We start from the raw sequence: 60,948 nt of genomic DNA, 5'->3' as shown, positions 1-60,948 counted from the left end.
TCAGGACAAATAATTTTCTGTCTCATTTTTTAAAACCCAGCAAATATTTCCTATGTCTTATAAGCTTCTGAAAAGAAGTGTTGTATCTTTTGCTGTTAGGTTCCTAATTAAATTCATGATAGCTCTGTCTGGAGTTTCAAGCCATTAGTAGAAATTGATAGCATAATCATCAGCTACATAACATAAATTTGTAGGATCAACATGTTCAGTAGCTTATCTCAAAGATAAACTGGAGTGATCCTGTCACTAATTTGACTATACCCAAGCATGCACTTTGATATGGAAAGTATGACCCAGTTTTCTTTAATAATGAATAATGTATTGCATTAATCATGTATGCTATTCCCTTTTTCCAGGCTCTGAAATCTTGCAAAGAGTGAATTGCACCATCCAGCTGTATTGACAATGGCAAGCTCCTCATACTGTTGTAGTGTAAGCATGGCTGCAGGCTGTATCGGCTGGACCAAAGGTCTCCCTAGCCTTGCATCTCCCCTCTCATGATGGCCACTGTAAGCTTCATTATGCTTTAGGAAATTATTTAACCTAAGTGTATACAGTACATATTTAAATACTTTACATTAGTTAACTCATGCTCTCTACAATGAAAGAAGTATCACTGAATAAGTGCCCTGTCCAGGAAGTTGTTCTATTACTTCCGTAATGATAAAAATGCAATTTTTTTCTTTACTATGACTTGTACTTTCTAAAAGGAAAAGCATCCATAAGAGCAGCCAAGACTCTTTTTTGCTGTAGACTTTCTCCAAGTGGAACTTGTTTGGCCCTTTGCCATGATGGTCTGGCAATCTGGATACACAAGTTTATTAGAGCCAAAAAGCTGTATACTTGGAAGATAAGGATGCCACTGACTAAAAACAGAGGATTGCTTCATTTTAGCAGCATTCGGTGGTTTTACTGTACTCCTTAGAAGTTTTCCTAGTCTTCTCATCTGCAAACCCTCCACCCTGATACAAGTGCCCTGTCCTGCTTGAAGTCACTGATTTTCATACAAAATTACTGCCTGAACTCACAGGAATACAACATGATATTCTTAAGTGACAAAGTTCAAGAATTTTCTTCATTTTTTTACCTTGCTTTAGATGTTGTAAATCAGTGTAACCCAGAAAAGATTTCATGATTTCCTGGGGGGCTGAAACTGAAGACACACAAGAAATACACACTTTATGCGCAAAGATTTTAAACTGAAAGACTAATTAGTGCTATCTGGAAGTAAGAAACAGGTGTTTGTAGGGGAAAAGACTGAACTTTGAATCCTGCATCTCATTGGAGGTAGAGACCGGTTTGGAGCTAAAGGAAGCACAAAGTAGGATGGTGCAAGTAAAGGCTGATTATCTCGTGAGTGGAGTGGGGCTGGCAGAGAGACCACGCCAGGCTGTAGGAAGTCACGTTGTGACGCAAGAAAAAGGGATTTTTGTGTCAGGTGAGGAGTATGCCCCATAGCAAAGTCCTGTTGCCATGACCCCGGGCAGAAAGACGCGTAATGAGGAGACACTTAATTGTAAGGGAGTCAGTAAAGGCGTGGAAAACGGCTGCAGCCCCGAGGGCAGAAATGCCCAGGCGAAGGGGGCAGGAGCCCTGGGGACACGGGCGCTGGCTGGGCGTGGCGGGGTGGCACCTCCGGGGCTGCTAGCGGGGCAGGAGAGGCGGCGAGACCCCCAGGCCAGGCTGGGATAACCCTCGCCGGCTCCCCCTTCACGCCGTGCGAGAGCGGCCGGGGCGCTGCGGCCGCCCAGCGCCGGCCTCCTCCCGCCAGCCGAGTCCCCTCCTCCCCGCTGCCTTCCCGGCGGCGGCGGCGGCGGTCGCGGGCGGCCGAGCCGCTCGGGGCCCGGCGGCGCTGCCCATGGGGGAGTGCGGGGTGCCCCCCCAGGTCCAGCTCTTCCTCCGCGCCTGCGAGCAGGGCGACTGCGAGACTGCCCGACGCCTGCTGGGGCTGCCCGGCGGCGGCGGCCCTTCCGACCCGGCGGCCCCATCCTCCTCCTCTTGCGGCCCCGAGGAGGCGGCGGCGGAGCCCCGCGGCGAAGCGTCCTCCCCGCCGACCCCCGCCGTGCCCGTGGACTGCACGGACGAGGCCGGCAACACGGGGCTGCAGTTCGCCGCGGCGGGGGGCCACGAGCAGCTGGTGCGGTTCCTGCTGCGGAAGGGCGCCTCGGTGCAGAGCAGGAACCACTACGGATGGAGTCCCCTCATGCAAGCGGCCAGGTACGGCAGAGACAGGGCGAGGGAGGGATCGGGGCCGAGCTGAAGGTCTCCGGTCGCCTCGTCCCGCCTCGTCGCGGGGCACCGGCCTAGTCGGCGGCGGCCCCGGGGCGGGGAAGGGAGGGAGGGCCGCCGAAGCTCAGCCTTCCCCGCCCCTGGCCGCCGCGGGCGCTCGGCTCCGTCGCCCTCCGAGCCGCGGTCCCCGGGCCGAGCGAGGGCGCCCGGGAGCGGCGGGGAGCTGCGGGCGAGGCAGCGTGGGAGAGAGGGCGGGCGCCATGTTGCAGGCCACGCTCAGCGGCGGTGTGTCCCGCAGTGTCCCGCAGTGTCCCGGGGGATCCCAGTGTCACCTGCTCCCGTCCTGGGGTGGCTGAGCAGGGGCAGTCCAGGGTAGAACTGGCTAAGTGTTATGCTGAGGCAGTTGGAGTTATCTTTTCGTGTTAAAGAGTGTGGTGTTTGAAGCAGTGCGTGCTGTTTCTTGGTTGAGCCAGCACAGAATTGGAGATAACGTGAACACGAAAACGCTGCTCCCCTCTGTGACAATAGGGATACGCCCTTGGCATTGCTTAATTTTCTGTGGGTTTTTTGGTTTTGGTTTTTTCGTATGTGTGTGTCATGTCTACTTGTTGAAAACTCACATCTGATGTAAAACATGTTGAAGCGAACAGAAACAATTTTACTTGGCTTTCCTGTATTTTCCTATGTGGCTTGCTGGAGGTTATGGAAAATCCTTGCTGAGGGTTTTTAATAAAAAAACTGTGTTTTCTGCATCAGTGATGCTGTGCTCTGTGTAACCCACTCCTGAGCTGTGGGAGGTTCCCATATGGCTAATGCCAGTGCTGGTGCTTGTCTTTAATCCTACAAGTACAACTTGGGTTCACAGGAGTGTTTTGCAGAGTTGGAGGGCATTGCTGTCTTATAATAACTGAATGTTTAATTGAGGGGAGAAATGTTCATTTTTTTTTCCTAATTTCATAACATTAAAATACTTGGAAGAAAAGAATCTGTTTCAAAGTCAACATTTCTCTTTTCAATTAATGATTGATTTCAATCAATGGCCATAGAAAGTTCCCAAAGAATGAGTCACACAGCAGGTTTTCCCAGTAAGAGCAAAGAAGACAAGGTTCAACAATTTTGTTATTTTATAAAGGTTTGAAAAAAGTTGCAGAAACAGTCCTAGATTTTTTTTCCTCTTAATGAAAACCATACGATCATTCCCTAAAAACAATAAAGTCAGATGACTATAATCATCTCACTGATTTCAAGAAATTACTGGCTGACATTTGAAAAGCACTGTATTTATTGTTGAAATCTGTGGAGAAAGCTTAAAGTAGAAGAGCATTTTTCTCTTTTCTTTTTAATGGATAACCAGAAAGGAAACACAGTGTTTGTAGAAAGGTAGGCTTTAGACTTGTGTAGATGTTTAATTTTCTGGCTATGGTTAGCCCTATTGCAAGTGGACAGGAGGTAGCATATATGCATAAAATTAACTGTGTACAGGGATTGCAGGCTCTGTGGAGGTGATGCAGTGAAGATTACCTGGACAGACCTATGGAGCACACAGGCTCCAGAGACTTCCTCCTGCAACTGTGTACTTTCTGGAAGGAAACTAGGGACTTTGGGGCTCATGTTTCCTTTTAGTGGTTAGTAGCATCCTTGACTAACATTTTATTTACTGTAGTGTACAAAGGCTGCTTTAAGTGTCAAAGTTGGGCACGAGCATATAGTAGTTCATGATGTCTGCAACATGATAAGATGCACACATCTTGTCAAGGTATTACGTTTATTAAAATGTGGGGCTCTTCAGCCGGGGAATAGTAAAGGATTTCCATTTTTTCACTGATAACTGGCTGGTTGGGTGTATGGCTTGCATGACTGTCTTTTGCTTACTGACAAACTACTAGAGCCTCTGATAGTCAGGTGATATCAAAACTGGGTTGTGTGTAAAACTGGTATCAGAGTTCAGTATTCTGACCAAGTTCTGGTAGATGCTCCACATAGAGGGTTTAATGCCAGGTTTCCTTATTGGACAAACAGCACACCTATTACCAGTCCCTGTATGCTCATCATCATGATGCTGGATGTTGAAAGGAATGAGTTAAAAACCACAAGACTGTTGAGGAAGATTGTAAATCACTCAAGTGACCTTGCACCCAGGAATAATTCTTGATAAGCCTGTGGAATTGCTGGCCAGTGGTCCTTTAGCATGAACTGCTAATGGTGCCTTCTTCTCCACTTGTGTATCTCTGCCTGTGTATTGCTTTGGGGAGCCACAGGTTCACAAGGTAACAAATAAATTTACTCTGCATTCTAGCTGAGTGAATTTGTGGTTGTTCTGGCTGCCTGCTTGTGTCAACTTGCACACTGGGTATCCCCAGTTATCAGGAGGGAATATGTGGCTGGAAGTCAACTCAAGCCCCTTGCTTTCTTAAAATTCATTTTGCTGTTTGTTCAGTTTTGGTGCTCTGTGTTGGGCTGAACTGTGTAGACACCTCCGCCATACTGGTCTGTCTGTATGGCTGAGAAGTAGAATACTATCCATTGATTGTTTTAGGGAATGCCATTCACAAGACCAGTTGTCCCACTCTGCTAGCAGAGCCATTTCTCTTAAAGGTTGCTTCTGGTCCCCTTGGTGTCAAGGGAAGTTCATCTGACTTTACAACAGTGGTGGCCACTCACCATGTTCTTCTCTGAGCTTCATGGGCACATGTCTGTATTCCTTGAGTCTTCTTCGTTGTGGGAGTTAATTGATGGTTCACAACTGAAAAACAAGGGATAATGCAAATACAAAAAACTGACTATCCAGTTTATAAAGTGGTCTTTTTTTTCCTTAGTTAGCACTGACTCTTTGCAGTTTTTACTCTAGTTGTTCAGTAGTAATAAGGGTACTTAATTAAGATCCCTGAAAACAAACTGGCTTTGATCCTTTAATGTGATACAGCTCTGGAAATAAGAGGATGAAAGTGACTCTCTGATTCATGTAGGTTATGAGTTGGTGCCATGCAGCAGAAAACAAGACTGGCAGTTTGCTGCTTTGACCAGACCATCATCATCAATTAGGTGTCTGCTTTATGAGTATTTGTAGAATGGTTTAGTTTACAATCCTCAGCTGATGATTGCTCTCCTCCAACAAGGTGCCCATTGTTGTGTTCAGCGATGCATGTGTGATCCCTCATAGGGCATGCATTAGTCAGTAGGCCATCTTGGTAACTAAGTTTTCCGTGTTCAGAGCTTGTCGGTTTCTGCAGTCTAAGGTGTTAATTCTCCTCTGTATCTCTTTCTCCTGAGGTTTGGACATCTAAGCGTGGCCCATATCTTGCTGGAGAATGGTGCTGATCTCAATGCACAGAACAAGTTAGGAGCCAGCGTCCTCACAATGGCCTCCAGAGGTGGCCATGTCAGTATGGTGAAATTCTTGCTGGAATCCGGAGCTTTTGTGGACAATTATGATCATTTTAGCACAAATGTACTTAACAGCAGCAGAGATGACCTTCCTGATATCACTCCACTGATGGCAGCTGCTCAGCATGGACACGAGGCGGTGGTACATCTGTTGTTAGACTGGGGAGCAGATTGTAACTACACTGTAAAGACGATGGGCTGGAGTCCTTTAATGCTGGCAGCTGTTAGTGGAAAGGTGAGCTTGGCACAGCAGCTCATGGAGAAAGGTGCCAATCCTGATCACTTGAATGTACTACATAAAACACCTTTTGAAATCTCTGTTGGCTTCAAACACAAAGACATGAAGGACTATTTGGAATCTCTCACAACAATCAGACCTCAGGCAGGTATGGAATGTTATTGTTTTGTTTCACTTTCTTGGAGTTCTGATTGTGTATTTAGAAATTGAAGAGCTTATTTCATATGTGCATGATGTTCTTTGTAATTTGCAACTGGATTTTGAAAATGGAGTAAGCACACCTACTTCAGGTGAGGTACGAGTGCCCAACTTCAGCAGATTTTTTCCATGCTAGCAGGGTAAGATTCTTGTCTGTATGTGGCTGTTGTGGGGACACTTTCCCAGGTATGTTATGCAAACCAGCACTGGGAAGTGCTTAACAAGAAGGTTTGGAAGAGGTGCATTTGGATTTTCCAGCTTTGGACTGCTTGCTTTAAAAGATAAGAATGTATCTAGGTCTAGAAAGATCCTTTTCCAGGTGCTACCAGCCATCCAGCCATGGTGGCAGAAAGTCTGCAAGGTAGGATAGTTCACTTTAGGCTCTATGCTAGTTGTGATAGCCATACAGACTTTCTTAAATCTTACCTATTTATATCTGGATTGCACTGCCTGGAAGACATGTTCACAATCCCCAAAATTGTTGTCTATGTTTGGTGTAGTTCCTGCAGGTCAAGCTTCCCTTGTACGTGAAGAAGTAAGAACAAAAATCAGATATGTTTCTGCTTCAGAGAGGGTGTTAATCAGATACTGACTTAGTGGTTAAGTTGGAACTGTAGAGCTTTTATACAGCCATGCTGCCAAGCAGAACTGGTTCACTGTAGATGTTTGCTCATGACCAGTGTCTTGAGGAACAGACATCAGCTGGTTACAGTACACAGAATCAGAGATCCATTGGATTCACTAGTGCAGTTCTTTATAACTTGCCCCTGTATTTGCATGGACAAGATATATGTGCAGGCAGAGTTGGACTCATGAATCTTGAAAACCTTCTGTGGTCATATGACTAAAAGTATTGAAGGACTCTGTTTAAGTGAGGAGACTGGACTTGCTTTAAAGGAGATTAATGTTTGTGTCACCTATGCTGAGAGGGAATTTCCATCAACAGGAGGGCAAAAACTCATTTGGGCAGAGAGGGGAGTAAAAACTTTACTCTTCCACACAAATTTCTCCATTGGTTTTTGACCATATTTCAGTCTCCTTGTAGCACTGGAGTCTTGAATATCCTGTGAAGGAAAATAGATTGTTTCTGTTACATGGAAGGCAGCAAAAAAGGAACTTTTCTTCTGATCCATTGCTATAGATAGGGCAATTTGCCTTCCAGGAGAAAGCAGCTCTCTTCGCAGGGCTTTTCTCAGTAGCAAATTCAGAGCTACATGGAATGGCTTGGGTGTTGCCTGCCTTCTGTCCCTGTCCTTCCTTAGACTTACCCAGATAGCAGTCTTTGCTTCTGGTATCTTCTCATGGTCTCCTGTTCCCTGAAGCTGCCTCACTTCCAGGGTTTTCACATGGCAAGCATGGAGCCTGGTCCTTTCTTAAGCTAGTCTTTTGAAATCTGTTTTCCATTGGTGAGTTTATACACACAGTTCCCTCTATAAGAGCAGTTTGTAAATCCGGAGAAAATGTAGGACCCATCAGTCTCTTTCCTGGTCTTAAAATAAGAGTTTCTTGTAGTATTTTGGGCTTTTCAGCAATTACTTTTGTTCAGCATATTAAGATGACTATAACCTTTTCTGTATTTCATAAAAATGCCGGAATTTGGCTCATGAAATCTCTAAGTGTTTCTTTGTTTTCCATAAAATCTTGTTACCCCCTTGATTCTGTAGTGTCCACAATAATTTGGACGATAGAGGATGGTATATTTTTCTGGCCTGAGTGGAAGGTGAAAAATATGTCACCATTTTTTCCTCATCTTACATAGTGTCAGAAGTTTCAAAGCACTGTTAAGCCACATCAAAAGAATTAATTCTTCATTCAAAATATTACAATTTGTAATAATTACAGTTCTTGCTATGGAGATGGTTATCTGGGAGCTGAAGACTATTAATACAAAAAGTAGCAAGCTGTGTAGTTAAATTGACACTATTATTTTTGTGACCTTTGCAAATTAACCTGGAAATACTCAAGAGGAAATAAAACTGGAGCAGCTTGTAAAAATTCTTTTGGGTCACCTTTCAGAATAATTCCATACTATTTGAGTGTTCACTGTTGTACACAGGGTTTTACCAGACCACAGAACCATACTGTGGTTCTTTAGTAGATATTTTAGACTTCCAGGAAGGAAACAAAAGGGTTTCCAGATACATTGGATTACATCTCCAAATACATCTCCTGATGGAGAATGGCAGTTGAAGAGCCTGTGCTGGTGCTTTATTATAGTTTGTAGCTTTAGCTCTGCACAGAGAACTATACAGGTGAGTCATTCTTCCCAAACGTAATAAAGAAGTTGTCAATACTTTCTTTGTTCTTCTTAAATGTATGTCTAAACATATGTTTTATAGTACTTTAAATTTTTAACAGTTTTTCCCATAAAATTTTACCAGAAAATTTTGCTTTTTTTTTGTTTGCCAATAGAAATATTTATATTTCTTTCAGATACAGAAAAGAGGCAGCCTGATGTCTTTAATGCTTTGAAACTGGGTAAGTACTGCCACAATTCTTCCACCCTGTCTAGTTTTTCTAACTTCAGAGCATGTCTGTTTGCTAGCATGGGAAACAGGATTTTTCTGTTCCCACTCTTCTTGTGCGAGCTACCAAAACATCTTCCTTGGAAAGCCTTGGGTCTGTGAGAGCGGTCCTGTGCCCTTCTTGTACCTCTGTAATTTTTGAGACTTGCAAATGTTAATGCTGGGTCAGAGAAAGTATCATGGGAGGGGCCAAATGAATACTGGTCAGCACACTGGGTTTTGGCTTTTTTACTTGGCCATGGATGGCAGCCCTGTTAAAAAAGCCACTCATTAGGTTAAGGAGTATCCAGGCTAGGGTTCAAAGTAAATTCCGGAGTCACTGTAGGTTCCCAGGTTTCTGTTTAACAAAGTCTGTGATGTGGATCTGTGTTAAAAAAGCCACCTGCTGTCTTTTACCAAATTGGAGCATAAAAAAACTAGTTCTGGGCTTTTCTATCATTCCTGTTACAACAAATTAGCTGAGTGGTATTGGTGGGTATGAGTTTCAATGAGTGGTGGCAGTGAGTGCATTCAAGTGCCTGCAGGGCTTGTGTGGGATTCCGACTGACTTTTCCAAGGAAAATGTTCATGCTTGTAATTGAGTGGAAAGCAGTCCATGCCATGAAGCAGTTTACCATATGAAGGTTTTTTTTAAAGGTGAGAATTTTTCCATTTGCATAGCAGTTGATGATTTGCTTATTCTTGCCCCTGTTCCTGTGGTGGTACACATAGTCACAGAGATATTTTTTTGTTTATTTTCTTCCCTGCTTTTGTCTGCTATAAGATATCAAAAAACCACAGGAAGTAGGTGAGCTTAGGCTCCCTATTTAAGGTAATCCTGATTACCTCATATATTTTTAGAAGTGCTCCTATTTAAAAATTTAGAAAAAAACCACAACCATGTTCAAATATGTTCAGCAACATATTTTGTACTGTGTTTCCTAATCTAGACAAGAACTCAAGTGACCATTAACTCCTTTATGTAGAAACCTGAAAATTAGATTGACTTCTAAAGAACTGGAAAGACGACTAATGATGCTTTACTCTTCAGCAAGGAGTAGGGGAGTTTTGTATTGGAGGTGTAGTTCAAATATGGGAGGCAGAATTTAAAAAAAAATCATTCTGAATATAAGAAAGTTGAGCACTGAAGTAGACTGCCTCTGTGGGAGGTTGTGGAATTCCAACAGTAATGCTTTTTTGAATCACTGAACTATCTTTGTAAGAGGAACTTATGGGTTGGTGTGAGACAGGGCATTGTTCTACCTGCTTAAGGCAAGAGATGGCCTCCATCACCTTTTAGAGTGCCTTTGTACCCACCTACTTTGATCCTAAATCACTGATTCTGTGATTTCAGCCTGTGGAAATGGAGCAGGGTTCCTTGAAGGAGAAATCATGTTGCCATAGCATCATCAATTTTCCTTGCACGACATCTTATGGCAATTTAATAGAAACATTCCCTATTTGTGTCTTCACATGCAGGATGCACTGCCCTCCTTAGTTGTTCATTTCAGCAAATAATTCTTGTAATGGGGTTGCACCTTAAGTGTACAGGTAGAGCAAATGAGGAAACTAACCCTGACTGCAATTTTATGTAGGCTGGAAAGATGTACTACTTAACTAAAAGGCCAAATATCAGTACAGATGCTTCACTTTAGTGCTGCAGTTGCTCTAGTACTTTATTTTTTTCTGTTTCAGTTTCACTAAACGCAGACCAATGTCAGCAAATCAAAATACATAGTAATTCAGTGGTTAAGCACTTCTCTGTTGCTCATTTAGGTTATGTTTTATCACTGTTTTGCAGGAAACTTCCAACTGGTTAAAGAGATCGTTGATGAAGATCCAAGTCAGGTTAATATTACCAATGTTGATGGGGCATCTCCTTTAATGATTGCAGCTGTAACTGGACAGTTGCCCCTTGTTCAGCTCCTTGTTGAGAAAAAGGCTGATATTGATAAACAGGATAATGTTCATGGCTGGACAGCACTAATGCAGGCCACATATCATGGGTAAGATATCTATTCTCCTTGTGTCAGTAAAGAAGTTGAAATTTCTTTTCCAATAGAAAAAACCTTTTCAATACTGACTCTAGAAGCAGAAAAGTTTTACAAGAAATTTAGAGAATTGTGATCTCAGTTTTTCATGAGTTTTGCCCTGCACTCAGCTTTTTGGAGCAGCTCTGAATCATGTTCTGATCACTGCAGTATAAGAAAGATACTAAACTGTTAGAATGTCCAAAGGAGGGCAACAAAGGTGGTGGAGGGCCTTGAAGGGAAGCCTTATGAGGAGTGGCTGAGGTCACTTGGTCTGTTCAGCCTGGAGGAGACTGAGGGGTGACCTCATTGCAGTTACAACTTCCTTATGAGGGGAAGAGGAGGGGTAGACACTGATCTTTTTTCTGTGGTGACTAGTGACAGGACCTGAGGGAGTGTCTGGAAGTGTCAAGGTGAGGTTTAGGTTGGATATTAGAAAAAGGTTCTTCACTCAGAGGGTGGTTGGGCACTGGAACAGGCTCCCAGGGAAATGGTCACAGCACCAGACCTGACAGAGTTCAAGGAGTATTTGGGCAAAGCACTCAGGGACATGGTGTGACTCTTGGGCATGGTGCTGTGCCAGGCCAGGAGTTGGATTCAATGATCTTGATGGGTCCCTTCCAACTCAGCTTATTCTGTGATTCTGTGATGTTTGGACTTCAGAAGGAGTGAAACATTTGGGAACCTGAAGCAAGCTCAGTAAGTACTGGGAACATAGTGTTCCAGGCAGTCACCAGGAGCCTTAGTGTAGATTTCAGCTTCCATCCTTCAGTGTTTTTCAGTATTGTGAAAGAGAATATTACCCCTCATGCCAGGGTTGTAAGCCTGCATGAAGTTGTGAAACCTCAAGGCAATCACCCTTCCATGTGCAATATTTTCCAGTCTTAAAACCATTCTTATATTCTCCTATTCAGCCTTTAGTTTTCATGGATTTTTTGGAAATGCTACCAAAATAATGGTCATCTTCTGTAAAGCTCCTTCATAAATCTAAGTAGATGCTTAGGAATCAGACAGCAGAAATGGCCTGGCTTGTATTTCACATGTGATATCTATCATATGAATACAGGATATTCAGTTTAGGAAGGTGAACTTTTCTCCTCCTTATTGTAGATGAGGCCCTCAGCAGGGTGAAGGTTCACTTCACTGCCTGGTAATGCACTAATTCTATAAATGCAGGTATTCTGCTCCAGATTTTGTTTTTGTCAGCAGATCTCACTTGCACTATGCAAGTGCAACAAAGAGGAAAAGTAGGAAGTCAAGTAGCCATTGCCTTGTGAAACATTTCTGAAGTAGTTCTTGGGACCTTTATTGGTAGTAGTGACAGACATTCCACAGAAGGGCAAAAGCATCAGTTTTTCTGGTGCAGGTGTTTCACTTAGCAGCAGTCAGCCAGCACACAGCTGGAATAGAAGCAATCAGCACGAAGTGATGGGCAGGGCTGGTGGCACGTCCCTTTGCTGGTATTCAGGCACTTCTCTTGTCTGTGGAAGCACACACAAAGCTGAGTCCTGCATGTGTTCACATACTGACTGTTCAGCTTGCTGGAGGACTGGGTTATGAAAATTCCTTTCCCTAATATATCAGTCAGTCTTTATAGTATAAAACTTTGCTAATTAATTTTGTTAATATGCTTAATGTTCCAAGTAGTGGAATTTTAGGAGTCTTTGGTATTGTTCATGCCTAAGTAAAGCTAACTAAAGGGCACCAGCTGAGTGAAAAGGAGGACATTCCAGCCCTGGAAATAAGGGCATGACTTCTTTGAAACTTAGAGCTGTCCATGAAGGATAAACAATATCCCTATTCACCCAGGATAATCACAGAATCACACAGAATCACAGAATCACCAGGTTGGAAGAGACCTTCAAGATCATCGAGTCCAACCTCTGTCCTAAGACCTCAACTAAACTAAACCATGGCACCGAGCGCCACATCCAGTCTCTTTTTAAACACGTCCAGGGATGGTGACTCCACCACCTCCCCAGGCAGACCATTCCAATATTTTATCACTCTTTCTATAAAAAAGTTTCTCCTAATATCTAACCTATATTTTCCTTGGCGCGACTTAAGACTGTGTCCTCTTGTTCTGTCAGTTGTTGCCCGGAAAAAGAGACCAACCCCCACCTCACTACAACCACCTTTCAGGAAGTTGTAGAGAGTGATAAGGTCACCTTTGAGTCTCCTTTTCTCCAGGCTAAACAACCCCAGCTCCCTCAGCCGTTCCTCATAGGGCTTGTGTTCCAAGGCCTTCACCAGCCTTGTTGCCCTCCTCTGGACACGCTCAAGTGTCTCCACGTCCTTCCTGAACTGAGGGGCCCAGAACTGGACACAGTACTCAAGGTGCGGCCTCACCAGTGTTGAGTATAGGGGAAGGATGACTTCCCTGCTCCTGCTGGCCATAATGCCAGCATCACAGCCATCTATGAAACTGTCTCAGTGTTGTCTGATGTCATAGGTAAGTAATGACAGCTAGACTGACACAGACATCAGGATCAATTGATGAGCAGCAAGAATGCTGCAGAAATACAGTTGCTGTGCTAAGTTTTACTATGATGAGCAATCATAGTAGGAGTGTTAGTAATACTCTTGAAATGTGCGAGAGCCCTTGTGTGTAAAGCCACATTCAGAGTGGCCCAATGTGGCTGGAATACCTTATGTGCATAAATAAATACCTATGCTTGTAATTCTATATTTTTCATCCTAACTTTTTTCTTAGCATGGCGAGTTGCACATTTTCATACCATCTGGAGATTTTTGTCCTCCACAGAGCCTCAGCTAACACTTCCTCAGGAGTGCCATTAGTGTGGAGGGTCTTGGGCTTGAAGGAGTGGGCAGGCAAGGTCTCTGTGAGCCAGAGGCACAAAAAAATTATGTCTTTGTGTGCTCTCAAGGTGCAGGATTGAAAAACAGGATGGAGGGATGATAGTTTTACACAAGAAGAGAAAAGTAATATGAATATGCAGAGGAGCTGTGGTGAGGATAAGCAGAATTTTTGTTAGAAGAGTAACAATCCTCCTCAATTTCAGGTTGATTTTGTTGGAGTGAGTTCAGGAGTGGAAGTATCATTTGTGTGATAAGAAATTATGCTCTGAAGTAGAGATGTTGAGATCCATTTTTCAGCTTCATTATTAGAATTTGCAGTTACCCACTGGTGCTTGAGAATGTTTTTTCTCTGTGTTGCTGATGCATGTCAGAGTTTGTTTTTATATAAGGTCAGTTACTGCTCAAGAGTGAATTGAATATGTTTGCATATTGAATTGAATATATTTGCCTATTTTCCCTATCTTTGGTTTCTGTTCAGTTATTTCATAGGCTGAATTAAAGTATTGTTTTTAACTCACCAGGTGAGTCCTGCTTATTTATTCAGGTGTATCAGAGGGGACAGGGGCTAACTGGAATGGGATGGTGAGCGTCTTTTATGCAGTTAGCTTTGAGGAGCTTTTGTTGGAAGGTGTTTGTGTTGGCTGACGTGTAATGCTGATTGTTTTTGCATTTTAAACACCTCAAGGAAGTGATAATGTGCCTTCTCAATTATATAATTTATAGCTGTAATTAAGTGAAGTACTGTTTAAGGTTTAGAAATTATCTTCAGTCAATTTGGCTTTTTTGTATGCAATTTCTTAATGTGCAAGTTGTGAATATGAGGTTGCATTGAAGTATTAGTGATTGCATATGATGACTACTGAAATGACCTTTGTTGTGCCATCTGCTTCTCTGCCCTAGTCATTAATAGCTTTTGTTGGGAATGTGTTTAGCAACAAATTGCAGTCACTTCTGAAGGATCAGTTTAAGAAACTGACTATTCAAATGAGACTTTTAAGGCTGACTTTCTGCATGTTGATTAATGTAATTCGTAGTGAGTAAACAGTGACTGACAGAGGACTTGTGGGAGCTTTTGAAGAGCTTGTGAACAAATTTTACACTAGGTTAGCTGTAGAATGTGTAAAACTGATCTCTAATTGAGGAGCAATGTTATAAAATGTTATAAAAGGTTGAAAATGGAGTACTGTGAGCTTCTTTCTTCATTTACTTGTTCTCTAACATGATCAATACCTTTCTTCCCTTAAAGAAACAAAAATGTCGTAAAGTATTTGTTAAATCAAGGAGCTGATGTCAACCGTCGGGCAAAAAATGGATATACAGCTTTTGACCTGATAATGCTGCTGAATGATCCAGGTATGCTATTTCAAAATGCTTTGGAGAAGTGTAAAACATAAATGCACATCCCTTCCAATCTAGAAAAGACATTACAGTTGCTAGGAAGTATCCTCTGATATCCAGGCTGGACTGGATCAAGAAAGGACACTGTCTGAAAATGGTGGGGTTTGAGCTAATTGGTTAGAATGAGTGTATACATTTATGGGATAACAGATGTTGTGCATTCTCTTGCCTTTGTTTCTGAAGATGCTCGAAAACTGCTGTTTGTGTCACCAGAGCCGGTTGAGTGGCATTTGATTGTGGGGATGGCAGTATTCAGAGCTATGAACTGGAGTTAGAAATTGTCCCTTGGTAAGGAGCAGCAAAGGGACAGGACAAAGAGATCACAGAGCAAAGCTAGGGAACTCCTGTCTGAACGTCCCACTAGTTCTGTAAAGGCTGAGAATAAATCACATTTGAGGGTTCAGGTTGTTTGTATGGGAGTGCTACAGGTTGTTCTACGGGAGTAGAACAAGGCAGCATGTTTTGGGGATGCTTAAATGAAACACATTTGGTTTTTGTTGCAGTTTGTTTAGCATACATAATTTGTTACTGTTAACCTTCCTTGTACTTGGTTTGTCTGAAGCCAAAACCCATTACCGCTAATGAAATTTCTGAATTTACGCATTATGGTGATCTTGGTTACTAGCAGATTCCTTTCCTTGTCAAAAGTAGATCACTAGTAGTACAACATTTTAGACAGCAAATACAGTGAATTATTTTAGAACTAACTTCTGTGACAGAATAATTTGTCTTGTTACTTCTTTCTCTCTCGGTCAGTTCTGTCTGCCCTTCTGAAAATCCTACCTGACTGCTGTGCAAAATGCAGATTTACAATTTTTTTTTTCCTTTCCTGTCTCCATGTCATGCTTTTTTTCCTCTTATTTTTTTTATTACATCTTTTTTGTCCATCTTTTTTCTTAACATTTCTTTTCAGTCCCTTCATTGTCTAGGCTGAACATCTTCTTTCTCTTTGGGATTTAATTTTGAACTTCTTTTCTGCAACCTACGCTTGAAGAAAGAATATTCATTTTTCTCTACTGTCTTCTGTGTCAGGTGAGAAAAGGGAGCATCATGGTATTGTTCTTAACTTGTGCAAAGTGTGAGAGGAGGCAGTTCATTTGGTCACACATGACTGATTCCAACTGAATAGCATGCTTATTTATATTGATAAATACCTTTAGAGAGGTGATGATAGGACTGCAGCCCACAGTGTGGGGAGAAGGCATGGAAAAATAATTCAAGAAAGAAAGAAGGTTTGGGGGTTCCTCTGCTTTGTGTTTGAGAGGTAGATCAATTGTGCTTATATGGGATTTACAGGAAAAGTGTCAGTGTATGGATTGTAATTTGGGAAAGCAAAACAGACCAAAAATTATCTTAATTTTCTTCCTTTTAGACACAGAGCTTGTAAGGTTACTGGCATCAGCATGCATGCAAGTAGATAAAGACAAGAATAAACTGAACAACAGATCATCTCTGCCTTGTTCAAGAAGTAGGCAATCCTTAAATGTCCCAATATTGCCAGATGACAAAGGAGGACTAAAGGTAAGTATATTCATTCTTGATAAAAACTGAGTAATTCCTGTAATGTATAAGCAGAGAAAGTAATTGCTAAGAAGTATTTTGGATCTGATATGCAGCTGGGTTTGTTGGGGAGTTGTGTGTGTTTCTGAATTCCGTGTTGACGGTGTGTTGGTTTAGTGGAGTGTAGCATGTGCTCAGCTTCCTTTTTGTCAGATGGCAAGGCATTGGGAAAAGTTTGTGTTGAAGCATTTCAGTGCCTAGAAATAGATCTCATGATAAAGTGGAAGGTACCGTGTTCATAAGTTTGGAACTCAGTGTCCATTATGATCCATATTAGGCTTTTAAATCTGGATAGAGGGAGACTCCGTTATAGCCATAAATGGAAACAGGCTATTGGCATTGAAAACTAAAAAGATCATAGCAGAGATTTTTATATAAAGGGTAGTGGAGGAGTGTGCACTTCAGGCTTACATGTCCTCTGGCATGCAGTATCCTTATTTCAAAACGGGTGTTGGACCAGTAGGAAACAACATAGTTAAAACAACTGCATGCCATTTAAACAAGGATACTGCAACTTACATTGTCTGTTTGCAAAAGAGAAGGAAAAAGTATTAGTTAGTTTTGTTGTTGCTGTTGTTGTTTATTTAGGTGAATTATCTTCAATTATGGTGTACCTCAGAATTTCCTAGTCCATGATATCGCCTTTTAAGTATAAATATTATCAGGATCTTGAAAACAGACATGTTAGTTTCCAGGCTATTTTTGACATGAATTTTAAAGACCATTTAAAGTTCTTCTTCAGCTCAAATCTGTTTTGCAGTTTTAACTATGAACAAACATGTGATTATTTTCATCTGATTATGCTATTCATAATCAGATGAAAGAGGTCCATCAGATCAAAGAGGTCTATCTAAATTCATTCTCAATTTAGATGGACCTCTTTTACTTAGATGGGAAATTGTCAGATTAGCTTTTGGCTTTATGGAATACAGATCAACAATTGATTGGATTGCAACCCTTGCAGTGTTATGGCACAGAGGCTTGAAATAGGGTCATAAAAATTGTGAGGTGAAATAGAAAAGATTTGTCAGTGATAAGGATATTGTATTGGTTTGAAAACAAACCAGTGGGAGATCACAAGTCAAGATTGAAATTAAAAATAAGTGGAATAATACAAGGAAAAGCACTGACCAAGTCAGATACAACCTAATACCCTGTTAGGGTGGTAGTAGCAGTCCAACTGAAGTAGTCCAGTTGAAGCGGTGATCCTGGGAAGGTCTAGTCTCCAGCTGAAGATCCAGTAGTAGCTCTGGTCCTCTGGGAACCCAGTAGACAGGGCTAGCTCAGGCAGTTCCAAGGCCAGGTTATATCCAGGTGGGAACACCTGGCTCCTCCCTCCTGGGCAGAGCATCTCACAATGGGTTGAGATAAGTCCATGAGTCACACGGTGGGTCCCTGATGGCCCATTGCCTGTCATGCGGGGTGGGTCATTAGCAGCTGATAATAGCTAACGGATGGCCCATTGCCTGTCATCCGGAGTGGGTCATTAGCAGGTGATAGCAGCTGACGGCCCACAGCTGGTGGTAATAGTATACTTAACTACATCTATATTGCAACCTAGGACAGATATACACACAGATATTGACACAAGTTTGGTATTCTAGAATGTTTAAGTATTTGTCTCAAAACTACAAAATATTACAGTGCTTACAAGTCTTAATCAGGCATTTTTTCAGGAGAAATGGTGTTCTGTATACTTTTGTAATAAATACAACCTGGAAGCCAAAACAGTCCCTTCTTGCATCACTGCTTAATGGTTTATCAGCCTGTCTGACCATGAGTATGTTACATATCTTACTCTTCTTACAAGTATTCAAAGAGGGCAAAAATTATATTTTCAGATTTTCTGGATGGAGGGCAATGACGTTACAGTCATGTCTCTTTGGTCCGGTGTATGAGGAGAGGGCTGGAGTGAGTGGCCTCTCCTGCCTTTTGTAGCAACAGTGTTTTCATGTGGACAGCTGTTCCGTGCTAAGCTGGAACTGTAAACAAAAGATACTTACGGCAACTTGGCCAGTACAGCATTTTTCTGTCTAGATCAGTGCAAATGACTGAATGTGGGGTCTGCAGAATCATGGAAATGTAAAAGTGAGGGCATTCCTGAGGCTCACTTGCTTTTGCATGAGGAGACAGAATGAACGTGCCAAGAACGTCTTTGACAGATGTTCAGCTCTCTCTTTTTTCACTGTGGTGGAGAAGATCCCGTGATCCCATGGTCACCATCAGCACCCAGTTCCACTGCTTGCTGCTTCTTGTGGTCAGAATTTTTTTTCCAGTGATCTAACCTGTATCTCTTTTGTTGCCCATTAGGTTGACTGATTCTTGTTCAATGGCCACCTTCATTTTTATAGAAACTGTATGAATACTTTTAAAACGATCATATTCAATCTTTTTTTTTTTTTAGTCTAAACAAAATTGATTCATTCAAATGTTTGTAGGTTTTGTTTCCTAAACTTTTTACTGTTTCTAGTTTGTATGTTATCTGTCAAGATGAGGGTTCTAAAATGAATGATGAGATTCTAGTTAGGCTTTCAGTCTCATCTCTTTGATCACTTTTCTCATTAACTAGAAGACTTTTTATTTTGTGATGTATTGCTTTTTTTGCTTTTTTTTAATTTATGCATAATACGGACCCTTGTTCCTTTATCTGCTGATCATGTAGTGGATATTCATGATCTCATTCTTTACCTCAATCACACAAGAGCTGTTAACTGCTTTGTTTCTCTCCATTTCATAGCCTCTGTGTGAATCAACACACAGGCAACCAAGGCAACCACCAAGCCACAGCTAAAATACAAAGAGTAGATTTATTTTGTTACCTCAACAGCAAGGCTGGGTGCCAGAGACACACAGGGACCCAGGCTTCTCCAGCAGGCTTAGCTCATCCAGTAACAAAAAGCTTTGCACATGTCTGTGAGGGTGTTACCTCTACACAGGAATTCTACTTCTCCAACCAGGCAGAGGATGAACAACATTAGGCATAATAAATGCAGTTGTCCACACCTACATTTTTAGCATTCCCAGCTGCAAGGTCACTTGGAGCAGAAACCCTTCTCTTCTACATTTTGATTTTAACCCTTTCCTCGCAACAGCCTCAAAAACAAAGTTGTCCCTTTTCCATATGCAAAAATTCAGTTTCCTCTTTTTTCCTCCTGCCTGTTCTTCTTCAGCACTCTCAATGTCAGTATTAGAGCAGTGTGAATTATCACACTCAGTTTCTGTTTTAGATTAAAGTTGTTTGAGGCCAGAGATTTCCAGTTCTCCCACTTACTCTTTAATTCCTAGTATTGTTAAAAATGCCTCATGTATTTCTGATTTGGCAGCACCGTTTTTCTAGTTCTTTGATACTGTTGCCTTCTCCCACTGCTGCTAGATTTCAGCCTTTTGATAGACATTATTTTTAACCAGAAATGCATTTTTATTACTTGACTGGTTCAGTCCATTTAAAGCCCTTTATTACAGCTTCTGTACATGTGTGATGTGGTAGGGATGCATGGAGAGGCTGCAACCTCCTGCAGTAGCAAACTAAAAACTCCAGAGATCAGACCATCATACTGTGAATACCAGAAGACAAGATGAACCTCTCCAGTATCATTACTTTCTTGGCAGAGAACAGTGTTTTTTTGGCTGGTAACAGTGTCTGTACTTACTCCATTTCTGGTTAGTTTGTGGTGTGAGCACATATTAAGGAAGCAGAAGCACTGAGAGGAGGAGTAACAGAGATGATGGGCAGTTAGGAGTGATTTTCCTTACAGAAGCAAGCTAGCTTCAGTGAGCAAAACCAAGGACTGCAAGCACTCTCTTTTGTAAGCCCATTGTACTCTGTGTTAAAACTAGATGAACTTTCAGTTCCTTTTGGAAGGTGAATAAATGTAGAACGGTGTGTTTATTGCTTTCTCAGAGCTATTTGTCTGTCTTGCTTTTTTTCATCAGATCTTTGTTGCTGGAAGAAATGTAAGTCTTTATTAATTGTGACAGCAAAGAAATACAAAAGTCTAAGAAGTCTGTACGTTACTAATGCTCTGTGCAGATCTAAAATGTTTTTAATGGTCTTCTGCTATGAGGATTAATATGCAGAGGATAAGTTATAGTCTGTGTTACTTCTACTGTAAGATAGTTGCAAAGACATATATCAGTGAGTAGTTGAAAAACTTTAAATGCCAAGAAGAAAGTAGAATATGTATTGTGAGAAGGGGCTGGTATCTGGATTTGCCATCACCTAACGCTGCCTTGATGAAGTATTGTCACTTTTACATGACTTTTAAAAAAAAAGTTCCAGAAAGGGAAGGAGAAACTTTACTGAGAAATAATCAGAAAATACCTTTAATCTGATTTTCCTAGAAGCCATGTAATTTTTGGTAGAAATGGCATAGGTTTTGTATAGTGTAGAGAAGTGTCTTGCTAAAGACTTGAAGCAACTTGCACTGTCTGCCTGTAAAAATGTGCAAGTCTGTGAATATTTGAATAAATTTTATTCTGAGCAAAGATAGTCCTTTTGCGTAACAGTTTCCGCATATGTGAGGAGATTATAGGTACATAGTCCTAAGGTTTGTGTTGTTTTAACAGCTGCTGTTTCCTTGCCTTGCTCTTTTTCAGTTTGTAGTCTTTCCAGTATGGTTTAAATTATCTGTTTAGCAGCCCTATATGGATTGTGGATCTTTAGTTTGACAGGAATATTATCAGAACTCTTCTACTTTGCCCCTGATTTTAAAAGTCTTCAGGAGACGCTTTGATGTAGATCAGATAAGCTTATATGCACACTTCTTAAAAGCAGAAAGTAGACATGCCACTCATTGATTCCAGAGAGTGTAAGAATTGATGGTGAAATTGGAAGTTAATGGGAAAATTAAATATTTGCTATGTGGCTGCAAAAATTCGCTATTCAAATTGCCCTAATACTTCTATCTACTTTAGCCTTCCAGATACTGTGGAAAAACATTTAAAATATTTGCCAGGTGAAAAAGAAGGAAAGATGTTAGTATTACACATGCAAATTATGGTGAAGGATTCTGTTGGTAACTGCAAACCACTTTGCATTGTTTTTCAGATCATTTCAAAAACTCCTTGATAGAATTATTGCTGCTTTAAGGATTACTTAATTAGACATTACTTTTCCTCTTTTTTTTTTCTTTTAGTTGGAACTAAATTGTTGTGTCTTCTTATCAATCTAGTCCTGGTGGAGCAGGATGTCCAATCGATTCCGCAAGCTGAAGTTGACTCAGACATTGCGCCATGGATTTCCATCCAATCAGTTTGTGCCTTTTCCAGATGAGCCTGAACCATCATTAAATTCCACTATAAAAGTACTCTCACAGACTGATACAGACACCTCTGGAAACGTTGATGCTGCTACAGCTTGGAACACAAATACCAAAGCTAGCGGTAAAGCCAGAGTTGTTGTGTGGGAACTGAGCTCTTGTGGGGTACTCAAGATGATACTATTTCTGATTTATAGGTTTAGTTCTCCTTTGGCCTAATATAAGTGAAAAACCACATAATGTGTTTCTAGTATGTAGAGAGATGTTTGAACTCACTGTTGATCATGTTGAGTGCAGCATCATTTAAGCAGGAAAATGCTAATATAACCATGTTACTGTTCTATTGCAAGCACCATTAAATTGGACAAATCAATGAAAAGTGTTAGTATCTTCCATGAACTAATTTTTGTAATGAAAACCAATTTTTTTAAACAAATACCTAAATAAATCTGAGAAGAAAGATAAATTGGAAAAGCCCAACTTGTAAAACACGTTTACTGAGATTGTGCAGCTCTCCATGAAAATTCCCCACAGTCTGCAATGCAAAGTAAGACTTGGCTTAACTTTAGTTGAAGTGCATGACAGTGTCACTGGAAATCTTTGTGCTGTGTGCTTACTGAGGGCAAAGCTATTGATTGTTTAAAAATGATGAGCTATCCTTGGAAACAAAAGTAGAAGTATGTAAACAATAAAACATAATTTATGTATTTTGCAGGTGCAAACACTGCGAAAGGAGGAAAGGATGATGAATTGTTGACAACCATGGTACGTTGCAGTGTTCTTGGTGTGTTCAGCCTAATTCAAAAGGTCATGCAGCTCCCATAAGTTTTACAGTTTTTTACCTTCTGTCCAAGTCACCTTTAGAAAAAGAGCTAGTGAATAAACATTCACTAGACTGGAACTGACATGCTTTGATAAAGTAGTTCTTAGACTAGAAAGTACTACGAATAGTGTGGTGTGGAAGCTGTACTGACTTCTTTCAAGAGTTATCCATACCTTTGTTTTATTAGCAGTGAATTAGTAAAGTAGAGGGAACAGCTGCTTAGTTACTGACAAGCAGTATGAAGTGAGGAAAACATGGATAGAACATGGTACAATGGAGGTGTCAAATTACTAGTAGAGGCAACCATGAAACATTTAGTTGGGGATGTGTATTTGTGTTATTCTATTTCTCCTTTCATTATGCTGTAGCTTTATATTTCCCTACAGCTTACTCCCTGGTGATGTCATTAAATTTGGCTGGTTATTATCTTTATGTTCTTTTTTAAGAAGTTTGAGTACCTTTTGACATGACTGACAGAACTCCAGGGAACCAAATCAGTTGTGTTGTTTTTATCTCTTTCTGCAGTACACATGCAGCAGGTACACAAAGTTGTTCACTGTTTCCAGGCATCCTGTCTGGGAAAATGGAGAGAGCTACATTGTTATTTCTTTGGAAATTGATTGTTAACATTCTTGTTAAAGTCAACTTGAGCAATATCAAACCCAGTAAAGAAAGAGACAGTTTCTGCCACTTAGTGAACTATATTCATTGTATCAAATGAGCAAGCATAATAGTGAGGGTTGCCACAATATTCATTGGTTTCTCTCTTGTTACTGTGTGTTGTACTTTTCCTCAAATAGTACTTTTGTGTCTCATTGTGTTTGTTCTGTTTAAAAATGCATGTGTTTTCATCTTTTTGCTTAGCTAAAAATTTTGAAACTACATTACCAGCTCCCAGTAATCTTTCTTAAGAAGTGACTCTTTCCCTCCCCTCTTTCTTTGTTTCCCCATCTCAGCTGAGGAGTAGTGCTCCATTTACCAGGCTGCCCAGTGATAAGCTGAAAGCAGTGATACCACCTTTCCTACCACCCTCAAGCTTTGAGCTTTGGAATTCTGACCGAACACGACTCAGCAAAGATGGCAAAGCTGAACAGATGAGAACTGCCTGGCCACAGAGAGCAATCAAGCATGATTTTAACAGCAGTGGGAACTCTGATATAGTAAGCAAACTAAATGTATACAAAAATGCTGTGTTATGCCCAGGCGCTGCTGACTCCTGAGCCACTATCTTTCTAATTAGAAGTTACTTTTAACCCACTGTCTCAGCAATGGCTTGTCCTTTTAAGCAGTGCTGCTTAGGAAGAATGCACATCTCTGTGGAAGGAACATAATGGAACAAAAGTTTCGTATGAAATGAAATAAGTTTATTTTTTGTTTTGGTTGGGTTTTTGGGGGGTTTGGGGGTTTTTGATTTTGTTTGATTGGTTTTTTTGTTTCATTGTTTTGGTTTTTTTTCTTTGTTTGGTTTTGTTTTCTTTATGTTAACCAGAACCACCAACAGTGTGGTGGAAACTGCTCTGATTTGGACGAAAACCAGGGACAGAAAAAAAGTGAAAATTGCTCAATTTTTAGGAACTGAGCAGGAGGAAAGAAATAGCAGTAAGATCAATCTACAGACATAATGTTCTGAAAAATTAGCAACAGATAAAATTAGCGCATGTAGCGATCAAGTGGGCTTGAAGACATACGGCCTTAAACTGCAAATACTGTAAAACTGGAAAAAGTCTCAATTATTTCTGTTTTTTTGCAGAAGGAGTTTGCCTGATTCTACAGTGTTTTCAGTAAAAACACAAACCAAAAGAAAAATAGGTGGTTTGTTTTGAAACAGGAAATAAAACCTTCACAGCCTTTTTTTTTCATAGTAGGAGAAAAAGGAGAAGAGCTTACTGCCCTAACTGTAGATTGTAATAGCCAGGTGTAGAGAAGGCCAGTCCAGAACTGTATTTCAATGTCAGTTCTAGAAATGGGACAATAAAGACATTTAGAAGAAATTTTTTTCTTTTTTTTTTTTTTTAAGTGATAATTAGCTTAATACCAGTGGAGGTGATTTAGGTGGAATAAAGCAGAGTATTAGAAGGAAAGTGACATAACAGGAAGGTAAATGTTTATTATCCCAAAAAAGATGGTTGTAATAACATAAGTGGATAATTGGCATGTGTATAAAGTGAGGAGCAGGGAAGATAGGGGAGGACTAGCTATCAGTCCTTCTGTGAGGAAGGAAGGGTTTTGCTGAGGGAATAGGAAGGAGAGAAACAGTAAGTCAGAGCTGGAAGAAGTGATTTGAGCAACAGGATAAGAAACATGGAAAAACTGAGCTGCAAATGCTCATATATCAGATGGCTGGCAGTGGCCAATGGTGTAAAAGCAAAAGAAATGAAGGTGGATGTGGCTGAGGATTTGGCTAGTGTATATCCAGATCAGTAGTGCCTCAGTGAATAAAACTCAATAAAGTGGTGCAGCTGGCTGCTTAGATTGCAGAGAATATAAAAATACAACTGGTGGAGAGAAATTTTATGTCACTTCTTGCAGGTTAGTTTGTAAGAAACAGGGATATGATGTATGACAAGTTGGTATCTGTTTTGTGAGAGAGGAGACACAAAACCAGGATTCTGCAGGAAAGAATTTTCATGTGATAATTTTTTTTCTTTCCCACTGCTCACAATACTGTGTATATTATATCTCAGCTGCATTATATATGCTCATTTGTGTTGGCCAAAGGTTAAGAAGAATTAGTGGCTTAATATGGTCTAATTGCTTTCATTGAATAAATATATTCAGTGTATATATATTTATATTAGTATATATTCAGTATATATGTAAAATAAGATTCTTTCTGATATCCCTTTTGTTCTTCAGTGGAAGTTTCAGAACTTGGGATAAATAAAATAGCATTTGAAATTTGATCTTTATTTTTCCCAGTCAAGAAAGAACAAAATTATTTTTCATTTTGTTTTCCAGACATCTGTTAGTAAAGGTACTAGACCAGTCAAATTACCAACATTTGCAAGAAGACCAGCATCTCCTTCAAATTCCAACAACTTCAACCATTCTCCCCATTCTTCTGGTGGATCCAATAACATTGCAGGAATTAACAGGCATGGAGGAGAACTGCATAACAGATCAGGTACCATTTTTAATTAGAAAGTAATTTGTGTCTGGTTGAGTTAAAAATTAGTGTTTGCAATGGTGGTAGAAGATACTAAACCTTTTCTGAGCTCTCCTATCACTGTAGAGGCAAAGCCTGTGTAAATTTAGTGGACACAGGATTGGACTTCAAATACCTACATAAGGGAAGAAAAGCCTCACATCTGTTACTGGTTCCACCCATGGTGGGTCAGGTGGATGCTGGTTCATTGCACCATGCATGCCATGGAGCTGACTCCTATGCATGTTGCTTAGTTTTTGTTTAAAATAAAAATCAGTTTTCAATTAAAACCAAAGCTTGCAAGCATTGTACCTGGTAGCTGTTGAAGACAATATGATGAAGTGGCTCATGAAAGCTATATCCAAGAGTATGAAAGTCAGCTCTTTGTGTGTACAGACAGGGCTGGCTTCTCTCTTCTGCAATTGACTTTTGTTCTTTTTTTCTGAAAGCTGCTGGACAGATCTGAACCTTATAATTCTCCCTTGCTTCGTTCAGTCAGTTTTTAAATGAAAGTGAATGTTTGAGAGTAAACAAACATTTCAAAATTATGGTTTCCTTTACTGGGTTTATTTTGTTTTTTGTTTTAGGTGGCAGTGCCGATAATGTTTTGTCTCAGATTGCAGCCCAAAGAAGAAAAGCAGCAGGCTTACCTGAACAGAAACCCAGCCAACAGCACAGTCCAGTCCAGTCAACTCCTTCATCTACTCTGTCTGATTTGCAGAGTGCTCAGATAGTTGGCAACGGACATGTTGTGAAGGTAATGGGAAATGTAAAATTTTGCGCATCCAAATGGTCTAATTTTAATAGGTCATGTCTCAGTCATGGGTGGCTGATGCATGACATTGCACAGCCAAAAATGAATAAACACTTGTTAGTGGAAACTTTTCAGCTCTACAAACTTTACTTTTAAGTGAAAGTCTGCAGCAGATGAAACCTAATGATAAAACATGATTTTGCTTTATGATTAATTTCACTCTATTAAAAAAAAAGGTAAATTTAATGCTTGATCTTAGGGTAGATCTACACTGTTATGGTTTCTCATTATTTCTTTCTATGGTCCAAATCCAGTGTTTTATGTTAGTTATTCCTGGATTTTACCCTGAAGTGGTATAGTCATTTTCTGTAGCTGGTTCCTTTCAAAGACTCGATGTGCATGCAGAGCATGACATAATTTGTACTAGGATGTGCTGACCACAACAATATGCATGTATCCAGTCTGCTCCATGAGGTGTTATTTTTAAACAGTAGGTCATCACCAAAGTCTGGTTTTGCTCCCGAGGCTGTATTACTTGCATTGACTTACCTGTCAATTCTCTGGAGTAGCTTTGACCTTATGACCTGCACATTTTTGTGTATGTACTTTGAAGTTCACAATTGCTTTGTACAAAATCATTGAGGGTTAAGATTTTAAATCTTCAAGATCTGCAGAGACAGAATTAAAAAGTAGCATCGTAACAGAAGATGTGACACGATTGAGAAATAGATGGGTTTATTTACACAGGGAAACGTGTTTCAGAGAGCAAGAGAAAGAAATAGAAATATAACATAATTTGAGGTTTGTGTTCTAATGTCCAGTGTTCAGGAAATGTTAGAATACATGAGCAAGAGCAAGATTTCTCCAACTTTTGCTTGTGTAATCTGTAAGCAGCTTGTTTTGTTTTGTTTTCTTTGCATCTTTTAATGAGATTCTTGAAATTTTGCCTGAGGAAATGAAAATGGCCAGAGTATAAAATTAATATTTTGCCATCTCATTCTGTGATGTCGTATATGGCAACAGGACACAATATTTGTATTTCATCAATACATATAAATGATGCTTGAAATTGCACAGTTGTTGAGAAATTTCATGGAAATTTCTGGAGGACAAAAATCAGAAAAAGAAAAGGTGCAACTACCAATGCTGAAACAGTTTCCATGAATAATCACTTTGTCTCTGATCTGTCAATTCTGATTCCGAAGGGACTACTGGTTGCTTTTCAGAGATGAGATGGGGAGCTAGAAATTTCTAACTCAGCGGGACCACCAGAGTCTAAGGATTCATACCAATTATTGGCATATGATAATTTTTCCTCCCTTTCTATCTCATGGAACTGCTCCCTGAATTATAAATGATCCATCTATTTTTTCCTGTAGACAAAACCCCTTTATCATCCTGTTACCTCATAAGAGTCTTCTCTGTAGAGCAGCTACCAAATGCTTTTTCTTTCAGAGGTGGTCTTACCAGTATGTTTTAATTAAATTCTCAGCATGTCCTCTCTGCTTGTTTTTAGCTTGGAAATAATTTCAGAAGAGCTCCCTGTGTGCCCCCCAAAAATCTCATTTTTCTCCAGTTATATTAATCAGCCTACCAAGAGATAATATGTGTACCTGTGAGCTTTGGGCTGCAAATCCCTCAGCCTTTTGTTGCAACAATGGTGCCACTAAGAAGTTTAGCTACTGTTCCCACTCACAGTGGGAGACATTAGGGGATAAAGCAGTAGTGCAGTGCAATGTGCTCTAGATCATCTTCTGGAAAGGCTGTTCATCATTTTGTTGAAAAGATTTTTAAACAGCATTTATGCCACTGTTTTGGAAAGGCAAAAGCTTTGTCAGTTCTCTTTGCTTAGATGTCTAGATGACTTTCATTCATCTACCAGTAACGAAACATGTCATAGTGTGGATCTCTCTACAGATGTTTATGTATCACATAACTTAGATGATTTTTGGAGCATCAGTTTCTGTTGGGAGAACACAGTCAAATATGGATTCCCACTGGCTGTGAAAGCTATCAGTCTACTTTGTTGTTGTAATCAGCAATGTAAATGCTGGAATTGTAATGTATGTATTATGGCTTGTGTCCTGCCATTGAGGATCATACTGTCTAAACTTGGAATTAGCTAATCTAAAAATGCAGTGATACTGCACTCAACCAGTTTTGCAAAACTTGTCCATGAGGGGTGAGATTGTGCAACCTCTAAAGAAAGGAAGGAAAAGAAGAAAATTAATCACCTATTACAGGATGATGGATTTTAAACAAATGCACACAATGTGCTAGGGAGGGAAGACAATTCTGAAACACAAATGGCCAATAACAATTTAGATGGAAATTTGGGACAGAAAGTTGAAATGAGTTCATGATGCTCTTCAGAGACTTCTCAAATTTGTATCATGCTACATTACTTCTAGTCAATTTAAGGCGGGGCTAAGGAAGTATTATATTCTGCCATAGGACAGAGTGATGGAAGAATGGTACCAAGCAAGTAAGTTTTATTTTTTACATCTGCATCTCTTTCATTAACTAGAAAAGTTCCATTTGTGCCACAGCACAGAAGCAAAATTGTAGAGACAGGAGCCACTGTCATTCTCCCTTTTTGCATTGTTACCAGCTCAACTTTTTTATGAGTTTGTTGTGGTAGCCTGAGTGACAAAAGGTATTTGAAGTTAAACTCTGAATTCAGGAAAAAATCACCTTCTTTTTGTATCACACAGTGCAGACATCAAAATGTATATGTAAATTGAGGAATCTAGGAGATGAGGTACAATGACTGTTTTCAGAAAAGACTGATGATTTGTGTACACATTATTTTAGCTCATGTATTTGTCCTGTTTTCCATGCTTCCAAATGTGTTAAATATTTGTAAAATACTTAATAAATCACTTGACTCCTGTTAGGTAATAATGAGTTTGTGACTTGGCTGGAAACTTCCATTCCAGTGCAGCAAGGGGTTTAATGCACCCAAAACTTTGTTTATGCTTGCTACATGTTTCTGGTTAATCCAGCATGAAGTGCTACTTTCAATTAGCATCTGATATGCTTTGAAAATCTTTAATTGAGACTATTTGTTTAATGAAGTCTCTGAATGAAAATCCCTATTTTCAGAGTCAAAGTAATTTACTTTGTTTCTGTTATTAAACTGTTTTTGTCTCAACTGCAAGTTTCACTTTTGCTTCTCCTGCCCATTCCACCAGAGGTGGGGAGGTGAGTGAGAGGCTGTGTGGTGCATAGTGGCCAGCTGGACTTAAGCCACTATGGTCCTTTTAGAAAAACAATAACTGTAGTGCTTGTGGGCAGTATTGCTTTACAAGAAATAATTTTGTTATTAGAAAATTACAGCCTTAATAAATGTATTTTTCCTGATGAATTTGAGAAGACAGACTTTCACCTGGGATAAAATCACTATTGCTCCAATTATTTCATTATAGATGTCAGTATTATTTCAGAAACTTTTAGTTGTGATTGCATGCTCTGCAGAAATGATATGTAACTTAAGTAATATTGAAGCATCACATATAGGTAAACAATTTTTGATTATTTTTTAACTGAAATTATTGTGTCATTAACTGCAGCAAAAACTGGAGATGAACAAAAGACCTCCATCTGGGACTTCATCTACGTCTAAAAGCACATCACCAACTCTCACACCTTCCCCGTCACCTTCCCCATCTCCTAAGGTTCAAAATGCAGAGTCTTCTGTCTCTTCTTCTCACAGACATGCCAAGAGCAATGGCTCTAGCAGTGGTACTATTACAGAAGATGGTGAGTAGCTCACTGTAATTACAGGAGATTCATTCATCAAGAGCACTACATATTTAAAGTTACAACTGTACTGGACTATTGTGTATGTGTATGAGAGTGAGGTCTCTTTTCTTTCTAGAAAATGTATAGTGTTGTTTCTTACAGTGAGATTGGTGTTCCAGCAATAGCTGCCTTTTTCTCTCCCAAAACCTGTGATTCTTTCCATTTACAGAGAGACTGGTATCACCTCAAAGCTAGCATGTAGGTAGGCCACTCTTACTTGGCCTCCTTCCTTTTCCCCCTTTATGTCATAGATCCTGTTTTTCAGCCATTGCTGAGGATACAAAATGCACTTTCTCCACATCAGATTTTTTTTTAGTAAATGCAAAGAAGCACATCATTACAGAGATATATTTTTTATTCCTAGCAAGTCATATCTACATAAAGTTGACTTTTAAGAGCTGTAGTGCATTTATTTTTCTAAATCATAAGAATAACCTTATTGAAACCTCTTTTTAACTTAAAGTCATAAGAAAGAATGATAATGTTATTACTTTTCCAGTAAGATTAATACCTTTTAAATAAGGCTTTTAGGTCTAAATTACAAGTTTTAAAAAGTCATTTTACTGCATTGGAAACAGGATATCAATAACTTGGTTTTCTCCTGTAAATATATCAGAAAAAGTGAAAAAAAATAACTTGACTCAGAACCTTTTAAATAAGAAATGGAGGTACCTTATCTTGTCTCTGCAAGATGCACTTTGTACTATTTTTGTTTTTTCTGAAATTGTCTCTATTGATTTTGGTTTGTTTTCATTTGTGCCAGCTTTGTCCATTAACACTGTAATTCCATTTGACACTGAAGGTGTCTTGACCCTCTTTCTGTCCTCTTTTCATGGCTTAGCTATAACATATTCTAGTGACTGCTGGAACAAATCCTTTCACATTTAGTGCCATTTTATAATGGTGTCTTGATAACTTAAGAATTGTTGATTTAGAAATACATAAAAGGAAGAGAGCTTACTGTTCAATAACAAGGCGAATTCCCCAAGCCATCAGCTGTTGTCATCTCACCCAGTGAAGCTGGGCTTTGTGACTGCACACAAATGCCAGGGTACAGTGAGTTCCCTTGTAGCAGAGAAGAGGTTGTCTGTCAGAAGCCCAAGTAGTTCTGTTTTGATGTGTTTGTAAGCTTTTGTAGTTAAGTGGTCCTTTAATTCAGGGGCTTCTCTTACTGTGGTTTGATTCAGCAGCAGCAGTACAAATGCTGATATACTGAGCAGTAATCAGAAGAATAAATAGAGAAGGTCTGCAGTGTTAAATTTTCTTTCAAATGAACTTGAATAGGAAAATTGATTTGCATTGACTGTTACTGTGAAGGAACAGTAGGCAGCAGGGTTCAGAGGTGTTCTTTGTTTCTTTGTAGGCAACCACTTGGTGGACCATCAACAGCTTGGCTCTATTCTGAGAACCAGTGATGTAGAGAATCATGAAAGACAAAACCATGTGAGAGTAAAAGAAGGCTGTGAAAACTTGGAGAAAGGTAATCTTACCTTACTGCTACTGAATAGTATAAAATGAGGTACTTTATAGGAATAACATGACACCAGCAGTAAGAGGTCCAAGAACTTTTCCTTTCTCCAGGGATGGAGGTAAGGAGACAAGGAAAGTGTAGAGCAAATGAGACTGATAAAGCAAAGGACAAACATGTTAAACAAGGGTTGTAAAACTCAGAGTTTTCAGGTTTTGTTCAACCTTAGTGTAATAATACAGGAACTGGAAGAGGAGTAGAGGAAGAGAAAACATAAAATGCCTACAGCTTGAAAGCATTCTCTCTGTGTGTGAAAGGGATTTAATGTTATTGTTGTTTATGACAATAAGACTCTGAGCTCAGAGACCCTGAAAGTTTCTTCCCATATTATGGCCTACAGTCTAAGCACCACCAGCGTGATGAAAAATGAGAAGGGTAACTAACAACCTAAAAGAAAAAAAAACATTAATAATATATCTAAGGTCTTCTAATGTGAATTGTGTTTCATTTCTCTAAGATGATATTTTTCATCAAACAATGTGGAGAAGTTCCCATGATACAATTTTAAAATGGGTTAGCTTTTCCCATGGATTAATGTCAGGGTACTAAAGCTTTTAGCCTGAGACCATGTCAACTTTTGCAAAACATGTTAGGCATACCAAATTAATTGAACTTGAGTTAAAAAAAACCCAACAAAACCCTAGCAGAAAATAAGACTCAACTAGAATTTTTCTCTTGAGTTTTCTGTGAACTCCTCTATGTAAAGAAGAAGTCTTCCAGAATAGTATGCAGAAGTGTGTTTATCTCAACGTACTTGATGTCTTTTGAGAAGCTTCGAGTGTGAGATCTTTCATGTTTCTAGGCATGATGAAAGAAAATGGACAGTCAAAAGATAAAGAAGTGACGTAAATAGAAGCAAAGTATATTTGGTAATGGACTACTGATACATTTAAAATGAAAGTGAGTTTATATGAAGAGTATTAAATATAGTTTCATTTTAAAATGTAATAATGCATGTTCTTAATTTTACTCTTAACGTCTTAGTTTAACTGACCACTTTGGTACTTAAGGGGAAAAAAAGATAATTAGTTGTTTGTGACAGCAAAGTAATAAAAAGAAAACATTTGCTGAAAGAGGTAGAGTGTAATTAAGAAAGGTAATGTCACATTATTCTGAAACTGCTCTTATGCTTTTTAAGTAATCTCATTTGAAATGTGTGGGAAGAGTCACTGTCAGGTGCAACTTTTAATTTCTTTGGACTTTGAGTGTAATGACAATATTCATTGCTCCTAGCTTTGGAAGGTGAGCTTGTAAAGCATAAATTCTGTCCAATTTTCATCTTAGCTGGACTTCAGCTGGCTGTGTTCAAGATGCCTGAATGCTGGGCACATAAGAAGAGAGTTCAGAAACACCTGTATTGTATTGGTATTTTGAATGAGCAGGTGTGCAGTTGCTTCCTCTACGCTTTGCCTTCCTGGATGATGAGATAGAACAGGCAATTCAGTTCCTTGCCTGCTTAGAGGAGTTTTTCTGTCTAACCTGCACAATCTGGGTGAGCCATCTGGGGCCAAGCACACCTGCATTTTAGGCATTGAAGTGCCTAAGTTGTCCTTACTGCTTTGGTTTTGTAAGATGATTTAATGAGGTAGAAAGGGGAATTCAGTGGTGTTTATCCTAGCAAGGTAAGACTAGATTGAGTTACGTTATATGTATGTGGGTGAGGACAGAGTAAGCCGGTATTTCAATTTCTGATGGACAGTAAATATAGTTGGTCTTTTGTTACTGTACATGACTATGGGAATATAGGTTTTAATATATATTTTCAGTTCATAATGCTGAGATAATGAAAATATTTTCTAATCCATGGAGTTGATTTCTTTTTTTTCCTGTTATTACAGATGAGCTGACTGGCATCCTTAAAAAATTGTCCCTTGAGAAATATCAGCCTATATTTGAGGAACAGGAGGTATGTCGATGTCGCTGTTGAGCCGCTAGCAGAGAAAGAAGACCCGATTCTCCATGTGGCATAAAAGAGAGCATTTTATTATTTAATTCCAACTTATATAGACTTTTCAGAGGTCACCCAGATTGGTCAGTTCGAAACCTCCCCCTAGGCAGATTGGCCAGGCCTGAACCATCCAAATCTCGAGACACTGTTTTTAATAATATCCAAACTTTATCTTTGTTTATAAAACACAGGAAGAAGAGAGAAAAGAATTCTCATGGGAAAGGTCTGTGCTAGCCACATGTCTTTTCTAAAAGATGATTTTTTTTTTACTGTTTTAGCATGAGTAGGGTACAACACATGTTACATTTGATTTGTGATCCAGAATCTCAGATTTCAAGTTTTACAACCATTCCTGGCTGCAGGGGATATTTGTGGCATTCTCCAGGATACTGCAAAGCAGAGCTTTTTACACTTAAACTACAACTTCTATATAGATAGGGTTTTTTTTTCCTCTCTGTTTTTAGACTCTTTTCTATATATGTCTGTATCCAATGTGGCTAAACAGTTTATAGGACATACTGTATCATCCCTGGAATCACAGCTGGAACCTCATTTGCAGATGGAGAACAGCAGGGTGTGAGTCACTGAGATGGCTCTTTATCTTCTTTATGCACTCTGTATAAGCAACAGGAGAATTAAATTGGAGAATGTAGACATCCTGGTAGAAGAGACCTGTGACATTGACTTGCTGAAGGATGCAATGAAATGGAATGTTACTGAAAATAAGTAGAATTAATTCATTACAATGTTTAAGGCAGGATCAGATGTGAGCAAATATCTGCAATCAGCAGTATGAGTCTGTTTATTTGGTCAAAGCAAAGGGTGCAGTGAATGGACATGCACTAAGTTGACATTGCTAGAGAGTTCAAAATTCAGCACAAGCCCAGATAACTTAGCTGCATCACAATATATTGGGTTATTATTGTTCCCCTGCATGATAGGCAAGGGAGCATTGTGTAGAAATTAATATGCTTTGTGTGTGAAGGTTATATCAACATGAAAAATTTGAGATATTTGTTCTTATCACAGCCTTATGGATATGTTGTTGTAATAAAAACTCATACGTGAACAAAACCTAGGTTTTTCTCAGGAGACACTGGAAAAGTAAACACAATATTCTGAAATTCCAAAAATACTTCGGGGGAAAGGGTGAAGAAAAGAAAAGAGAGAAACCTTAGGGTTATTCAAGTAGCAGAGGAATTTCATGGAGAGTATATGTATTAATAGAACTTGATGGGAAAAAAACTAAAAATCCTTTAATATTTTAGATGTACTATCATGATTAGTTGAATGATTAACAGCGGATTAAAAGCCTTACAACAGAGTGGTAAAATATGTACCATTTGGTGCTGGTGATTCATTAAAAGTTCTTTTTGCACAATATTTACAGTAAGTCTACAATTAAAAAAAACAACAAACCCCTTTTAACCATAATAATGAATCTTTGCATAGGTGAATTTGTCTTATATTTTTTTCTTCTATCTCTTTTTTTTTTTTAATATGCAGGTGGATATGGAAGCTTTCCTTACACTTACTGATGGTGATCTGAAAGAGCTGGGTATCAAAACTGATGGATCAAGGCAGCAAATTCTGGCAGCTATTTCTGAACTGAATGCAGGAAAGGTACATTTTGAAGTACTGTACATAGTAAATTATTTCAAGGTTTGTTTATATAATTAATTCAGCATACATTTTGAAATTCAGTTGCAGATGTTAGTTAGAAAAGCTAAATTATTTTTTTCCAAATAAAGTGTTCCATGTATTTGATCAGTGAAAAATCTTCCTTTGTGGCACTTCCTGTTCTCTTTCAATAACTCTCATAGTCTGGTGAAGAAGCTACTTGTAAACATGAGCAATATTGCAGTTTCTGAATATTGCTTTCAGCGGTGCTAAAAAGAATCATGTGGTTGCAGTAGTCCAGCTAGAGAATACAACATAAGAGGAAAGGTGTCCTTTGGTTAACATAACAGGTTTTGATTCCTCTGTGATTAGGTAAATAGCACTACTCTCATTTCTTACACCTTTATTACCTTTGGATTTTATATCGACATAAACAAATGTACTAAGAAAGGTATACAGTAAACACTGCTCTTGTCAGAGGGATTTTGTACTGGAACATGTCTTTGATTAAGCCTCCTGATGCTTCTTAGCTTCTTTTTTTGATTTGAGGTCCATTCACTCTCTGATAGTGGAAGCTTAGACAAACAAAACACAAAGGCAATTTCCCTAAGTTAAGATCAACAGTATCAAGTGATGAGGCTTAAAATTAGGGGAGGTGGATGATGTTCCATGTTAAGATATGCCATAAAGATATTAAGAAAATAATGATAGTGTTTCTATTGCTGTCTCGTAGTTTCAGGGAAAGGTTACTGGGTTTTCTGCATGTGTCTGTGAGGTAAGGATTTGTTATTATTTCTAATAGTATGCCTAACATAGATACACATATTTACACATTTGTTTTGTACTCTTAATAAATTCATTGCTTAAACAGAAATTTAAGAATACCTTATACTGTTGTTCTTTTACAGGGTCGAGAGAGACAGATTTTACAAGAAACTATACACAACTTCCACTCTTCCTTTGAGAGTAGTGTTAGTAACACACGACCACCAGGTCATTCCCAATGTAAGTAGCACCTGAAATGAATTGAAAAATGAATTACAGGTTGAATCACAGAATCACAAAATCAGTTAGGTTGGAAAAGACCTCTGAGATTATGCATAGAGTGCAACCTGTGACCAACCACCACCATGCCAACTAGACCATGGCACTGAGTGTCATGTCCAGTCTTCTCTTAAACACCTCCAGGGATGGTGACTCCACCACCTCCCTGGGCAGCTCATTCCAATGTCTAATCATTCTTTCTGTGAAAAAAGTCTTCCTAATGTCCAAACGTGTGGATATTTTATTTAATACTGGCTGGAAGACAGAATGTGACAAACGAGCCAGTTAGCTGCTTTCCTGGTTAACGATGTGTGTCACTGTCTCTTGCTGAGACTGTAGAGAAGATTTCAACATAAAAAGTAGAAGTATCTGTAAGATGTTTATACACCCTTCAGTACTATCTGAAATAAGCATCAGATCTTTGTTATGCATTTCTAAACACAGAAAATGGGTGTATCTATAGCAAACCAGAGTATACAGTATACTGTCTATAGTGTCTATAGGTATATATGTAGCATCAGTGGGAGGTGTTTCTGTATGAAACATAATTAACTTCTGCATAGTCTTCATAGAAGACACTTCAGTATAATCAGGTAGTATAAATATATTCAAGATTTACAATTTAGTATAATGGTTAGGCAGCTATGTTAATTATGTATTCCTGTATGTGTGCTTTTAGTTATTTTGCATAGGTGGTATTTTTATGAGATTATCTATAGTTGGTTTCTTTGGAATACATGTATTCCAGCCAACAGTGCTATCTGCTAGCCAAGCTGGAGAAACTGCCTTTTAAAATGTACTGTCTGTAACCAAAACATACAGGAAGGTGTTGCTGACCTGTAATTAATCAATATATTTCCAGCAATCTCAGATATAAAAATTGAAAATCTGTGTCCTGCCAGCCACCTGAAACAAAGACAGATACTCATCTGTTACTCCAGATTGAGGAATGGGGCATAACCTATTCACATGTGTACTCCTGTATCCATGTGTTAGCAGGAACAACAAAAGCCATTGAATAGCCTTGAGAGGGTCACCATGTTAGAAGTGCCTCTTGTTGAATTGCTTATTTTGCTGCTTTCATCCACTCACAAAATAATTTCATTTGTTTAGGGGCTATGTTAAATAATTCAGGGATTGTATGCTTTAGGAAACCTTAATAATGAGCAAGTCCCAGTTGCTCCAGTCTCAGTCAGCTGCAGTTCACTAGATACGTGAAAGCAGGTGCTCACTGTTGACCTGCTGATATCTTAGGGAAAACTGGGAATTGCTGGGATAGTTAGTGAATGTGGGCTACTTCCAGTATTCTGTGTAGTCTGCTTGGTTGAAAGTCACTGCCAGGTGTCCCTGTATGCATTGTGCAGCTTCCCATTCTCAGCGTAGTCAGCATGTGTGGGCACTTCTGGATGTCTCTTGATAACATCCCAGAGCTGAAGAACCTCTTCTGTAGGTACTACTAAGTGAGCAGAAGCTATTTGGGATTTGATTACATGGTGCAAAGAACTGGAATTACTCAAGAACCAAAGAAGCATAGAGGTGTAACATATCTCCAAGCAACTTGCTGACCTTAAGTGTCTTGAAGACATCAAAGGACAGGAATGGTGGCATGGAGTTGGGGAGAACACACCCTTTTATAAGAATTGAGGCAACAGTTGCTCCTGTTGACCTTTGGACAAGATGCTGTAAGAAGGCTGCCTTTAGAGATGTAGCTTTTGGGTTTTTGTGTGTGAGAGCTCCATGATACAGATTTGTCTGTGAAACAGAAACAGAAGCACTAACAGAGAAGAAAGAGGAACAGAACATGTTGATAAAAGAAGTTTCTGCACCAGGTAAGCTGCTTCTTATTGTAAAAAGTAGCAGTGGAACCCTTATGCAGTCTCTGGAACTTGAAGTAATTTCCAGCAATGTGTAGTATTTTAGAGCATAAGAGCAACTGTACCAAGTCAGATCCAAGGTCCATACAGTAGTGTTCAACTTTCTCATCAAGTCTCATCTGACACTGATGTGAAGAGCTTCTTGCTTTCATTTGCTCTGAACTTGCCATGGCCTGACTTCTTTTGCTTCATCATACTGGACAGAAGATACAGTGAGCAGTTGTTTCCTCTTCACTGCCTCCATGCCACTGATGATTTTACAGATCACTGTGATACACTTTTTCATTCATGGTTTTTTGCAAGTGGAAGGCTTATGGGCTGCTTTGTCATTCCCTATACCATAGTTTTTCTAACCTGTTTTCCTTTTCTGCTATTATCTTTTCAGACGTGGGAGATACCAGCCTAGCATACAATATTCAAAATGTAGGCATATTGTGGATTTATGTGACAGAGTGATGTTTGTTTTTCAGTTGTGTTCTCTACTTTCCATTCTCTTGCCCTTTCCTAGTTATTTCTGGTACTTTTCTGTGTTGGCTGTAATTGAAGACTGAATTGGTATTAATTGGAATTACCTCTTATAACCCAGCTGATCTACTGAGTTTGAGCTCACAGCCTCTAATTTTATATAAACACACACATACATCTTCTTTTCCATTTGTCTTACTTCATATTATTTCATATTTATCTTCACCAAATTTTGTCTGCTTGTATTGTTTAGGCGCAGATGTCATAGGAAGTCCTTTTGCCAGTCTTCTGTTTGTCTTTCTTTTTATTTACATGAATAACTTAGGAAGGTGTGTCCCTTCACTCTATATGCCCTTTCAAAATCATATATTGAATATACTGTTCATATCCTGAATATCCTTATGCAGATCCCTATGAAATACTAGTGGTGGATCTCTCTGCTATGGAAAAAATCACTATTTAGTGCAACCTTCTGTCCTCTGCCTCCCTAGCAGATTATTTATCCACACAAGATCCACACAAGAAATTTTATTTTTACCCTGTGGGTTCCTTATTATCTTAAGACCTAACCTTGGACATTGTGAAGTGCTTTGTCAAAATCCAGGCTTCAAATGGACCTCTTTAATCTACAAGACTGTTGGCACCTTCAAAGAATTGTAGTAGGTTGGTGAGGCAAGACTTCTGAAATCCCTTTTTGAGTGTCTTCTACAAAATTTCAGATTCTTTAACACAGTTTTTGCTAATCTGGTTGGTATTACTGTCCATCTCATTGGTCTCTGTTTCCTTATATTTCCTCTTGAACTATTAAACAAATTTGCATCACTGTTATCACATCTCAGTTATGTGACAATTTAAATAAGCTGTGCTCTGTACACAGCAGTTCAGCTGCTTAATCCTTGGGCTTCTCTAGGACATCTGGCTTAGAAATTTGCTATTACTTGCTTTGTATATTTGTTTCATATTCCTTTTTGTACTAGAGTGTAGTACTTCAGGTTAAGATATTGGACGTCCACATAAAGAAGGCTTTTGAAATGGAATCCTTCCCAAGTTTTTTCATGGTGAATAAAATTAGTATTTTCTGACGTGAACTTATTTCTCTAACTCATTACAGTCTAATCGTTGATTGACATCATGGCATCTGTAACTGGCTGCCTTCTCTGGTGCGTTTGAAAAATAATATGTGAAATTATTATGCTTTTTTTATGGTCTACAACTGGGTTCTCTACAGCTCTTCATAGGAGCCTGTCGGACACCATTAACAAGAAAGCCAAATCATGATTTGCCCTTTTAGAAAGTTTGCCCTTTTATGAAGTTTGCAGCCTGTAGGGGTGTAAAGAAGAAAGTGAAATACAACCAAAGTATATTCATATGTATAATAAATGAAAAAGCAGGGGGAAGGAAACTTAATTCTCACTTCCTGGAAATGTAGTTTATAATTTTGGGAGGTCTGTCGACTGTTTATCATCACAAAGCCTGCAAATGTCTACATCTTCTACACCCTTCCGCATCCATAGCTCCAGTGCCCCCTTAGCTTTAGTTCTGCCCAAAATGCCCCACACTGCCCAGGCTCAGTCCCTCCCCTTCTACCACTGGGTCAGGAGTTGTTGCTGGTAAGAGATAGCAGGCAGCAGAAATAGAAGTGTATCTGCATGAGTGTTTATAGGGTGGAGAGGAGAGCTGCTATAATTATCTACATTCACCCTTCTAGGGAATACATAGCAGGAAAACAAGGAGAAGCAGAATAAGTTAAAGCAAGACGCTCAGAAGTAGAGGATTGATGATTGACTTATTTCACACAACAGGCTTGTTTAGGGAACATGCTACAATTTCTTCTGGATTCTTCTTTTTGGCAGTTCAAAATCAGTTGCTGACTTCTTGTAGCTTCTGGTTGAGCACCTCCTGCTGAGATCATTGCTTCTGAGCTCCCTGTGATACTACAAGAACTCGTGGAAAAGTTGTTGAGTGTTTGTTAGGTTTTGGCAGATGAGCTATTTCAATTATAGTAAAGCTCACAGCTGGAAGAAAGTGTCTTTTGTACGTCAGTTGCTGTGTGATCCCTGGCCTGGAAGTGAGATGATTCTGCATTGCAGAAAACAACTGACTTCAAGATGCATTTGCATTCTGTCAGAAGTACTGAGTCTTCTTGCTCCTCAGCCTATGCCAGGGATACTGGGTTAGGCTGTGGGAATTCCATGTTCCAGTCCTTGCCTGAACTGCATAAGGCAGAGCAGTGTAAGTAATTCAGAGGTAACTGGACCTGTAAGCCTTTAGGTTTGGAGGCATCATGAATTCTGAGTAGGCAAACAGTACCTGCATGGGGAGTGTTGCCTCCATCTCTTCTTTTAATGGAAATGAATTGGTCGCCTTTAGGAAATTCTGGTGAAATTAATCATTCCAACAGTGAACATTTTGGCAGGTTTTGACACTTTGGTAGTTTGGCTATCATTATGGCTTGGAAAATTGACAGTGTACCCTGTCATTGGTAAGCGAAACTACTAGGAATATACTGCTTCTCTATAGCCCAGTGAATGTGTCTAGCAAACACAGAATTACCTTGGTGCTTCGCCATTTAGAGCAGATGACCAGCCCATGGAGGCATGAGGCAAAATGACTGCTTTGAGGAGCAAAATGCTTCCCCTTTGTCTGGACTCCAGCTTCAATGAAATAGCAAGTGGCAGCATAAAGTCCAGCTTTCTGAGAGAATGGGATTTAACAAATTAAATTACGCCAGGAAAAGTTTCTGTTTGTGGTTTGATGTGACCTTTTTGCTTACATGATTCTGGTAAAAAACTGGACTTTCTGAATGCCTAATTGCCACGACTAATTGTTTAGTTTATTTTGGAGGGCTGTGCCAAGATTCATGCACCCATCAACTGAGTGAAATCAAGAGGTTGAACAGATCTGGCAGTGGTCTGCAGGTTAATTGAAACAAATGACACCAAAGAAGACAGAGTCGCATTCCAGCACAAATTTGCCAAATCAGAAATGGAAAGCTGAAAAAAGTTCATGTAGATTCTGTGGGAAAAAAAAAAAAGGAGCAAAGCAACTGAAATAATTTCCTCCAGAAGAGAAGAAATAAAATTGTATATGCTAGTTACAATAGATGTGTAAGGAGGTGTATTACATGTTAAATCCTCTGATAAAAAATGGAAACATTCCACAGAAGTTCCCTTGCCCAAGTCTATGGCTTGCAATGGAATTTGCGATTTCTTCAAAAATTATATGAAAAACGCAAGAGAGCATCTAAAGTTTATACTCAGAAGGACAAAAGCTTTTTGTGCTAAGGCATTTCTTAACCTCATTATGAAAAAAAAACTATTAAGATTGGTTGGAGGTAAAGCTGTCAGTTAACTTAGTTTGCCTTCTAATGCCAAGTTTATTGAAACGTTTGAATGAAAAAGATGAGCCTTGTGACTTGGTACAGGCACTCAGCTACTCTACCCCATCTAAACAACACTTCTAATAGGTGGGAAGAAAAGAGAACATCCAAACATCTGGTAGGGGCAATGAACAAAGGCACAACATAGATATCAATATAAGAAACTGAATATTCTCCAAACAGATGTTTAAATGAAGAGTAGTTATGCCTATGATGAAAAAAGAATATGATGCCATTCAATCTATAGTTAGTGGAAATTCTGGTCTTCCAGTTTCTCTGTGTGTTATAGTATGTTGTATATATTGATATGTATGTATCTGCAGATACAGAGTTGTTTGTGTATTTACTTTTCACTTTTGGATTCAGAGTCAAAAATATCAAGCACAAATTATCCAGAGGATAGCTTTAGAGACTGAAGAGTGAGAAGTAAAAATAGGAGCAAAATCAGTGTAATACAGACTTGCAAATAAAAATCACACAGGATTCAGGTGGTCACTTTCTAGAAAGGTGAACATGGAGAAAAAAGGGATACTCCACACTGTGTGCCAGTAGGTGACCTTTTCACGCATGTGTTTGACTTTTTACACCTTCTCCAAACAGGAGACTGCTTAGGATGAGTAAAATAAATTAGAGGATCAAATTGTTAGATTCTGGTATAACACATCGGGAAATGTGGGCTCTTGTTTACTGTTGTGAGTCTTGCTGGTTGCAGTTTTTCAGACTCCTTTCTTTTCCCTCTTACAGCACCTGGCTGCTCTTTAAAACCACAAGAAGCTGTTTCTTCTAAAAGGTAGCTACTGGAACAGAAAATTTTTTTTTTCTTATCATGAAGTTTGGCATCTGACTGAGTAAAATCAAGTGTAGAAATGAAAATTTGAAAACTTACTCCTGACTACACCAACACAGGACTTTCTGCAGTAACATGCTTAAAATACAAAACCCACAAAAAGTCAAATAAAGACATTGCTTCTATGGTTCAGCCTAAGTGTTGAATTGTTCAAGGTATCAGTAGTCTGGATTTAAGAAGAACAAAGTCAGAAGAGCAGGAAGAATGGAGGAACATGCAAGAAAATGGATGTTTCATTCCAGTCTTGCCCGTAGATGAAGAACCCATGGGAGACCTGCATGGGCACAGTCAAGAGCAACAAAAGCACTGAAGAAGGCAAGACCACCACAAATTGTGACACCTTCTACATGGGGAAATACAGAAACTGAGTATGCCTCTATTGACTGGATACAGATAAAGGAGTCCAGATTGAAAATATAATTGTTTCATGGGAAGAAATATAAAGAACTAATGCTGCATTCTTCATTAACCAAAATACACTTTATCTATTCAATATTATGAGGTTAGAACAGCAGTAAAAGCAAAAACTAAATACCTATTTGTAAAAAAGCACTTTATTTGAGGAAATGCATAATCTGTCACCAATATTTAAACAGAAAGAATGTTAAAATATTTTATATTACTGACTTTTTTTTTGAGAATAAAACCATTTATCTGGTATTGGCTGGGGTTTTTTAACAGTAACACTAGCATATCCTTAAAAATACATTTTTATAACTTGATTTTGTAGCAATTTTGAAATGAAAGTTACAGTAATTACAGGTATAAATAATTTTCTGTTCAGTAAATATCATATATTGTTGAGCAGTTAAAATATTAATCATCAGGAATTAAAATACAAGTGATCAGAAGCCTCTGACACCGTATTTATCATCCTGAAGACTCAAGTACTGCAGGAAAAGGCAAGATGATCTTGTAACTCCAATACATTATGTGAGTGATCTCAGTACATAACTAAAAATTTTACACTTCTCCACGCTTCTCACTGTATTACTTTTGTAGTTTTGCAAAATTAGGGATAGAAGTTGGATGTAGTGATAAAAATCAGTGAGAGCAGTGGTGTCCTGCTGTCCCTCAGGTGTCTGGATATGTCAGCTTGGGTGTGCCAGCTGGTTCTGGGATGGCTTCATTGGTTTGGCCATCTGAGGTGCCACTCCAGGATGCAGGCAGCAAACAGCAGAGTGGCTGGGCTGCATCAGGTTGTGCAGCTGTGCTGTGTCAGAGCTGGCTTCGAACACTGGCAGCTTAAATCCTCAGGAGGAAGAGAAGAGGTTTTAGACAGGTATTGCAGAAAAAAAGGTGGTTATGAGCTGATTAGGGCAATCAGAGCCTGTTAGTACTCTGAGGTCCTTGGTGGTCATGCTAATATTTCAAGTGTAATGATATAGCCATGTGAAAAATATTTTTTGTTGCATTTTTTAGTGCAAATGTGTCACCAAATTTATAACACTATCAACATTTAGTGTGGCATATTATATTTCTGATGTGTCTTAGGCTGAAGAAAACCATTCCTTATGCATAATTCTGCTTCAGAATTAATTTCAGCTTTAGCATAAAAACACATAGTTTCTACTTTCACAGTTTTCAAGAACTGCTACCAAAAATGATATGGCAGCAGAGATCTAGTGAAGTGTTGGGTGCAATCTGTATAGCATTAAGTTGATGGCCTTGTCCTTTCCTGAAATGTGGACAGTTTTGGTTAAAGGACGTCAAAATGCAGCAGAGAAACAATTGCAGGTTCTTATTAACAGTAGAAAACAGTAACATTGCTGCTTTTGAGCCTCACTGGAAGAAGTAACCACCTGCAATAGATTGAGGTGTGGGTGTTCAGGGATTTTTTCAAGCCCTTTTCAGTAAAACATGGAACAGTTCAGTGCAGAAAACACTTTGCAAGGTTGAGAGACACATTTTCTCTACAATCCAGGAGGGTTCAAATTCATGTATGCTACTGCCTTGAAGACTGTAGTAGCCTTGCTGTAAGGCAAGACAGAGGCATGTTTCGTTCTTCTGGATGAATTTGTCTCACTGTGAAGAAAGCAATTCAAGATTCATGGACTGTGGCCCCATAAGACATTGGTCTAGGATAGGGAAGAGTTAGGTTTTAATTTCTATAGCTGATAGATACATTAACCAATTCCTAAGCTAATAGTGACTTAGGATAAATAGTGCAATAAATTTGGGAACGTTAGTCCAAGTGAATCAAAGAACAATAAGAAAAGAGATTTAAATGAAATGGAAATTGTCAAAGGAGACCAACTGGCATATACATACAGGCTCTTTGTGTTGACACAACAAGCAAAAAAGGGTTCCTCAGACTGTCCCATCAACGAGTCCCACTATGTGAAGACTTGGCTTTATTAACACAGGAACAAAAACACGTGGATTAAGAGTTTGGGAACTTTTTATATCTTCTGCTGCACTTGGTTGTTAAAGGTCTGTTTGTTCTGCCTGATTCAGCTGTCATCGTAAGTGGAGAGACCAAACAGGTTGTTTACCATGGCTGCTTTTTCTGCCTTTGAGAGGATGAAAGTTTGAGACAGAGTCCTGCACAGTGTGTGTATCAGAACTGTGACAAGCAGCTCTGCTGTAGGCAGTGGAGGTCTGGTCAGTACCATCACTGGGGCCTCAAAACCCAGTATGTCACTGGCCTAGACCAGAAGTTTTGATTCAATTGTCCTGATCTCCACTGGCATTTGCTAGGCCCTAAGGCATCCAAAGCACCCAGAAGGGGTGCCAGACATGACGCTACATGAAGGTTATGATCAGGTTGTTTGTTGCAGCCACTTGGACAAAGAGGCCATTCAGAGATGGTGACTGTTGGACATTGAGTTGTCCTGATTTGTCACAGACTTTCAAAGGTGAAAACCTTTTTTTTTTTCTCCCCGTTTGCTGTACATTTTTTGTGTCCTTTTCAGTTTAAATGAAAATCTTTGGTGACAAACTTTGCTTACCTCATACTGAAAAGTGATACCTTTTGGGTTTTACCAAAGAAGGAAATGCTACAAAAAACAGTTTTTGTTACGATTCAGTTTAGAGTTATAGACTTGACTAATCTGTAGTTATTAATCCTAAGATTTTGCTGAGGAGTAGTTCTTTTACAAGAAGCTTTTATAAGTTCTTTTGAATTTAATTTTCTTTTTCTGTGCTTTGAGTATTAATGAAGATCAGATTTTAAATAAAGATACTTTGTTATCTGGAAATGATTCAAGCAGTCATCTGTAGTATTTCTCATGCTTCAGCAAATGCCTCAGAAGCCAGGTAGCTTCTCAAGGGAATTACTCTGGTTTCCAGAGTGAAGGAGAACATAAGAGTTCATGCAAAGAGATTTCTTTAATACTGAGATCAGCTTAATTTACAATTTCTTGGCTGGTCTGACTCTGACACTAATAGCCTCAAACTTGCCACTTTATTTTATTTCAAAGCCCTCTTGGCAGTACAAGGGTACATTTAATGGGAACAGGCTTTGTCCATTAAACTGAAACTTCTTGTGCTATGTTTAAACCTCATTTGGAACACTTAATTTCCAGTCTCTCAGAAGTTTGTATTATTGAAATAAACTGTTAATGCAATGTCCTCCTTAAAGTGTCACAGCAAGGAATTGTTTCAGTGCAATTTTTGCCACTTGTCATTCACAGCATTCCAGTGTGCATTAAAACTTAATGGAGTTAACACACAATCATAGAAAAAACAGCAAACAGATTTTTCAACTATGATTGCCATATTCCCAGCATTACATCTATAGCATTTAAATTGGCCTCTTCTGACTTTTTATTCGTAAGTATGTACAACACTCTCAAAATAGGTCTGTCTGGTTTTAAGAGGAGTGTGATATCAGAGCTGTTATCAGGGAGGTATTGATGTACTGGAGCAGGGTTCTATGAGGTAATAAACAGGTTGAGTGTTGGAAAGCAGGCAAAGTCAAGATACTTCCTAATAAATAACCTAAATAACCTAAAAATATTCTGTGTTCATGTATATACTTGATCCGTGGCTGTGAGTTCTTGTTTTTAATTAGCCTAAGTAATTTCTTACCCCACAGAATCAGTGGCCTCCAATTAGCTGGTGCAGAGATTTCCTGGTTTTCTGAGTTGTGGAACCAAACTACTGCACAGACAACAGCTAACAAAATGCAATAGATTTCAAAACAACAGGCCTGATTTCAACTGTCCTCAGCAGAGTCCTCCATACATGTTTTTAACAAGTCACTCTCTGCCACCATTATTTCCCAAGAATGGGAAGAATGAATAAAAGGAGAACAAATTGAGTAACAGCTGGAGATAGAAGCACAGCCACTAGATTGGGATTTATGGTTTCCTTTCCAGGATCTGCCTCTCTTTTAGGTTGTTTTTTGAATAGTCAGAATTAATATTGAATACCCTGGGATTCACTTTTTTCAGCAGCTCAGGACTCAAAATGACTTACTGTTCATCACAGACTTAGTTCAAAATCTTTTGCTCATATGCCTTTACTTAGAGCAAACAGAAAGCATTGTTCTCTGTGCTAGTAATTAAAAGGTGTATGCAGAGATCCACTTTTACAGCTGCTTGGGCCACAGAATACAAAACAAAGCTCTAGTTTATAGATGCTCCTAAAACATTGCATTGTTTATCTCCTATCATGCATTTTAATTGCTTATTTAGTGTATGTGTCAAGCACACACACAAACTAGCCCTTAACGATGCCAGATGCATTTTGCAGAATCACAGGATGCTGAGGCTGGAAGGAGCCTTTGGAGTGCATCTTGTCCAATGCCACCCTGCTGAAGCCAAGCACCTGGATGTGGTTGTCTGGGATCGTGTCCATTGGTCTCCCCTCATCCAGTGAGATGCTCTTCATAGCAAGCCAACAGGTTGGTTGGACATGGCTTCCTCTGTTGTAAATCTGTGCTCACTACCCCCAAACACCATTTTAAATAACTGGAAATTATTTTCCAGGGTTATTTTCTCCATCACATTCCCCAAAGTCAAGGTGGGACTGAAAAGTTCCCATTCCCTGAATTCTCCTTCTTGCCATTCATGAAGATAGGGATGGCATGCTTTCTTACATTCTGCAGGAACCTTGGCCAATCACCACAACCTTTTAAAGATAACTGAAGCAGGTTTGCAATGGCACCAGACTTCTCCCTCAGTACTTGAAGGGTGTATCTCATCAGGTCCCATGGACTTGTCTGTGTCATTCAACATCTCTTGGAATGCCATGTAAGGATATTTTGTCATATTCATGTGTCCCTCAGAAAATACCATGGGTGTTATGCATACTATTACCTTTGCTAGTTCTTTGGTGGTTTGCAGACATCCTCTTATATTTCATAGTAGTTTGTTATCTCTATTCCAAGCATCCCATCATTTTCATTGCACAGCCACAGCATTCACGGTTACCATTCTCTGGGCATGTTGTGTTGCTTCTTAGTCTACACAGTGATATATAAACTTTGGGGTTTTCCTTCCAATTCCTTGGACAAAGAGAGTGAACAGGTTGCAGCTAAGATTTGCCAACACTTTTTTTTGTGTTATCAGCATTCAAGCAAATCCAGCATCATCATCAAGTAGGCAAGGGTCTTGTAAGATGCTGAGATTTTAGTAGGCTCTGAATATTCTGAGGAGTAGGACCTAGTACATACTGAAGACTGCAATACCCTGTGTTTCCTAGCCTGACATAACTTCACTCTTGGCACTCATCACACTGACAAGTACAATAAAACAAATTCATTCAAATCAGTGCACAGTTAGGAAGCAAGCTATTAGATTCAGAAACAGATAGCAAATCCTGCAATAATAGAATGCCTTTCTTTAGTGTAGCTGCAGGTGGTTTCCTGTGTTTTACCCAGATTACAGACTGTGAAATCATGCTGACTAGTGCTATGATTCAGCCAGCCAGCAGACCTGGGTCCAACTTCCAGGGAAGCCAGTCGCTCCAGGTGCTGTTTTTCTGCACAGCAGTAATTACTTGCAACCGAGCTCTTCCTTATTTCCTCTGCCTGAGGAGAGGTGTACCTTCTGAAGTGTCCTGAAATGTAAACTTTGATGACCAAAGATAGTGACTTCTAACACTAACAGAGTTAATTCATTGCTCAGTTTAGATGACAACGGTGTTCTTGGATTATGCAGTGCCCTGTGACAGCTCCTAAATGTTCTGAGTTTTGTGATAGAACTGCTTAAACATAATAATGGTTTTCTACTTGTGGCAAAGTGCTTGCTGAGAAGTAATAAAAAAGGAAATGTCCCTTTTTACCTTTCAGTAAACAAGTATTGAACTAAAGAGCCAGAGCCTGATTTGTACTGGTGTAACTCTACCACATCCAAGCCACTGGATTTAAGTGCAGGGAACTGCAAAAGAATCCAAGCTAAAATAATCTATAAATGGAGTATCCCATGTTGGTTGCAATTTCTGTGCAAACACAGTGTGCATGCAAGGAGACCACAGGTATGTTCTTAGACAAGGAGCTGCAGTATGTGTTTGATGTGTTTCTTTAGATATCGTTTTAATTTCATTGGTGTTCACCTCCCTGTTGGCATTCATGACACCATTGTTTAACACCTTGGAAGGCCCTGCCACTCTCTAATTTCATGGGTAGTTATTTGATAAGTATATAAATGTTATTAATGGACTTATTTCATAATGCCCTTCTTTTCTGTTGGATCAAAGCAACACAAAGAGCAGTTCATTTACAGAGATGAGGGGACGAAGAGGACAAAAGAAAACTAAAAAAAAAAAAGCTACCAGAAAACCCCGATTAGGTTGGATATATCAACAAAACTGATTTAGCCTGTTTATTATGTAGGAAATAGCCTTCTCATATGTTAGCTATTACGTACATGTGAATATTTTTAATTCATTTGGGTGAACTGTGCATAAACACAGCAGGACAAACTCCTCATTGCTCTCCTGGAGACAACATGCAGTATAGGAAGGGTTGCACAGCCATTTCACAAGCAGAACATGCCAAACAACAAGCAAATACAAAAGGCATAGCTGATGGTAGAATGGAAATCCATACTATGCTGTTTTTACCTTCTGTGTCTGGCTCCCCATGTTACATTGGATTCATTTTAATTTACTCACACACACACACGTGCAGAAAACTTATATTCTTTGTTTCATACCTTTAAGAAGACATCTGGCCAAGACAAACCAGTGGTTTCCTAGGTGGAACAAGGCTGATTCAGGAAGGGAATAAGAGGAGAAAGATACTGTCCTATGCTTTTTGCATTTTAAAATTAAAAATTTCACAGAAAGATTTAAAACATGAATGAGAGCTATATAGTTATATTTATGTTAAACAGTAGTATTTTTATAATCAAAATAAAACTACACACATTTAGAAATTTCCCGTAAAAACATAAAATAAATGTTTACTTTCCATTTCCAACAACAATATTTTTGCCAGCTTTGCTGTCTCAGTTCATGTACCTGCTTTTTTCGGTCTGTCATCCTAGGTTTTTTAACATTCCCCAATGAGCTCATGTTCCCTGTAAGTGCTTATTATCAGAGCCAAGTGCATGTTGCAATCCAGATAATTCACTTCACCATTGTGTTGCTTTTTTGTTATACATGCTAGACATGTATATTTATAATGCAATGGAACCTTAAGCTGAGGTCACTGGATGGGAGAAGTATTTATTTGTCTCACAGATTGGAATGGAAGAGTGTGTTCTTGGCAATAGTTATCATGTGATGAATTTTGGGATGAGTATGTGACCAGAAGGAAGTACAACCTGAGTTTTCTTCCTGCTTGAAAACAGACACATTGTGTGATGTTGAGTAAATCACTTTTCTGCCAGAGTTTCCTTTCACCAAGAGACAGCTGGTAATGTTTCCTGCTTAGCTGGTTATGCAGCCTTCAACACTACCAACAGAAAGCTCCAAGGACAATTAACATTGGCATTAGAGGCAAACTGCTCTATGACATTCTTGATGTTTTCTAGGTGTTGAAATGAGAAAGTAAAACCACTACAAAGACATTCATAATTGTATTGGTGCCCAGATAGGAACACTAAAATCCCCAGGCTTTGGAACATGCTCCTTCCCAAGATTCATGGTGAAAGCTGCAAAAGTCAGCATGAGTTTGCCAACTGCTTGACCAGTCTGTGACAAAATGTCTGAATTTGTGGATGCAAGGGCAGCACCTTGACTTTTGCAAAACTTTTAACACCCTGGCTCACAGTATTCTTATATCCAAGGTGAGATACCGCAGTTTGGATGAATGGATAACTAAAACAGATAAAAAATTGGTTGGATGGTCAAGCTTAGAGAATAGTAGTAATAGCACCTCAGTGGTTTATCTAGCAGACACTTTACAAAATTCAACAGGGACAAATGTCAAGTCCCTCACCTGGGAAGGAAGAACCCCAAGCAACAATACAGGCAGAGTGGTGGCGAGCAGCTCTGTGGAAAAGGATTTGGGGGCCTTGGTGGACATAAGATAGGAGCACAGACTGTCTGCAAAGAAGGCCAAGAGCATCCTGTGCTGTAGCAGCCACAGAATGAGAGGAGACAATCCCTTTCTGATCACCATTTTTTAGGCCCTACTGCATCGAGTCTAGGGATCCACAGTGCAGGAAAGGCATGGATAAACTAGAATGTGGCTAGCACAGGTCTTCCCCGTGAGAACATTCTTCTGTGTTTTATAAACAAAGATAAAGTTTGGATGTTTTGAAACAGTGTCTCGAGATTTGGACAGTTCAGGCCTGGCCAATCAGGCCTAGGGGGAGGGTTCTGGCTGACCAATCTGGGCGACCTCTGAAAAGTCTATATATATTGAAATCAAAATAATAAACTTCTTTCTTGTCACACTGAGAACTTGGGTCTTTTCGCTGCTAGCGGCTCAACAGCGACACTAGAATGAGTCATGGATAAACTAGAATGAGTCTATCAAGGCCATTAAAATAATTGAACCCTGGAGATCTTGCCCTGTTTGGAGAGGCTGAGGGAATGGGTTTGTTCAGCATGGAGAAAAGAGGGCTACATGGGACCCTCTGATGGCTATGCAGCTAGTGAAGACAGCAGCCTTCTGATTCCCATGAGGAGGTTGTCAAGAAGATGGAGTCAGGCTCTTCTCAGTGCTGCAGGGTGGGAGGACAGGAGTCAGTTTTTACCGTCATGAAACAAGACTGCCTATCAGTGATGCTTTTCCTCACGAAGACAGCCAAGCAGAGCAGCAGGTTGTCCATAGGGCTGTGCATCCCCCCGTCCTGCAGGATTTCCAGAGCTGAGGGGATGAAGCCCTGGGCAGAGAGCTCCCAGCTGCCAGCTAACCCTGCCTTGAGCAGCGAGCTGACCAGAGCACGGGACCGCCTGAAGTCACCTGCTGGAGCCTGCATCCTCCAGCATCCCACCGGCACCGGAGGGGATGCACAGAGCATTCCAGCATGACAACTACTCCGCGAGGACCGGCTGAGACAGGGATCGAGTTTACCACTCTCCACTTCCAAAAATTTGGACCCTCCGCTGATCTCTGGATACCCTTATCGCGGGCTCCTCAGCCTCCGCAGCAGCGCTCTAAATTATTCATGGCTATCGACAGTCCCAGAGAGGAGCGTTCCCTCAGCCGAGGCGCGCTGCAGCACCGTGATAACAATGATCCCCGATGAGGGGAGATTGCCGGCAGCCCCTCACTCAGCCCGGGGCCCGGCCAGGCCCGCAGGGGCGCCATGGCGGCGGCCGCCCGCCAGGTGGCGCTGCCGGCTCGGCGTTGGCGGCGCGGCCTTGGCCAGCAGGAGCCTCGGGAATGAGGGGCAGCGCGCCGGGCTGGGGGAGCTGCAGCGGGATGGCTGCAGCAGGAGCCTGGGGAGTGAGGGGCAGCGGGCCGGGCTGGGGGAGCCTGCGGAATGAGGGGCAGCGGGCCGGGCTGGGGGAGCTGCAGCGGGATGGCTGCAGGGCGGCTGGCCGCCGGCGTGGCACCCTCCTCGGCGGGCTGCTGTGGAGCTAATGGACTCTCCCCTGTGCATTGCCTCGGCTCGCCCCCAGCGCCACGGGCGGCCTGAACGCTCTGGGTTTCCGAAATCGCGGGGGGAGTTGGTGCGACCTCCGGCCCTGAGCTGTGCCCCAAGGACCGGCAAGGAGGCTGGGGACCTGTCACTGGCCTGGGTGGCGAGAGAGGCTCCTAAAGCACCTGCAGGGCCTTGTTTTCGCTTTGCCCTGAGCAGAGCCCCCGAGTTTACTGGGAGAGGGCGGCTGAGGAACCCACCTGCATGGCACAACTAATGCCGCCCTCGGAGCGTTTTCTGGCACTGGCTGCCTCGCTTAACACAATTGTTCAGTGTAGGATGATCCTCTTACAGCTCCACGGGATGGTGGGTGAACTTTCTGAACAGACACAGGGGTCCAAGCCCTCTCCTGTTCACGTACAGGAAAGGAGAACCCACAAAATAATACCGGTGAGTGAATGCCAAATCAAATTTTAAGTATTATCTAAAATTGCCCTTGTGCATTCTCTGCTCCAGCCATTATATAGTGTATTTGCTATAGAAAAATGGTACAGAAAGCTCAAGGAAGGGAACTGTGACAGGGACAGCATATTCTCAGGGACGCTTCAAAACACACCAGTGTTGTTCTCTGTTGCAGTCGGCATTCCCATTGCAGTGGGAAGAAATATAGGTGATCTGAGCTCTCCAGTCTGAGTATCTATTAGTTTGAACCATCTGAATCAAAAATATTTATTGTAGTGAAAAATCTCTGATCTGCTTAAGTTTTTCTGAATTTAGGTTTGGCGTTGAGTCATCATTATTCCTTGTCAAATGGTTTTGTGAAGTCACCCAAAATAATGAGATGTCACTTGCCTAGATACATTAATAATTAGAAGGATTTATTGTAGTAGGCATCATGGGAAAGTGTAACTTTCCCATTAGATGTCCTTAATTAGAAAAGAATGTGTCAGATTTCAGATCAACGTAGGGGAACTACAACTATCCATTAAAGAGAGAAGGACAAATAACGCAAGTGACAGCTCTTGCAGAAGTACAAAGATTTAAATACTTTATAAATTAAGGGGATTGAAGGTGCTCATTTTCATCACTAAAGCTCTGTGACCTGTCTTCATCATCAAAAGTGTGCAGTCTCCAAACTGAATTAAGCAATGTAAAGAGCAAATGCTCTATATAATTCTGACAATAGAATATTTGTGTAATCAGCAGTTATTCCTTTTCCTGTCTTTCAGCAATGGCTCCTTAAGGTGGGCCAAACTACTTTTGAAAGTGCTCAATTATGCTAATATGAAAGTTTTATCATGACAGTGGCGTCTCTTGAACCACAGGAGCCATAGCTAATACACTTGTTCAGTTGGTGACAAGATGTGGGATAGAGAAGTGGTCTAACTGGCTTTAAGATAAAAATTGGAGAGCTGTTAGGTAATTGTAACATGTGGGAGGCATTACTGTAAATCCAAGCAGAATGAGGTGCCTAACTACCTGGGCATGTGCAAGGAGTTAATTTTTAAGTACCCATCTTTTGTGTCTTCCATTTGGCTCTTGGTAATTCCTCACAGACCCAGGCCAAGGGTTTTGCTGGGTGTTACACAGAAGCTAGAAAGTAAGTCTTACAATGCCTACATTCACTTAGAGTCATGAGTGGAACCAGTTCATACTCATATTTCTGCTCAGTGCTTCGTTAACGTTCAGACGTGTTTTATTTAGGCAGTCTTAAAATCATGCCATAAATGACATCAAAGCAAGCGTAATTTACTAAAGGGGAACTTGTGTCTGCAGTTTGTTTCAGCTTGCACAGAGATGATGTTCTGAGATGGGGATACTTAAAAGTTTGCACCATAAGCAAACTACTCATGTGGGACATCGAGTCTATTAATCCAATGTCAGTTACACCCGAAAGTTTCTACAAGCTGATTTCTGTGGCCTACTCCTTTTTCTTCAGCCTCTGTGAAATCAGTAATGCTGGACCAGTGCCCAACTGACAGGTGGCCACATTACCACGTTATCAGCTTGTTTCCTGCTCTTGATAAGTGTTTCATTAGGGATGGTTTTGGGAGGAAACCTAAATTTGTTTCTTCTGGAGAAAGGAAATCCTTTAACAAGGAGGCTGAGCCACACAAACAGGGCCTTGTTAAATAAGCTTTTCAGTTCTACCATTTTGGGCAGCAATTTGCTTGAAAAATATGTTTCTGGTTTTTTATGAACTTTTATCTGAAGAATAATTACAATCATTAGGTTTGGATTTAGGAATGGATATGTCTAGTTTACCTGGAAGAGATAGGTACTCAAAACTTATGTAGTTCTGTGGGATTGAAAATGTGCATGTTTAAAACAACGTTTAGGTTGAATGCTAAAGACATGATTTAAATACTCTTTTGAAGTACTGTGTTGGAAGCCTTCTCTCTTCTAAATTCAACCTTTATCACATATTAAATCCTAAGAGTGCTAGGGAACGCAGGGTGTGTTCCAAAGAGATACATAAAAAGCACCTTACTTCCATAAGTTATTAGCATCCAGCATTTGTGTTTTTAATGAGCTGAAATGAGAAATCTTGTAAACTAATTTGAACAAATTACAGTGTCTTACTCAGAGCAAGGTGCCTCAAACATCAATCAACTCTTAAAAGTTTGTTTGTGAAATACTTCTCTAAGAATCTTTCATCCTAAAAATGACACTTGAAAACTCGGCAATAGATCTTGACAAGATTCACATGTGAATGCCCAAGAGATAAGTGATGCATTGTTTTACTGAGGAAGGTGGTGTAAATGTTCCAGTTCTGAATGGAGGACTAAACAAAGCTCACCTGCTCATTAAAAGGTACTGAGACCTGACTGTTTTACATACTGTTTTGTAAATGAGAGAATTCCTCATTTACACGCCTTTATTTTCAAACCTTCTCTGAAAAACCTCTGGGGATAAGCAATGTGTGGTATGACAAAGAAAGCATTTTTTTCAGCTGTAAGAGCTGGGATGTCTGCCTCAGGAGAGTGTTATGTAGGGTGCCTACACATCACACCATCAGTAGAGTTGGCTATTCTTGTAGTAGTGGTATTTTTAGTTTTAAATTATAGTCTGCCTGAAGCTGCAGATGAGTCCTCAGGACACTGCTCTCTAACTAAGGATGCAAATCTAAATTGAAACTTTCCTTAAAAAGCCTCTTTGAAGGTTAGCTGCCCACTTGGACTGAGTGAAGCACCTTTGACTTGAGGAAGACTAAAGTGCTGCAGGTGTTTGCACTTTCAAACATTGGACAAGTTATGCCAGAGAATGAGACAAAGAAAGAGGTTGAAGCCAGATCACTGCCTGCTTGTTTCTTTGGCAAGCAAAGGTCTTCATGTATCTGATCAGAATAATATTAGGGTTTCACATTTTAAGAATCTCTGTCACATGAATTCAGGTTGATGAACCAGCACATCTGTTTACTTTTCATGTGTTAAAACGCGAGCCTGACCTAATTTTGCCAGTAAAAGCAATGTATTGAGCAGATTATACAATGAAGAAGTTGCCCAAACCAAATGGATGATTTAGCTATGCCTGCTAAGATTGGAAGTTCAGTTGTTCAGACAGCTTAAGTTAACAAAATGCACAGCTATATATTTGAGGAGATATGAAATACGCTAATTGCCCCTTGAAATCAAACCAGGTATGCTGAGTAAGCCATGCCAATTTTTTGGTGGTATACCCTGTACGACAATCTTGAATAATTATACATGTCATTACTTATGGGTAGCCATGTATGCTCACAGTCAAAATAAGTGCTCAGGCACCAAACATCTTCCTGTTTACTGGACTTTCAGGACCTTGTTTAATATGAACAGCTGGAGTTTATAGAGCTTTGCCTAGGCAATGGACTGTTAGCCAGCAGAGAGCTTTTGGGTATCAATTACTGATGCTGTAGTAGGTGTAAGCTACAGGTGGCATAACAGGAAGAACAAATGGAAAAGGCCTTCTGCAGACAGAAGAAACCTCATGGTGCAGGCTGTGGTCCTCATGCGGAGACTTCAACCACGTGATATCTTCCAAAGGAACAACACAGGTGGACATACACAATCCTGGAGGTTCCTGGAAAGTGTCTCCTGGCCGAAATGATAGTGGATTGAGTGAGGACACGTGCTCTGCAGGACCTCATAATTACAAATGAGGAAGGGCTGATTGAGGATGGGAAGGTTGAAATCAACCTTGTCTCCAGTGGCCATGAGATGATGGAGATCAGAATCCTGAGAAGACGAAGCAGGGCAAAAAGCAAAATCATGACCCTGGATTTCAGGACAGGAGCCTTTGGCCTTGCAGGGACCTATTCAGGCAGACCCCCGCGGGATAAGGCTCTAAATAGAAAAGGGGCCCAAGAAAGCTCTTTGATATTTGAGGGTTACCTCCTCCAAGGTCAGGAACAGTCCATTGCAACAAGCAGGACATAAGGCAGAAATATCAGGATGATTATATGAATTACCAAGGAGTTCCTGGCGAAACTCAAACATAAAAGTGAGAGACACTGTCTGAATATGCAGAAATTATTTTAGGAAAGCCAAAATCCATCTAGAATTGAATCTATTGGGGAATGTTAAAGGTAGCAAGAAGACTTCTCACAATACATAATTAGCAGAAGAAGACTGGGGAAAATACATGCTGCTACTGAATGGGGCAAGAGCCGTGGTGACACATGACATGGAAGAGGCTGAGCTACTGAATGCCATTTTCACCTCAGTCTTTACTAGACAGACCTTCAGAAATCTGAGGGCTGAGAGACCAAGGGGAAAGGCTGGAGCAAGGAAATCTTACCCTTGCTGGAAGAGGATTGAATTAGAAGAGTTAATCAAATTGGATGTATGTACATCCATGGATGCACCAATCAGAACTGAGGGAATTGTTGTAATCGAGAGGCCACTCTTGATAATCTTTGAATGACATGGTCACTAGCAGTGTCTGAGGGCTGGAGGAAAACAAACGTCACTTTTGTCTCCAGAACAGGCAAGAGGGACGACCCCAGGAGCTACTGGCTAGTTACAGTCATCTCAATCCCTTTGGTTGTGATGGAGCAGCTCTAATCCTGGGAACAATATCCAGGCATATGAAGGGCAAGTAAATCATCACCCCAGGGAGTCATCCTTGATCACCTTGATAATATTCTATAATGAAATAAGTGCCATGGTAGATGAGGTAGTGGATGTTGTGACCCTCAAATTCTGTAAGGCTTTTGATGCTGGCTCCCTCAAGATTCTCATGGAGAAAATGATGAAGTGTAGGTTAGCTGAACAGAAAGTGAGCTGGGATGAAAACTGTATGAAAACTGGTCCAGCAAAGGACCACTAAGGGGATTTCATCAGCACATAAGAAATATTTGAAAGCAAAGTGCAAAGAAGACAGAGCCGGGTGGTTGTGGAGTCTCCATTCTTGCAGATACTCAACAGTCATCTTAACATGATAGTAGGCAGCTAGTTTTAGGTGGCCCTGCTTGAGCAGGGGGGTTGGACCAGATGATCTCCAGAGGTCCTTTCCAACCCCAGCCAAGCTGTGACTCAGTGAATTAACCATGCTTTTATTTTGGGTATGAAGAATGACCAAATAAAGAATAAATCTATATTTGCAACCCAATGCCTGAATCCCAAAGTATAAAACAAAAGTGAGGAAAAGAGCTGCAGAAGGTCAAGACACTGCAACAAGTAGGGTTGTGCTCTCTGACAACTAGCAAGTAGTTTCATTTCTCACTTCGGACTCACTTTGAGTAAAATGGCTGAACAGTATCCAAAATGATGGGGAATTAAACCCCATGAAAGATGTATTCATTTCTCTGTTACGGAAAGAGTATATGCAAGATGTTTAAGAGAGGCCAGAGAGAAGAGACAATACTTCTTTGGAGGTCTTGGTGTTGCTTCAGGAGTTCTTACGTGTTGTAGAGAGTTGGCAGAGCCACTGCTGATCTTTTTCTGCTGCATTAACAGAGCCACCCTTATGGTTTACTGACCCACAAGCTCCACACCAGGATTCTGGAGCAATCTGGAGGTAGGGCAGAAGTCAATTATGTTAACTTCTTCCATTTAAGTCTGGATACTGCTTGCCAAAATATTTTAGTCTGTGTTTTCACAGTGAGGAAGAGGTCCAAGGGCTGTTGCCAGGGGAAGGTTTGTATATCCATATTGATAGAGAACTTGAGCTGCATAAGTTTGCAGTCATCTGCAAAGAAGGCCTCCGACCTTAGGCTAGATGAAGTGGTTTGGTGCAGATAGGGATCAGTCTGAATCCTGTGGGAAGTGAGTTTAAGCATCTGCCTTAATCCTGTAGAGCAGGGAACGTAGAAATGAACTTTTCTAAACATTGTGGAACAAAAGAGGGGCGCATGAAAAGGATTTTGCAAGGAGCCCGTCTTCCTTTGCATTGATTTGTGAAGTCGATAGTTCCTTGCTCCTCGATGTGCTGGCCACAAATGGTCTCTGTTTAGAGGTGGGGGAAGTTGATAGGAACAGTTAACATGTGCCCAGGCCCTTTTTATCTGCCTGACTGTAAACGTCCGTGGATATTAGCACAGATTGTGTATATTTTTCCAATTACCATGGAAGTGAGCATTGCTGCAGTGTAAGCATTTTTTCATCCATTTGTCTTTTGAGTAAACCCAAGAAAAATAACCAATACCAGAACATTGAAAACATTGCAAAATCACTAAGTCTTACAACTCTACGGCTCATACAGATGTCCACTTTGACCTATTGTAATGCCATCATAAAATTCTCAGTATTTTTGCAGGCTTCATTTACCTAGTTTCATTATCTTTCTAATCAAATGAGATTTCAGTTTGTGTGGTTTTTTGGTCTTGGTTTTTGGTCTTGTGGGGTTTTTTTTTGTTGGTCTTTTTTTACATATGCAATGTGAATGTGGTTGGAAAGGTTGTAGTTTTTTTGTCCAGTAAATGTGACTGTATGTTGTTTTGCACTGCTGCAACTGTATAAATGGAACAGCCCAAATATAATTACAAGTATGAACAAAGTCACCAAATTTCTATTCCATGTGACCGACAGGGCTGAATTGGCTATCACTGCTCTTGATGAGTGGAGCTTCTGCTTTGCATCCCACATTTTTTCAAAGCATAATGCAGTTTCTATTTCCCTGTTGTTATGATTGTATGAGACAATCCCTAGCTTTAGAAAAGGCAGCAGCAAGTCAGGGCATTAAAATTAAAGGGGAAAAAAATCTACACAAACCACTTAAGCACACTCATTATTATGGCCCTTGCTACCTCAGGCCACTGGAGAACTTATAATTTAGTCAGCATTATGCAGTTTGAAGTGTTTTATGTTCTGCATGGGAGCAGGCTGCAATTCAAATATCAGTGGCCATGAAAAATATGCACATACGTTTAGTATGAAAATCTCCAAGGGCATAACAGAAGAGACGGGCACATGTAGCTGCAGTGTGATGGAGAATTTCTGTGAATTAATCATTTGGACATAGTTTATCACCATTTTATATTTTGCCAGAGATGCTTCCTCGCCATTTGTTAGAAAAACTTATTATACATGCACATCTTAGAAAGATAATAAGGCCAAAGCCTTTGATGCTTAAAGGCAACAGCCTTTGTTAGATTCTGTTATGACACAGACAACTTCTCCACTGACAGAGCCATTCAGATAACAAGAGTAATTGCTTATTTTATCGAGTTTAGGGAATTGTGCTCCATTCTCCCTCCTTGCCTACTACATTAGCTATTATGACCCATCTTCTACCATAATTTAGGGGGAGTGGAGTACGTGCGTTTTTAAAGCTTTTCTTGAAAGAATAGAGTGCTGTACTTACATACTTCCTTCATTATTCCACAGGGCCAATACTTTAATATATTCCTTCTAAAGAGGCAGAGTGGCACGTGTGTGCCTGTGTGCAGCTCTTGCTGTGCCTAGGTGTTTGTGTGCAGTTTAGTCTCTGAGTGGGTAGGGGAATGAGAAGGGCTCATTTAGTTGTTTCTTTATACCTTCTTCTGACTGGAGACAATACCATTGTAATTGGTATTAGCAAAACTACAAACAGAGCAATCACTTCTGACACTTTAAAAGAACTTTATTGACATCTCCAAACACGTGAGGAATTTTAAAGTAGAACTTCTTCGTCTGTAAGGCTTGGTTTGATCAAAAGCCTGATAGTAGCTCCCAGATGTAGCAAATAAGGCTACAGAACAGATTCCAGCTTCTT

At 40.0% G+C, this 60,948-nt stretch overlaps 1 protein-coding gene across 2 annotated transcripts; it reads left to right on the top strand.

The window, feature by feature from the left end:
- The first annotated feature begins 1,482 nt into the window (after positions 1 to 1,482).
- ANKS6 (ankyrin repeat and sterile alpha motif domain containing 6) lies at positions 1,483 to 43,510 on the top strand. 2 transcript variants are annotated; one of them, XR_014850030.1, is made up of 18 exons: positions 1,483 to 2,217; positions 5,500 to 5,999; positions 8,483 to 8,527; positions 10,355 to 10,559; positions 14,650 to 14,756; positions 16,174 to 16,322; positions 21,533 to 21,743; positions 22,335 to 22,384; positions 23,399 to 23,602; positions 25,401 to 25,566; positions 26,175 to 26,344; positions 29,914 to 30,103; positions 31,509 to 31,625; positions 33,512 to 33,579; positions 35,128 to 35,244; positions 36,150 to 36,246; positions 37,736 to 38,114; positions 42,748 to 43,510. XR_014850030.1 is itself a non-coding variant. In XM_085052320.1 (17 exons), exons 1-17 carry the CDS (start codon positions 1,859 to 1,861, stop codon positions 42,795 to 42,797), a joined length of 2,805 nt encoding a protein of 934 aa, XP_084908446.1. In that variant the 5' UTR covers positions 1,490 to 1,858; the 3' UTR covers positions 42,798 to 43,510. The 2 variants fall into 2 exon arrangements, 1 of the variants encoding a protein (XP_084908446.1); XM_085052320.1 differs by lacking the exon at positions 37,736 to 38,114 and having other exon boundaries at positions 1,490 to 2,217.
- The last annotated feature ends 17,438 nt before the right edge of the window (positions 43,511 to 60,948 follow it).

Source organism: Lichenostomus cassidix, chromosome 2 (genome assembly GCF_008360975.1).
Source record: "Lichenostomus cassidix isolate B80296 chromosome 2, HeHo_3.0, whole genome shotgun sequence".
In the NCBI taxonomy this organism is placed as follows: domain Eukaryota; kingdom Metazoa; phylum Chordata; class Aves; order Passeriformes; family Meliphagidae; genus Lichenostomus; species Lichenostomus cassidix.
The sequence above is the reverse complement of the archived record's forward strand: the minus strand, read 5'-3'. Positions and strand labels throughout refer to the sequence as shown.

Coding starts and splice junctions, on each gene's coding strand:
- ANKS6 (XM_085052320.1), top strand. CDS start 1,859: ATGGGGGAGTGCGGGGTGCCCCCCCAGGTCCAGCTCTTCCTCCGCGCC. Junction 2,218..5,499: donor CCCCTCATGCAAGCGGCCAG/GTACGGCAGAGA, acceptor CTTTCTCCTGAG/GTTTGGACATCTAAGCGTGG. Junction 35,245..36,149: donor CTGAACTGAATGCAGGAAAG/GTACATTTTGAA, acceptor GTTCTTTTACAG/GGTCGAGAGAGACAGATTTT.